This window comes from Prionailurus viverrinus, chromosome A1, assembly GCF_022837055.1.
Source record: "Prionailurus viverrinus isolate Anna chromosome A1, UM_Priviv_1.0, whole genome shotgun sequence".
In the NCBI taxonomy this organism is placed as follows: domain Eukaryota; kingdom Metazoa; phylum Chordata; class Mammalia; order Carnivora; family Felidae; genus Prionailurus; species Prionailurus viverrinus.
This window is the reverse complement of record NC_062561.1, coordinates 124,856,719-124,928,807: the sequence shown is the minus strand read 5'-3', so window position 1 is coordinate 124,928,807 and position 72,089 is coordinate 124,856,719. Positions and strand designations below refer to the sequence as shown.

At 39.3% G+C, this 72,089-nt stretch overlaps 1 protein-coding gene across 1 annotated transcript; it reads right to left on the bottom strand.

The window, feature by feature from the left end:
• Window positions 1–17,564: 17,564 nt before the first annotated feature.
• IL31RA (interleukin 31 receptor A) lies at window positions 17,565–71,749 on the bottom strand. Its single transcript, XM_047863453.1, has 14 exons — window positions 71,668–71,749; window positions 56,685–56,802; window positions 53,149–53,330; window positions 50,517–50,668; window positions 44,757–44,922; window positions 35,933–36,012; window positions 33,438–33,654; window positions 26,598–26,780; window positions 25,687–25,788; window positions 24,716–24,862; window positions 22,575–22,715; window positions 20,607–20,700; window positions 19,367–19,448; window positions 17,565–18,170 (listed from the first exon to the last, which is right to left on the bottom strand). Exons 1-14 carry the CDS (start codon window positions 71,723–71,725, stop codon window positions 17,721–17,723), a joined length of 2,172 nt encoding a protein of 723 aa, XP_047719409.1. The 5' UTR covers window positions 71,726–71,749; the 3' UTR covers window positions 17,565–17,720.
• Between the last annotated feature and the right edge of the window lie 340 nt (window positions 71,750–72,089).

Here is a 72,089-nt window from a genome sequence, read left to right as displayed (position 1 = left end):
CTCGGGTTGAGATTTGCCCTCTTCTCCACCTCCAACATGAAAGCATCTCCTAATTCCCATTCTAATCCACCAAGGGCTTAAAAACTTTTTAAAGTAACATATACACTCAGCGAGTTGAAAAACAAAAACTCAAGATGGATCCTTATAAACATCTTGTTCTATCTTCTCATTCCACAGACGAGGACCATGAGAAAACAGACAAGTGAATGTTCCCACAGCACAAGAGGGAAAAACTCAATTTGGAAGGGTTATAGCAGAAAAAGACAATAGCCCTGTCCTAAGAAATTATTTTCTGGAGAGGAAGATGAAATAAACACTTAGGATTAGCCTTAGCCTTAAAAAAGAGTAAGTGGGGGTTGAGTAAACCAGGTTCTTAGTTACCTCAGGGCTTGAATATAGTGCAGCCCCAAATACGGAGTGATCTCCCTATTTTTCAGTGAGATCTAAAGAAAATTTTTGAACATGAATGTATAAATTTTATAAATGTTGATTAAAGAGCTGGATGTCTACCTATAGTTGCTGTTTTAAATTAGACAATATCCTTGGGGCGCCTGGGTGGCGCAGTCGGTTAAGCGTCTGACTTCAGCCAGGTCACGATCTCGCGGTCCGGGAGTTCGAGCCCCGCGTCGGGCTCTGGGCTGATGGCTCAGAGCCTGGAGCCTGTTTCCGATTCTGTGTCTCCCTCTCTCTCTGCCCCTCCCCCGTTCATGCTCTGTCTCTCTCTGTCCCAAAAATAAATAAACGTTGAAAAAAAAAATTAAAAAAAAAATAAATAAATAAATAAATAAATAAGACAATATCCAAAACAGGAATATAAAATATTGACTTTTTCACTCATAAAATAACTCTATCCACATCTTTGCATGCTCATGGATAATAGTTTTCCTTGTCATCACCAGTAACTCTTTTTGAATCATCAGCATGGTTTTCCAGGGCTCATCCTTGTCACTTCCACGTAGTTGTCTGAGACACAGCGTGATGACAATGTCATTGGAAACAGTTTGCTAAGTCTTAAGTTTCCACTTGTGTTAATATTAACAGTTACCCAATTATTTCAGATGTGCGTATGTATCATCTCCGTAAGGTAACTGCTTACCATTTGCTTTTTAAAAGGGTCTTTAATAAACTTGTTTAAATTTAAATCAAATATATTTAATAGTGATATCATACCAAAGGAGTAATTACTCAATCTTTGGGGTTTGCTTCTGGCTCCCTTTATGGCAATTCTTCCGGTGATCTCCACCAAAACTCCCGAACTAAGCATGATTGAGGTCATTTTGGTGAATGGGTCTTTCCCAAACACTCTTATTTTCAAAGTAATTGAGAGATAATCTGTAATAAGAGACACTTTTCTGGGAAATTATTTTCAGGAAAACACTCATTTTATATTCAGGCAAAAATCTGTTCATCAGGCATGCCTTCCTGGAAGAAAAAAACTTCCTATAAAACTCTGAAGAAGTTATGGGCATGGACGAGTTAGAGAGGGACACGTATATGCACACTGTTCTCAAGGTAATGCTGCCTCACTGCTACGGTCAGACTTGACTATAAATCTTTCTGTCATGTAAGATTTAAATTTCAAAGCTGGACAGGAGGAATTTTGTTGACCTCTCTAGCATGCAGGTATTATTGTGGGCCCTACTTCCTGCTGACAGCCAAAATGTGATTTTCTCAAGCAAAGACCCTTATTGTCATATCTCCATTACTCCCAAGCTGGCCACAGTCAAACCGATCTTCAGTCCAGAGTCACATGTGAGGGAGAGATTATCCTGCACTTTTTCTACTCCCAGGACAGAAACAGGAATGCCTTGTAATCACAGATCTCTAACCTCAATGGAGGAAGGTTCAAGACTGGTACCTACCTGCAAAATTTTTTACGGAATTTGAAGCAAAATTTGAACAGGATTCTCTCTTCTCCAACAGAATCATGGAAAGCAAACCAGTCCCATTTCCAAGCAACAAGGCTCTGTGCAAATAATTCTGCAGGTGAGAGTCTCTCCTGATGCCATAATCCAAGTGTCAGGATTTCAAGATATCAGGAAGCCTCCCTAGGGCCTCCCACAGCACAAAGAGTTAGAAATAAACTGAGTAGGAAAGACAGAAGTTGGTGACAGGCCTGGGGCTAAAAGGAGGCCATCGTGACATGTAAGTAAAAGAGGCATTCAGTGCACGTACATGATCCTGGGCTTGAACAGGTGTCTCCCTTGTCACTGCCCTGCTTGATAGCTCTGGGTTTTCTGTCATCACATGAGACTGGGAGCATTTCAGGCTCCCCAACTGGTAAAGTGGAATTACTGTGAGGAGATTATTCTAGCATTTGACCAAGGAATGGACAAGAGAGGGTAAAGCTTGGGATGGGAAACTCTTATGGAAAATTTCATTGATGTTGATGAAGACTGACAGGGGCTTAGTCCTGGAGAACAACAAGAAGGCAAAGACAGCTCATGAAACATCCCAGAAGCCACATTGCCTAGCAGAAAAGAGGGAAAGGAAGTACATCTGGGTAAATGAGCCAAGGAGGTGAAGGACAGGTTGCAGTCCTTTTAACGCTATGGATGATGTGTCTAAAGAGAAACATACTGAAGATAATGAGGGAAGCCTAAGGCTCTAGATCCCTGGCTTATGACACCAAGCCCTGTCTCCCCTCTTTAGTACCGGCAGGTTTCTGTCTTGGGGAGTCAATTTTTTTTTTTATTTCAGGGGTTTTATGTCTATGCCATAGCTCTGGCTGTTCCCACTAGTTGGGGAGGATGAAGCCAACAGGCAGGAAGGGTTTCCTGGGTGTGACTAGATAGGGAACCTCACAAAGGTGAGATGACACCTCACTTTCACCCAAAGGTGTCTACAGGCAACCACTAATGGCAAAGAGCTAATAAAGAGCTCATTTCCTTTTTTAAGACAATTGTATTCAATACCCCTGCCCAATCACTATCTGCCTTTATCCCTCCTTCCTATGTTCCAGTGTTAACTGCATAACCTTCAAGAACACTGCTCTGAGACCGCAGGCCTCATCTGAAGTTGTTTGTGGAAAGCATCAAGGAAGATGGTAGTGATAGGAGACTGGAAAATGTGGGACGCCTGCCTAGCTGCTCCCCAGGCTTTCAGTAACAGCCAGGTTCACACCACACCCAAATTTAGCCATCCCCAGTTACACAGATAGACCCACACAGAAATAAACAAATGATGCAAGATCCATTAGAATCAGCATGGGCTTCAGAGGCACACTAACTTTGTACCACTTCTACAACCCTCATTTACCTTATCTATAATAACAATAAGCATACACCAACCAATTGGACAACATATAAGCCATGGATAAATTCCTAGAAACATAAAACCTACCAAGACCAAATCACGAAGAGAAAATCTTAACAGACTGATTCGTAGTAAGAAGATTGAGTCCGTAATCAAAAACCTCCCAAAACACTCAAGTCCAGGACAAGATGGCTTCCCTAATAAATCTTATAAATCATTCAAAGAATACCAATCCTTCTCAGAAGAGGAGGGAGCACTTCCAAACTTATTTCACTAGGCCGGTATTACCCTGAAACCAAAACCACATGACAACATTACAAGAAAATTACAGGCCAATATCCCTGATGAACATAGATACAAAAATCCCCCACAAGTCTGTAGCTATGCCAACTTGAATGAGCCCAATCTTGTCTGATCTCAGAAGCTAAACAGGGTCTGGCCTGGGTAGTTCTTGAATGGGAGAGATGGTGAATTAGCATATTAAGTTGAATTTAAATAAAAATTTTAAAAATATCTTCAATAAAATATTACCAAATTGAATTTAATAATACATTTAAAAATCATACACCATGATTGAGTGGGATTGAGTGGGCATCCAGAGATGCCAGAAGGATCAATATTTTGACAAAAGTCAACATCTACTTAAAAGAAACTCTCAACAAATGGGAATAGAGGGAACATACCTCAAAATAATTAAGGCCATATATGACAAGTCCCCAGCTAATATCATCCTCAACAGTGAAAATGTGAAAGTTTTTTTTTCTTCAGGAGTAAGACAAGGATGTCCACTCTTGCCATTTTTATTCAAAAGGTACTGGAAGTCCTAGCCAGAACAATTAGGCAAGAAAAAGAAATCAAAGGCATTCAAATAAAAAAGTAAGAAGTAAAACCATCACTATTTGAGATGACATAATCTACATAAAGAAAACCCTAAAGACTATCAAAAAACTCTTAAACAAATTGAGCAAAGCTACAGTATACAAAAATCAATCTAAAAAATCTGTTGCACTAATAACAAACTAGAAGAAATTAAGAAAATAATTCCATTTACAATTGCTATAAATAAATTTAACCAAAGAGCTGTAAGACCTGTGCTATGAAAACTGTAACACACTGATGAAAGATACAGAAGACACAAATAAATGGAAAGATATTCTATGCGCATGGATTGGAAGAATATTGTTAAAGTGTCCATATTAAGAAGGGTCCAAGATGCCAGTGTAACAAGACCTTGACCTCCTCCAACAGACTTGCCAAATATACACATATATAAAGCAACTTCTCCCTAAGAACTCAGGGCTGAATGAACAGCTTCTGTATAACAAAGGACAGAGAGACTACACAGAGAGCAATAGGAGACATGGGGACACAATAATGACAGTACCCCCAGCCCCAATGCCACAAAGTGCAGTAGGGAGAGATATCACTGAGGGGCTCACACACAGATTCATCTGACCTGGGGCACAACAAACAAACAAATAAACAAACAAACATGTGTTTAAAGGGCAAGTACAGTATAAGTGAAGGAAACAAGTTTACAACCCTGGATCATCCTCTAAATAGTGTGAGAGCTGCTGCAACTTTCTTCAGAGTTGGAGGTGCTGGTGAGCATACTGTTTACATTTCCCCTCCACCTTGACAATGCAGATGGAAGTAAGGTCCAAGCACTCTAGCTAGCTTTCTGCCTCAGTGAGCTCCAGTCGCTTAGCCCATACCAGCCCCAGCCATCTCCTCAAGGCAACACCCTCACCCATGCCACCAAGCTGTAGCCATCCCACTAAGGCTGCCCTGGTGCAGGTACACAGTGGGAAATCTTCAGCCTGCACCCACTAGAACTCCATCCATCCTTCCAGGTGTCTCGCAGAAAGGGCCTTGGCCAGTGCCTGCCGTGTCCCCAGCCATCCTTCTCGGGTGGGCCTGGCATGGAGCACCCTAGGATCTGCCAGGTCACACCCATTTCAGCTCCAGCCATCCCAACATAACAGCCCCTATGAGGAATGCCTCAGCCCATGCTTGGTTACAGCTCTTGTCATCCTAGCAGGGTGGTCCCAGCATGGAGAGACCCAGGACCCTGGCCCACATTTCCCTAGATCCAGCCAATCAACCAAAGCTGCCAGGCATATGCAGTCTACACAAGGGAATTCCTACACAAGCCCAATCCTTCAAGACAAAGAGGCAGATGTTTCACCTATTTCATAGGAACAAAGTCAAACAAAATGAAGAGACAGAGAAATAAGCTACAAACAAAAGAACAAAAAACTTCAGAAAAAGAACTCAATGAAATGGAGATAAACAATCTACCTGACAAAGAGTTGAAAGTATGGTCATAAAGATACTTGCTCAACTTGAGAGAAGAGTGGATGATCTCAGTGAGAACTTCAAAAAAGGGATAGAAAATATAAAAAAGAACCATCCAGTGTTAAAGAATATAATAACTGAAATGAAGAATGCACTAAAAGGAATCAACAGATTATAAAATGCAGAACAGATGAGTAACCTGAAAAATAGGGAATAGTAGAAAGCACCTAAGCTAAATGGTAAAAAAAAAAAAAAAAAAAAAAAAGAATTTAAAAAAATGATGACAGAGTAAAGGAACTCTGGGACAGTATCAAGCAAGTAAACATTCACATTATAGGGGTCCCAGAGGGAGAAGAAAAAGACAAAGGGGCAGAAAACTTATTTGAAAAAAATAATAGCTGAAAACTTCCCTAATCTAGGGAAGGAAACAGACATTCAGATACAAGAAGGACAGTGAGCCCCAAACAAGATGAACCCAAGAAGAGTGACACCAAGACACATTATCATTAAAATGGTACAAATTAAAGAAATTAAAGAAAGAATATCTTAAAATCAAGAGAAAAGCAACTGGTCATGTACAAGGGAAGCCCCAGAAGGCTGTCTGCTGATTTTTCAGCAGAAATTTTTCAGTCCAGAACAGAGTAGCATGATATATTCAAAATGCAAAAAGTCTAACTGGCAAGAGGGTCATTCAAAATTGAAGGACAGATAGTTTCCCAGACAAACAAAAGTTAAAGGAGTTCATTCATCACCACTAGACAAGCCTTCTAAGAACTATAAATGGACTACTTTAACCAAAAAGAAACAACCCTAATTAGAATTAAGAAAATTATGAAATTAAGAAAATTATGAAAGGAAAAAACTTCACTGGGAAATACAAATATATGATAAAGGTAGAAGACTGATTACTAATAAAGCTAGTATTAAGGTTAAAATATAAAAATAGTAAAATCAATTTTTCAAAAAAAAATCAGGAGATTCAACAAAAGTATGTAATGTGATATTCTACACAAATAGTGTGGAGAGAGAGGAGTAAAAATGTATTGCTTTCATAATGTGTTCAAATTTAAGTGACCATCAACTTAATATAGACATCTTATACACTTAGGACGTAATATATGAACATGGTTAACTACAAAACAAACCTGTAAACCGATACACAAAATAAAAAGAAAGCCAAGAATAACACTGCAGATAGTTATCAATCACAAATTAAGAGAGAAAAGAGGGACATTGAACAGAACTACAAAAACAACCAGAAAACAATTAATGAAATGGCAGTAAGTGCATAACAATTAATGATTACTTTAAACGTAAATGGTGTAAATACTCCAGTCACAGTCAAAAGACATAGATTGATAGAATGGATTTAAAAAAAAAAAGCCCACCGATATGCTGCCTACAAGAAACTCACTTTAGACCTAAAGACAAATAAAGACTAAAAGTGAAGGAAAGGAAAAAGATATTTTATTCAAATTGAAAAAAAAAAACGCTGGGGTATCAAGACTTATATCAGACAAATGGACTTTAAAACAAAGACTGTAAAAATAGACAATAAAGGGCATTGTATAATGATAAGGGGATCAATCCAACAAGAGGATATAATACTTTTAAGTGTCTATAAACCCAACAGAGGAGCACTTAAATACAGAGAAGGAGAAGTAGACATAAAGGGAGAAAGTGACAGTAGTACAGAAGTGGATTTTTACTCACTAACATTCAGATAGAAAAATCAATAAGAAAACAGTGGCTTTGAATGACAAGTTATACTAGATGGATCTAACACATATACAGAACAATGCATCCAAAAACAGCATAGTACACATTCTGATCAAAAGCATATGGAACATTTTCCAGGATAAATCATATGTTAGGCCATATAACAAGTCTCAATAAATTTAAGCAGACTGAAATGATATCAAGCATTTTTTTTCCAACCACAATGGTATGAACCAACTAGAAATAATTACAAGAAAAACAAAGAAAAAAACACAAGTATATGGAAGCTAAATAATATGCTACTAAATAACCAATGGTCAATGAAAAATTTAAAAAGGAAATAAAAAAATATCTGGAGACAAATAGATAGGGAACTATCTTCCTTCCCAAAGGAGGGAACCAGGGTCACAGAGAAGGGCAAGAGCTAGAGGAGCACACATAGGAACACACAAGGAGAATGTGTCCCCAAAGCCATTGGCTTGGAAAAACAGAGGGGCTGAATTTCTTGAGTTATAACCACCAGGGCTTAAAGCCTAGAGTTTTAAAGGTCAGCTAGCTTGGCTAGAATAAACCTAGAAGGGCATTGTGCTCCTCCTGGAGAGAAGGCAGGCAAACAATCCTGGGGCAGACAGCCTGGAATCAGCGATCTGAAGAATACCTGGTACAGAATGGGGAGATTATTAGCTCTTCTCTGAGCATGTCTCTGAGGACCAGAGTTCACAGAGACACCTCTCCAGGAGCAAAGGAGTTGGCCAGCACCATTTCTTTCTTCTGCCCCTCAATACAAACACAGAGTCACCTGCATGCACCAGACCGTGTGCTCTGCTGGGACTGCCCTTCTCAGTCATGCTTGCCTCAGTCACAATACAGCAGCCCCGCCCCCAGAAGACCAGCAAAAACCCCTGTTCACACCACATTTCCCAGAGATTTCAAAACAAAGATTGCAGTAAGAGACAAAGCAGGACACTATATAATTATAAAGTGACAGTCCAACAAGAAGATATAACAACTGTAAATATTAAGTACCCAACATGGAAGCAGCCAAATACATTAAAGTAGGTAACAAACATAAAGGAAATAATCCATAATAATAAAATAATAGTAAGGGACTTTTAACACTCCACTTATATCAATGGATAGATCATCTAAACAGAAAATCAACAGAAACAATGGCTTTGAATGATACATTAGACCAGATGGATTTAAAGATATATTCAGAACATTCCATCCTGAAACAGTGGAATACATACTCTTTGCAAGTACACATGGAACATTATCCAGAACAGATCTCATATTAGGCCACAAAACAGGCCTCAACACATTAAAAAAGATTGAAGTCATAGTAGGCATCTTTTCTGACCACAACACTATGAAACTACAAGTCAAGAACAAGAAAAAAATCTAGCAAGACCACAAATACATGGAAGTTAAAGAACATGCTACTAAACAATGAATGGGTCAACCAGGAAATAAAAGAAGAAATAAAAAAGTACATGGAAACAAATGAAAATACAATGGCTCAAAACCTTTGAACAAAATACAGCAAAAGCAAATCAAGAGGCAAGGTTATAGTAACACTGGCCTAGCACAAGAAGAAAAATCTCAAATAAACAACCTAATTTTACACCTAAAGGAGCTAGAAAAAAGAACTAAACAAAACCTAAAGCCAGCAATAGGAAGGAAATAATAAAGATTCAAGCAGAAATAAATACTATAGAAAATTAAAAAAAAAATTACAGACCAATGAAACCAGGAACTGGTTCTTTGTAAAATAAATAAAACCACAAATAAAAGAGGAGAGATCACAACCAACACCACAGAAATACAAAATTGTCATAGAATATTATTAAAAACTATATGCCAACAAATTGGACAGCCTAGAAGAAATAGACAAATTCCTAGAAACCTATAACCTACCAAACTGAAACAAGCATAAATAAAAATTTTTTAACAGACTGATAACAAGCAAAGAAATTAAGCCAGTAAAAAAAAAAACAAAAAACAAACAAACAAAAAAAAACTCCCAACAAACAAAAGCCCAGGACCAAATGGCTTCATGGGAGAATTCTATCAAACATTTAAATAAGAGTTAATACCTATTCTTCTTAAACTATTATAAAAAATAGGGGCGCCTGGGTGGCTCAGTCGGTTGAGCGTCCGACTTCAGCTCAGGTCACGATCTCGCGGTGCGTGAGTTCGAGCCCCGCGTCGGGCTCTGGGCTGATGGCTCGGAGCCTGGAGCCTGCTTCCGATTCTGTGTCTCCCTCTCTCTCTGCCCCTCCCCCATTCATGCTCTGTCTCTCTCTGTCCCCAAAATAAATAAACATTAAAAAAAAAATTTAAAAAAAAAAAAAAAACTATTATAAAAAATAGAAAAGGAAGAAAACCCTCCAAATTCATTCTATGAAGCTAGCCTTACCTTGATAACAAAACCAGACAGAGACACCACAAAAAAAAAGAAAAAACCATAGGCCAGTATCTCTGATGAATATAGATGTAAAAATCCTCAACAAAATATTAGCAAACTGAATCCAACTATACATTAAAAAAAATCATTCACCACAATCAAGTGCCTTTTATTCCTGGGTTACAAGTGTGGTTCAGTACTCACAAATGAACATGACACATCACATCAGTAAGACAAAGGATAAAAACCATATGATCATTTCAATAGATGCAGAAAAACCATTTAACAAAGTGTAACCCATTCATGATAAAAACCCTCAACAAAGTAGGTTTAGAGGGAATATACACAATACAATGAAGTCCATATATGAAAACATCATATTCAATGGAGAAAAACTGAGAGTATTTCCCCTAAGGTTAGGAATAAGGCAGCAATGTCCATTCTCACCACTATTATTTAACATACTATTAGAAGTCCTACCAATGGCAACCAGAAAAGATGAAGGAATAAAGACATCAAAATCAGTGTGGAAGAAGTAAAACTTTTACTATTTTCAGATGACATGATACTACATATAGAAAACCCGAAAGACTCCACCAAAAAAATGCAAAAACTGATGAATGAATTCAGTAAAGTCATAAGATATAAAATCAATGTATAGACATCTGTTGCATTTCTATACACCAATAATGGAGCAGCAGAAAGAAATTAAGAAAGTAACCTCATTTACAACTGCACCAAAGATAGTAAGATACCTAGGAATAAACCTAAACAAAGAGGTGAAATACCTGTACTTTGAAAACTATAAAACACTAATGAAAGAAACTGAAGATGACACAAAGAAATGGAAAGACATTCCATGCTCATGGACTGGAAGCACAAATACTATTTAATGTCTGTACTACCCAAAGTAATCTACAAACTTAATGCAATCCATATCAAAAGACCAACATTTTTCTAGAACTAAAACAAACAATTCTACAATTTGTATGGAGCCACAAAAGACCCCAAATAGCCAAAGCAACCTTGAAAAAGAAAAACAAAGCTGGAGGCATCACAATTCCAGACTTCAAGTTATATTACAAAGCTGTTATAATCAAAACAGTATGTTAATGGCACAAAAACAGACACACAGATCAACAGAACAGGAGAGAAAATCCAGAAATATACTCAAAATTATATGGCCACTTATTGTTTGACAAAGAAGGAATGAATATCCAATGGGCAAAATACAGCTCTTCAACAAATGGTGTTGGGAAAACTGGACAGCAACATGCAAAAGAATGAATCTGGACCACTTTCTTACACCATACACAAAAATAAATTCAAAATGGATTAAATGCCTAAATGTGAGACATTGTAAAAATCCTAGAAAAGAACACAGGGAATAATCTCTCTAACACAAGCCATATCAGCTTTTTACTAGATAGGTCCCCTAAGGCAAGGGAAACGAAAGCAAAAATAAACTATTGGAACTCCATCAAGACAAAAAGCTTCTGCACAGTGAAGTAAACAATCAACAAAACTAAAAGGCAACCTATGCAACAGGAGAAGATATTTGCAAATGACATACCCCATAAAGGGTTAGTATCCAAAATATATCAAGAACTGATACAACTTAACACCCAAAAAATAAATAATCCAATTTAAAAATGGGCAGAAGACATAGAGAGACATTGATCCAAAGAAGACATCCAGATGGCCAATAGACACATGGAAAGATACCGTCATGACTTATCATCAGAGAAATGCAAATCAAAACTACAATGATCTGTCACCTCACACCTGTCAGTGTCTACAAAAAAACACACAAGAAACAGCAAATATTGGTGAATATATGTAGAAAAAGAAACCCTCTTGCAAAGCTGAAGGGAATACAAATTGATGCAGCTACTGTGGAAAACAGGGCGGTTTCTCAACAAGTTAAAAGTAGAACTACCCAATGATCCAGCCATCATACTACTTGGTATTTATCCAAAGAATACAAAAACACAAATTCAAAGGTGTACATGTTCCTGCATGTTTATAGCAATATTACTTACAATAGCCAAGAAATGGAAGCAACCCAAATATCCATCCATTGAGGAATAAAGAAGATGTGGTATAGGGGCTTCTGGGTGGCTCAGTCGGTGGGGCGGCCAACTTCAGCTCAAGTCATGATCTCATGGTTCGTGGGTTCAAGCCCCACATCAGGCTCTACGCTGACAGCTCAGAGCCTGGAGCCTGCTTCAGAATCTGTGACTCCCCCTCTCTCTCTGTCCCCTTCCCAGCTCATGCTCTGTCTCTGGCTCTCAAAAAAATAAATGTTAAAATTTTTTTTTAAAAAGATGTGGTATGTGTGTATATATTTATATTTATATTCATATTCATATTTATAAATATACATGCACATATATTTATATATTCATACATTTATATACACACATACATACAACAAAATATTATTCAGTCATACAAAGAATGAAATCTTGCCATTAGTAACAACATGTCTGGAGCTGAAGTATAATGCTAAACAAAATATGTCAATCAGAGAAAAATACTGTATGATTTCATTCATAAGTGGAATTTAAGAAAGAAAACAAATGAGCAAAAGGAAAAAAGGAGTAAAGCAAACCAAGAAACAAACAGGCTCTTCAGTACAGAGAACAAACTGATGGTTAGCAGAGGGGAAGTGGGTGGAGGGTTGGGTAAAATAGGTGATGGGGATTAAGGAGTGCACTTGTTGTGACAAGCACCAGTGATATATGGAATTGTTGAATCACTACATTGTACACCTGAAACTAGTATAATACTGTATGTTAACTAACTGGAAAAAAGATAAAAACTTAAAAAAAATCAATTCCAAAAAATATATGTTGGTAAAAAATCTGCAAATTAGATTAGAATAGATGAATTTTCTCAAGTCACAAGAATCCCTAAAGATACAGGCTGACTGCTGAGAAGTTAAATCATAAAGTTACAATAGTCAAATAATTTCAAAAACAAAACATAAAAACCCTTACAAAATTTTTATGTAAAGATACTATAATTAATGTGAAATGTGGAAATTTCAATATATTTGACAGTATGTAGGCTCTCTAGGGTCTATGAAAGCTCTCAGGGGGTCCAGCTTTTAGCACATATATCATCCCAATCAACATTCTCCAACTCCTGAACCACAGTTCTGGCAGTTGACCAGCCAGAAATCTCCCTATTCTTCATTGTATTATAGGGGAGGGGACATTATACCAATTTCATTTGAGGGGGCTGGTCAGAGCCTCCAAGTGAGAACAAGGCTGTACACAGAAGGCTTTGCCAAAGGCTTGGCAAGGCTCTGGTCCTTTGGGAGGAGCAAATGCTTCTGTGATACGAGTGCCCTTCAGAGAGGATGTGGGGCCCAGGTCATCCTAGGAGATGGAACAGAGCAAACACTGAGGTCTGTGGTCCCACACCCAGGTGGCTTAATGGCAAAAATAGGTCAAAATGGACACTGGCTACAGGGGTGAAGCCAGAAGACAGCTCATTTCACTGCTGTTGTAATAATTTTAAAAAAGGAATCAATGTGTCAAGGGGCAATTTTCTATGACATGACCAGGTATACTGAAGGGGGCAGCTGGGGTCACAAGGAGCATTATGGAAATGGGCCGGGGAGTCGGAGACACTGGAGCCTTACTGGAGGGTGATGAACGTCAGGAGCAAGCCTGCCAAGGAATGGGGAGGAATGGCCACTCATATACCGCCAGCTTATGTTCCAGTTAGAGGATGGGCTCCCTGAGGGTATTGTCAAAGAGCACAAGCTGGATGAGAGTCTGGGGGCAAGTGGACCCATCAAAATGAAGATAAACACCAGCACAAGTACATAACTTTAAAAGAAGGAACAGGCCCAGAGCTGCAGTATAGGATCACACTATTCTGGTTTACCTGAGACTCTGCGGTTTTATCACAACAGGGCCCATGTCCTGGAAAATGCCTCAGTCCCACACAATTGGGCACTCTAACCACAACTGTGGCTCCACACAGCCCCTCAGGAGCTGGGGACACAGCAGATGGCAGGAGGGAGAACCAGGTAGCCACATAACCCTAGAAAAGAGAGCTTTGCTGCCTAGGTTCTGAAGTCTCGATGGTGAGAATAAACCAGAGAATGCCTGCTTTGTTACTGGGCCTTTGTCCTAATCCCACAAGAATGTGACCTGGGGAAATGAGGCTTCCAGTCTTCAAATGTCCTAGAGGTTTCAGCATTGGTCATTTCCTCCCTACTGCTACAAGGGATATGGCCCACTCTACCCTGAAACCACAGGCAGATCCATGGGGACAGCCAGCAGGCAGCCAGAGGGAGAGGATGATCAAGGAGAATACTTTGTTTTCTTTTAACATGGAAGTGACCTGAGCATGTTTAGAAGATGATGGGAAGGAATCTCTCAGGAGGGAGAAGTTGAAAGAACAAGAGAGCCAGTGGGGAGGGATGTATAATATAAGAGCAGGGCCACCTCTGCCTCAGAGACCTTCCCCAAGTCTGACCTGAAGAGAAGAGAGATGGGTGGGTTGTGCATCCTCCATGAAGGGGGGGGGGGGGCACCTCATCTGCTGAGAGTACTCTGAAGGAGTTTGAGGAGCTGGGAGTTTGAAACTGCTGCCATGAGAGGCACCTGGGTGGCTCAGTGAGTTAAGCGAATGACTCTTGGTTTCGGCTCAGGTCATATCTCACGGTTCGTGAGGTCCAACCCCACATCTGGCTCTGCACTGACAGCATGGAACCTGCTTAGGATTCTCCCTCCCTACTTGCCTCCCTGGTCTCTCTCTCTCTGTCCCTCCCTTACTCATGCTGTCTCTGTCTCTTTCAAAAATAAATAAACTTCAAAACAAAAAATTCTGCCATGAGAGATCGAAGAGAACTCAGGTGTGAGGCCCAGCTGCATCCCTAGCGGAAGCTATGTTGGCAAAAATAACTCCCTAAGTCTGATTCCTGGTCACCTGTAGCTGTTCTGTATGTCCCATAACCAAGAGACTCCCTCAATCTCTAACAAAGTTGGATATTTGCATTTTGAAGTCTCATTTTAAATACCTGAGTGGGTACAACTTTAGAAGAGAAGTATAGCTTTACATGAAAATGGTATTACAGCTTTATTACCTGAAAGACAGAAATACCAATGCATTTATGGTAAAGCGTTTTAAAGGCTATTCTCACTATAGTAACCCTGCTTTCATACTCTGCTTAGGAGGCCAGAACTGCCATGCACATGCATTATATACTGTATGGCTTTATGAACAATATGCGGAAGAGACAGCATGCACAGTATACAGAGAGATGGTTCTCTTGGTACACAAGTCCAGTCTTCTGCATTATTATAATCATTCAGAGTTTTCTGCGCGTCTGTTCTGCTTTGCACATTTTGACTTCCATTTCAAAGTCCAGGCCTCAGGTTATTTTACCCCACATATGTAGTGAAGTTGGACAGAAAAGAGAATCCCGCTCCTAAAAATGAAATCAGCAGTAGGTGCGCCTAGACTGCCTTGACTAACCATCTGAGGCTTGCTGACTGCTGGCTTCGTGCTTTTGAGGACTTCCTCCCTTGGCGTTTCTCCCACACCTTTCTCAGCAGCCAGATGCAGGCATCTCCAGGTTTTCGCCAACATGGACTGGGGATGTTTCTGCTTTTGAGCCAATGCTCTCTCTGCTGACTCCAGTGTCCAGTAAAAGCTGCAGAGGGACAAGAACTGCTAATGACATTGTCATAATCAGTCCAGGCACCCTCCCTCCAAGAGTGCAAGACACCAATAATGCCACATACTGTGATTACAAATAGGCCTTGTCACTAATTCAGGAAAAACATCTATGTGGTGTTTCTTTTAAAATGTCCTACAAAACCCACATATTTTCAATAGTCAGCCAAAGGACGAAGTCAATCAATTTTGTAAAGCCCTGCTAAGTGCCTCTCATGTCTAGCAGCTCCGCTGGTCTCTCAATGCCCCAGTGGCTTGGATGTAGAACACTATATAATGTCAACAGGTAGACATGCAGACTATAAATATACATGGGACAAGCTTACCTTCACAATGACTTAAGCAACACAAATAACTATGAAGTGTCAGTAACCATATCCATTAAATTGACAAAACCAAGCTTACAGCAATAAACAGTTGATTATCAATAGCAAGGACAAAGGATGCCCCAGATACCCCTGGATATATTGAAAATATCAGTGCAGCCTTTAAGGGGGTCACAGATGTGCAATATATGACAATAACCATAAAACTGTGACCCAGAAATTCCACCTTTAGAAAGAGTCCCCAAGGAGTTAGGACAAAGGTAGGAAAAGAAAATGTACAAAGAACAGAATTTAGTGAACTTGGTCTCTATACAAAGAAGACATTTAAAACAATCCTAACAAGAAAGGGTCCTTGGCAAACCATAATATTCAGGCACACCATGGAGTTCTGAGTGTCCATTCAAAATACTACCACAATGAACCATGTTCATGCATGAAATTTTAAACATGAAATAGTACATGAAACTAAAGGAAAATACAATAGAATCAATGTATGACATTCAATTAGATGAACACGTATATAACTATATGCAGATCGTATCAGGAAGGAATTAAGAATGACACAAATAATTGGTATTAAGAGATTATTGTTGTTGTTGATGTTGGCATAGTAGAGTCCAAAACAAAATTTAAATTTACAAAAAAAAAAAAAAAAATCCTGGCCCACATCTGAATTGTTGGCTCGTGAAGTTCATGCCTGCTACTCAAGTACTGACTTCTCAAATTCTCCTGTAAAAACGGACATCAGCCTTTCTGGCTGGCAAATGCTACATTCAAGGCACCTTGGCTGCTCACTCATTGCCTGGCCTTCCCAGATCTCACCAGGTTCTCAGAGACCTCCCCTAATAGCCAGATGAGTCAAAGCCACATATTAGGAAATCATCTGCCATCACTGCGGTTAAGGTGCCAGCCCAGGGCCAGCCATTAGTCCCCAATTCTCAGCAACTGAATCCTGACATTAGCACTTGGGCTAAAGGCTCCCCTGACGTGTCATAAGCTCTGTGCATGGCCAAGGTGAAGGAAAAGGAGTCCTGGGTCTGGGCAGCAAAGTTACAGTAGCATGTTTCCACACCCTGCTCAGGTCCTTCAGGAAAGAGGCCTTTGAAGGAAGCTTTGTAAGCATTCCTAGGCTGTGAACTAGCATAAGGGGCCAGAGATCCTGTACAAAAGCAGTGCAGTATTTGGTGCCTTTCTACTCCCAGGTTTGAGTGCAAGATAAAGGGCCAGCAAAGGCCTCTGGGAGCTTTTCAGAGCTGGGCAATGACCTGAAGATTGGGGCAGACCTGCTGGCCCAGGCTGGAGTCCACTCCCTAGTGCCCTGCTGAGATCAATTAACTAGAGGCCAATGTGCTGTGAACTAGGGGCAAGAGTCCTGGGTGGACGTGTTGCTGCAGACACTTGAGATTTTATGAGGTTAATGAGAAGCACACCATCAGGAAGGCCACTCTACCTCCCCTGCCCCTATACTGAGGGAGAAACAAAATCTCACAAGTGAGATCTCAGGGCTTCCTTGGAGGTAGAACCCAGAACCCAAGGGAAATCAATGTAAAGGGAGAGATTCCCACCTCCTACCAGACCACTGTCCTCTGGCAATGGGGAAAGTCTGCTGGATCTCTGAGGAGAAGCTTGAGCAAAAGTTGTGGCAAAGACCTAATTCATAGGGAAGGCAAGATATATCCACCTTAGGGGCTCCAATGTCCCTTAAAATCATTATGTCAGGGACCTCAGTGAGAGCTTGTTACCTGAACAAAAGAAAATAAACACTTTTCCTCTGCAAAATGCTCAGACATACCACTATCCCTTCTTCTCAGGCAAGTTACACATCTTACAACAAAAGCACGAAGCCAGCAGTCCAACCAAGTTCAACAAGCCACTCAGGGATGTGTGACAATTTCTCTAACACAAAGCAAGGATGGGGAGACAGCCAAGGAAGCTCTTCTGGCTAAGTCCTAATACATTCTGTCTATAAGAGTTGCCCACACTATGACCCAGAGAGATTCAAGTCACAGTAACAATTAGACTTCCCTTTTGGTTTGCTCTGGAAGTTTTTCAGATGTGAGAAATTCTCTGGTTGTCACTGAATTTTTCAAGTATGGATTAGGTTCTCCTTCTTCACAGATACGGTCTGGCCCTAAATTCGGAACAGAAGAAAGAAGCTGCTCTGTGGTTTCTAAGCAGATCCCCTCTGGTATTCTAGAACACAGTTGTTGGGATTTTCTCTGTGGAATCTCAGTTGAAATGGGAGGACAGTAAGGCTGATATGGAGAAGTCACATATTCATTTTTTTCCTCTCTCAAAATGTTTTCCTGACCCTTTCCAAGTTCCTCTGTGGAAACGTCTTCCAGAAAATTCTCAAAGTTCACCACCAACTTGTCAATAAGGTCTCTGGGGGAAGAATATGGTTTTAGAACTCTGTCTTCTTCCGTATTCACAGGGTCATCAGATTCCTTCAAATTTATCTTATCCTGAAAAATAGAAAAGGATACCCCCAATGATCATTTTGGAGCTACACATGAGGTAGTCAATAGGCTTGGGACAACCAATGTCTCACCTCTTGACCAGCCCCCACATTCCTTCCAGAGACCAGAAGTGATGGCCAATCACCTCCATATGCCCTTCCATAAGAGCATGGCAACACTGGCCCATTTCCTGAGAATGGCACGAGGTATTCCATTTTTTTCTTATAGAGAGCTCGAGACTATTTGCCACACAATCTTAAGTTCACAAAACTACAGTTCAGATGGGAACATCAAAATTAGAACTCTTACAGATGCAAAAACTACAATCATGAAGACAAATGACTTGCCCAACATCATCAGAAAAATCAAAGGTGGCCTCCTAGGCAGAGGCAGTGTCTTTAACATCTTTGTATACAAAGAGTCTAGCTCAATGCCTGGCATTCAGTGAGTAATATATGCCTGCCATGGAGGCCAGCCCTATGTTACTCAAAAAGCATTTTCGAGGCACCTGGATGGCTTAGTTGGTTAATCGTCCAACTCTTGATCTCAGCTCAGGCAATGATCCCAGCATTGTGGGATCGAGCCCCTTACTGGAGCCTGCTTGGGATTCCTCCTCTCCCTCCCTCTGCCCCTTCCTCTATCTCTCTCTCTCTCAAAATAAATAACTTTTTTTAAATAAACGAACACTTTAGACATCTGACAATACTGCCTATAAATCTGTTTACTCTCTTCATAACTTTTAATAAGTAGCAAATAAGGTAATACACAGCTGATACAGGAGAGAAGAAAACAGAAATAACACAAATAACAAAAATTTAAATAAGTAAATAAAAATGTCCATGTTTAAAAAAGATTTCTGAGTTGAAACAAGTGCTAATACTAAAAATTCCAGCATCAAGCAATACTAGAAACAGTCTTTAATACAAATTTAAAGGTGATATTTGACAGGGCTTGTTTTTACTTAACTAAGAAATTCCACCTTAAAACTTTGAAAAGAGTTTTCGATTTAAAAACTTATGAAACTTGGGGCACCTGGGTGACTCGGTCAGTTAAGTATCCCACCTCAGCTCAGGTCATGATCTCATAGTTCATGTAAACCCTGTAAAATCTCAGCCCAGGACTCCTCCTAACCTCCATCACTCTTCGTTGTCTTTTACAACCAGCCTCCTCAATGATTGCTTAACAAAGACAGGACTGTTTACCTTGAAATCATCTCCACGCCATGTGGCTATGCTGCTTTCAGCAGGGTTGGGGACATCGGGCCAACAGAGGTGCTTTAATCTGCTAATAATATTTTAAAACAGGAAGTGAGTTAAAGAAGTATATTCCTCACACTGCATGGCTATGCCAAAAGGATGGAGCTTTGCTATAGGGAGTTGTGTGGCTCCCTAATAAATAAGGTCAAGCTTCTGACCTCCTGACAGAAACTGGGAAAACAAAGTAACCTGGGGAGTGAAACTTCAAGTCATCAATGGGATGTGATGGAAAGACACCTTTCTTACCCTCCCCTGCCCCTCATCTCCACCCCGGGTCTTGATGCTGAAAATCACACCATCACAGAACCATGTCTTTGAGATATATTCTCCAGGAAAGGTAACACTCAAAGCCTTATAAGATACCCATACTTTAGTGCAGTGATTCTCAAAGCAGGGTACCATCCAGCAGCAGCAGCAGCAGCAGCAGCAGCAGCAGCAGCAGCAGCAGCATTACCTGGGAGCTTGTTATACATGCAACACGTACAAGAATTTGGCTGCTGACCTGGTTTCTACCTATGGTTGGAAAATGAGGTTGACATTCACTTAACCATAACTAAGCATAGCTGCTTGGCAGAGAAGGCCCCAAATTGCACAATTCTGGAGAGAGAGGTCTACGAGGGAGGGAGTTCTTGGCCAGCCTGACAGTATGAGGCTGTCTGTGGAGAGAAAGCCTATGACCCTGAGGATGAGTTTCCTTTCCCATAGTGGCCAGGACAGGTAGGACAAATGCCCCTGTAGGCAGCCATCCAACACTGCACCATGAGCAAGGAACAAGTCTGTGCTGGGCACACTACTGGCTAGCAATCTAATTCTATGGGTACGCTCCCTGGTCTGCTTGGGAGAGAAGCTAGTGGCCTTCAGTCCTCTTGCTGCTGCCAGATGCTGAGAGAAAGGACCTTCTCCCTAATTTTAGTCTCAGATGCCAAATACAGAAGATAAAGCCTGTGGGGCAGCTGGCAATCCCTTGGCCTAAGCCTGGTGTATGGGGCTGTGGGGGTGAGAGTCCTCTTGTTTGGTCAGAATTCTGATGAGCTATAGGGTGTAACATATAATAAACTCCATAAATATATGCCAAATTAATAAATGAAATAACACCCCCTTAATGACAGAGAACCCTCTTCCACCCATGATGCCTTCCACCCCTTTCTGTTGCCTATAACGCCCATGCTGTTGCCTATAAACTCACTTGGGCTTTTTGAGACCATATGCCACTGACAAGATGATGAGAATAAGAAGGCCACCTCCAACCAGAGAAGTTATAAGGAAAATCTCAAGGATACCTTTGGGAATAGGAGAACAAATGTCAGTTAAAGTCCTCACTTTCTTAACAAATACCAAAGATTAACTTTTTATTCTAGTAGCTTAAGCAACACATTACTTATGAGTTTTTTTTCAATTCAATTGAATTTGAATTTATTCGTTAAAAAAAACCCTGGTATTTATGGCTCCTCATCCAGTTCTCTTCTGCCTGAATAATAGTGACAGATATTATGTTCACAAGGTTCAGTCTCCAACCTTTTTAATTCAGTACATATTTATGAGCACTTACCATTTGCCAAACACTGTTCTGGGTAATAAAATAAACAGCAATAAGCAAGAAATACAAGACCTCTACTCTCATGGAGCCTACGTTCTGGTAGGAGGATTCAGACAATAAAAAAAGATTATTTCAGATATAATAGGATATTAGATTGTATCCAAGGTAAGGTTGAAGAAAAGTTAGTAACTTTAGATAGGGTGGCAAAGGAAGACTTCTCTGAGAGGTGAAATTTGAGCTAAAGTTAATAATGAGAAGAAACTGGCCATGCAACAATATGGAGAAAGCATTTCTGGCAAAAGGAACAGTAGATGCAAAAGCCACAAAGCAGAAAGAAGTTAACACAGACAGAAGCAGAAAGTTGTAGGAGATGAGGTCAGTAAACAACAGATTGTGAAGGATCCTGAAAGCTATGGGTAGGAGTTTGAATTTTACTTAAAATACAACAGAAGCCAAAGGTGGGTTTCAGGCAGGAGTCTAGGGTTTTAAACTCTGGCTGGTGTGTGGAGACTAGACTGTACAGGAACAGAGACAGAAGGAAGGAGATTTGTAATGTGTAGACAAGTGTAAGAAACATCGACACTCCAAGGCAGGCTCTTGCCTTAAATTTGACCCATGGAGAAAATTCTAGCAGATAATGCAATTTGTGCCCAGTGTTGTGAAAATAAAACAGCATTTTTAAAAGACTCTAAAGAACAATATCAAAAACCTCCAAAAAGGCAGTGTTAGTCCATAAAAATAAGAACGTGTTGTGTAAAAAACACAATCCCATATTCGTATTTTCCAGAGGCATAAATATTCTTTTAACAATGTAATGAGCAAGAGGTTTTCAAGAGTACTTAAACCAGACTATTTTTCACTTTTACTGTAAAAATTGGCAATGTCCTTTCACTTTTAATGTAAATAATTCTTAAAACAATTCGAATATATCAAATCAAATCTCTTTCCCTCAAAGACTTGAGAAAATTAAAATATTTCTGTTTCTCCCATTCCCCTTTCTTCTTGATCTCTCTTCTCATTTCATCTTCTTTTCCTCTTGAATATTTCCCATAACCATCATACAACACTATATAGCATTTTATATTTTGTTATTTATTACATTTTTCTTGCTATTTTTCTAATCTAAAAACTAATAAGCAGAACATGTCATGTATGTTTTTACTCAAAAATCTTCACAAAGGATAGAGGTTAAGTTACTTCCTGTGGGCCAGTGGTGCTTGTTCAACCAAGGTTTTCCCTCTAAGGTCCCATTGTGCAGTAACCTGTGACACAGACAAAGTGGTGACTATGAACTTGGGGACAGCCTTGAAGCAGGAGCTTGTTTGGACTGAGAGTAAAGTTGGCATTAACTTGATCTCTTCACCTCAAGATAATAGGGGGCTATCCATTAGGAAGGAGCAAAATGACCACTCTTTTTCAATTCAGCTCTCAATGTGCCTGCTCTCCCTATTCTCTCCTCACACACACACCTTCCAGGAAGGCCAGTGAGCCACAGGATAGATGGTTCTATGTACCACCCTTTCATTTGGCTTCCCCCTGCCTTTGGAAAACATCATCACTAACTGGCCTAAGGGAAATGCCAAGGGGAATTATCCAAGGCTTGAAGGAAATACTCACTAATTGACAATGTCTTAAAGTTTATCGTGGTGCCGTTGATCCCCCCAGCACTGGTGCTGGCCATGACTTGAAGACTATAAGAGGTCTTTCGTGTTAGGGACTCCAGATCGTACTGCAGGATGTTGGAGTTAACTGTCTTGGCTAAAGGAAAAAGATGGAAGTCAAATGCCAGAGCCAAGGCCAAGTAAAAAAAATGCCAGATCCAAGGCCAAGCACTGGAACCTGTACCTCTAAGCCAGTCCATCTCATACCCCAATCCCTCTATCCATGTTGTGCTTAAAATTAGCCTATAAAGATAGATCAAGGACCTAAACATAAGAGCTAATATTATAAAACTCTTAGAAGACAAACACAGGGTAAATGGTGGCCTTGAATTTGCCCTTGGTTTCTTAGATATGATACCAAACACATAAACAACAAAAGAAAATAGATTAATCTGGACTTCACCAAAATAAAAGCTTTTGTGCATCAAAAGACATTATCGAGAGAGTGAAAAGACAACCCAAAGAATGGGAATATATGCAAATCACAGATTTTATAAGGAACTTCTATTGAGAATATATATTTAAAAACTCTTAGGACTCAACAACTGAAAGGCAAACAACCCAATTTAAAAATGGTCTGGGGCGCCTGGGTGGCTCAGTCGGTTAAGCATCTGACTTCAGCTCAGGTTGTGATCTCGCAGTCTGTGGGTTTGAGCTTCACGTCGGGCTCTGTGCTGACAGCTCAGAGCCTGAAGCCTGTTTCAGATTCTGTGTCTCCCTCTCTCTGACCCTCCCCTGTTCATGCTCTGTCTCTCCCTGTCTCAAAAATAAATAAAGGTTAAAAAATAAATAAATAAATAAATAATAAAAATGGTCAAAAAAAATTGAAGACTTTCTCAAAGAAGATCCTCAAATGACCAATTAGCACATCCAAAGATGCTCAGCATCAGTAGGTATTAGGGAAATGCAAATCAAAATCACACCGAGAAACCATTTCATGCCCACAAGGATAGCCATAATAATCTTTTTTAACATAAAATAAGTGTTGGTAAGAATGTGGAAAAATTGGAATTATCAGACTTTGCTGGTGGGCACGTAAAATGGGGCAGCCTCTATGGAAAACAGTTCAGTGGTTTCTCAAAATGTTAAGCCCAAATTACCATATGACCCAGAAATTCCACTCCTAGGTATATGCCCCAAAGAATTAAAAGCAGAGAACTCAAACAGGTATTTGCACACAGATATTCATAGTAGCATTAATTACAGTGGCCAAAAGGTGGAAACAACCCAAATGCCCATCAACTGATGAATGGATAAATAAAATGTGGGATATCCACATAATAGAATATTCTTTAGCTAAAAAAAGGAATGAGATACTAATACAAGCTACAGGATGGATAAACTTTGAAAACAATATGCTAAGTAAAAGAAGCCAGGTAAAAGAAGCCTCATACTCTATGATCCCATTTGTATGAAATAGCCAGAATAGGTAAATAAAAAAGACAGAAAACAATTTTGTGGTTTCCAGAGACTGTGGAAAGAAGACAATGCCAAGACACTGATTAATGGCTACCAGGTTTCTTTTTGGCATGGAAACAGGTAGAGATGATGGTCACACATCATTATCAGCATACTCAATGCCACTAAACTGTGCATTTCCAAATGGTTTAAGTGGTGAGTTTTATGTTATATGTATTTTGCCATAATAAAAAAATTTGCCTAATTTTAGGAATCCATGCCCATCCCTAGGAAATCAGGAGATAGTCTGGATTCAAGGAAAAAAGTATGACTTGGCAGTGGGCAGTAGGAGTCAGGATAAAGGGTCCTGCACCGAGCTAAGTGTCACTACTCTACTCTTTGATCCAAGCACACAAGTCCATTCCAGGCTAATGATGGTGAAGCTCCCAGGAGGCCCACTTGTTCACAGCCTAACGAGGACATATTATATCAACTCCTGTGGTTCCTACAAGACTGTCACTTCACTCTCATTTGACTCCAAAAAACTCAAGAGATAGGTACTCTTGGCCTCATTATCAGAGATTCTCAAAGAAGCTAAGTGACTCATGCAAGATTATAGGGCACCAACCCCTAAGGCAGGTCTATCCATAGCATGTTTGGGTTTTAGGGAGTTTCCAACTTGGCTATAAGCACACTTACAGAATTCTTTTCCATCTTCAGCTTGGTAAAATATGGTGTAGTTGGTGATGAAACCATTTCTTTGACTCTTGGGAATCTCTTTCCATGTGATTGTGACTGTCTTCACACCAATGTTGTCCGCCTGGGTCACAGGACCTGCTGACGGAACTTTACAGGACAGGGATAAAAACAATAAACACTGAATCACAGTGGAGTAGATCCTTTCCCCACAAAGGCTCTGGCTAGTACTGAAAGCGAAATCGGTGCTGGAGGTGGGAGGTAGGAGCAAAGTAGGTAAATGATGAATCATCTTGTTTGGGAACACTGTTTTCTAGAATTATCCATCTCGAACAGAAGAAAAGCAGGGTCAGAGGCCTGCAAAAAAAGTACTTTCTTATGGCTCTCACTCTCATTTTGCATTCAGTTTCTACTCATATCTGTAACAGCTATCATCAAATACAGGTGAAGGATATGCCCCCATGGGCAACCTTTGAGTGACAGGATGTGTTTTCTAACGTGGAGGAGGTTAACTTCCAAAAGATAAAGTCTGAGAAGCTCACCAGTAAAACCCTTGATTACAATTACACAATTAAAAGTAATTTTTTAGCATCTCCAACTTATGATTAACTCTGCAAAGTCCCTAACCCGGTCTTAGCTAAATGTTATTCTGCCTACAGGGCTATTTGCACAAAGTTTCTTTGTGAATTTGCACAAATTATTTCAACTCTCTGGGCCTTGATTTTCCATTTATTAAATGAGGGGCCTGGACTTGATGATCTCTAACTTCTAGTCCAGCTTTGAAATTCAGTGGATCTACAACTTGACCACATTGTGTCAAGCATATATAGCTTACCAGAAGCTGAATGAAGGTGCAGCACAGCTAAACACTAAGGCAACTGTGAATGAGCTACAGACATCCACAGCCTTGGCTGGATGTTGGATAGCACCCCCACTCAGTGTTTCCTTGCCCCACAGGGCCTTTTCATACATACTGCCTTCTCTGACATAAGCCTGGATGGAAAATGGCTTGCCCACTCGATCTTGCAACACTGGATACACAGAGATGTTATAGCACCAGAAAGGTTTTAATTCATCTGTAAATAAGAAAGAAAGACAGAAAACAAGCCTTACTTCAGGGCATGGCAAAGGAGAAGAACCACTAAACCAACTTACCACTACAACTTACTAAAGATGCTCTATTTCTGTACAGTTTCCACATCTGGAAAATAAGGAGGTTAGGTTGGATGGTCTCTAATGTCTATGCTAGTTCTAAAATAGAACTTTTAAAATTAATTCTAAGAACCAAGTCTGCACCAGTGTGATAAAATGACAGAGACATCCAGGAAGGGAAAAGAAATCCATCCCTCCTCCATCATGGATTTTGATACCTGATTTTGTAGCAATGCAGAAAAAAACTGAATCCTTCTGTTAATAGCACATCATCTGGTGAACTCAGATACCATTAATTCTAGCTCCTCTGTCTTCCTGCATCCCTGCATGAGTATAAATCCTTATATGAGTGCTATTAAGTATTAATAAATGGCTGGACTGACAGGATTAGGAGGGTAAAGCCTCACTTATCTGTGATCGGTGTTTGTTGGGATGGGATATAAACTCTAATGTTATCCCCATGACCGAGACATCAGGAAGGGCTCTCTGATGGTGGTGTTAACATGGTGTTTTCCACCTGGAAACAGGCCAGATACCTGGTGTGATACCCATGACTTCCCAACACAGCCTCACTGGGAAATGGCAAGAATGTCACTTCACTAAGCTTGCACTAGCTTTGCCAAATGCTATTAACCACACCTACAGCTTTGACGTCAAAGTTAAAGATTTTAAAACTGATGGAAATGAAAATGAATCCCACAAAGAGGGAACTTATACGGTTCATAATTGCTACCTTGCTTAATTGTCCAGTTTGTAGCCTGAGACACAGATTCCCAGGAAAAAGTGGAGGGCTCTGAGTCCAAATCTGGAAACCACTCAACCATCCATGTGTCTACCTCTGGAGCAGAGCTTCGCCACTCCACCACCAGCTGGTCCTGAGTGAGGCACGCCTGCATGGCCTCAATGCACTGAAATGCTAAGAGAGGAGAAAAAGAAGAAAGAAAGCTGCCCAACTCATTCTCCAAATGCACCAACCACACTGGCATCCATTCACTGCCCAAATTGTAAAGAAGATCAAAGTTCAGGATCTCCACTGCAGCCTCCCTTAATGGTGCTGTTTCCACCCTTTTTATTGTATCTCTTTTCTTTACCCCCAACTTTGATGTAAGTACCTTCTTAATTTTTTCTTATCTCTGACAAAATTTACCTGTTTCCAAGAAAGGATCTCACTAGAGAGTTGCTGACTCAAAAGACTCACCTTCCACAGGTGCCTCTGCAAATAAAAGGAAAGCAAGCCTGAGACAAAGAATGAATCTCTAAAGACAGAATTTCAGGCACCAGGAATCCTATGGCTGGGAGCTAGGGACCCTAATATCATACCAGGGAGGTGGCTTCAAATTTCATCTGTCTAGGCTAGCCCCACACAACCTGCCTATGGATTCCTCTCCATAGGGCAGTAAGAATTGTATCTGTACCAGAAAGATGCAGACACACTCATTCAAAGCCCCTAGGTACGGACCGATATGCCAATGACAACATTTTCTGCAAGCCCAACAAAAAACTCATGTCTGGATAAGGGCAAGGAGGATTCCTTTAATAGAAAAGTTGAACATGAGACTTCAAATACAATAGCTAGGATTTCATTAGAATCAGAGAGCTATCTTATTGAAAATTTTCTAAATAAGCAAAGAGAGGAGAACTACTAGAGGTACAGTATGGCAGAGAAGGGGTGGGGCTCAGAAGATCACAGGATGTGGCTCTCCCCTCTCCTCCACGTCTTATCACCCACAACACACCTGAAGCTTCAAAACTGGAACAGAAAATATGCTTAAATGAACACCAAAGACAACCTTGGATAAAGGCAGAAAAGGAGGCAGTGTCCCTCAAAAAAATAAATAAATAAAAGAGCCTTCTGAAGCTAGAAGCCTAGGCCAAATGTAGGAATTTGATGTGGCATCTGGGGTATTGAATCCTGCTATTTCTAGGCAACAAGCCCCATGAGGCTGTGTTCATATTTAGGAACCTCTGTTCTTGAAGGCCAAAGTTCATGAATCCTTTTCCCAAACTGGGCCTTTATGAGACACTCCAGCTGCTAGTCCCATAAGCAAGGCCAGGTAATTTGTCACCCTGAAAGGGTCAGGAAGGGCAGATGAGGCATGAAGAAAATGTGAAGCTGGAGTGAGGACAGGGGCCTGAGCATTAAGCCCTCGTGACCCCTAGAGCTCCTGTCACTCCCACCTCCTACCCCCTCACCCCCGCTCATAGCCTGTACGCATCCTCAGTTACCATTGAAGTCAGGCCAAAAGGCATTCCTAGAGCATCTGGAACCCTCCCCAGCCTCTTGAAGCAGATAATGTTCATGCTCTCTGATCTTCTCAATTCCTTCTTACTGTTTTTGTGTATTTTTCTTGGTTGGAAGAACTTTGTAATATAACTCATACTCCAGAGTCCCCTTGCAAGGTCATGCTGGAACCGCCCTCCCCAAGATGTTTATTACAGATTTTACCTGTTATGGCTTGAACTGTGTCCCCCAAAAAAGATATCCTCAGAATGCAACCGCAGAATGCAAGTACCGCAGAATGCAACCTTATCAAGAAATCAGGTTGTTGCAGATGTTAATAGTTAAGATGGTAGGTCCTTAACCCAGTATGACTGGTGTCCTCATAAGAAAAGTGGAATTTGGACACACAGACAAAGAGACAGAGGAAGCTGGCCCTGTGAAGACCAGGCAGAGAGTGAAGTTATGCTGTCACAAGCCAAGGAATGCCTAGAGCTTACCAAAAGCAGGAAGAAGGAAGGAAGGAACTCCCCTAGATGGTTCTGAAAAAGCATAGCCCCATCAACACCTTGGTTTCAGATTTCTAGCTCCCAGAACAATGGGATAATAAATTTCTGTTGTTTGAAGCCACTCAGTCTGGTACATTTCTATAGCAGCCCTGGGAAGAACACACTGCTCCTTTGGCCTGGCCTTCCCTTCCCTGATGTTGCTTCCTTCACTGCCTTTTCTGGTCTCCCTGGAGGCAGTTTCTCAGTAATTACTTGCACACAAATCTTAACCTGAAGACAGGAGTGAGTGTTGATTCCTAAGCCCACACCTTTCTTTACCAACACTGACTATCAGAGGAACAGGAGTCAGGTCGAAAGAGCCAAATATGCTGCAGGGAAGAAGAGAACAGCCCAGGCTCTGGGCCACAAGAGTGTGGAAAAGGTTCAATTAAGCCATAAGTCAACCTTCAAAGGGCCTGGGTAGTGTCAAAGGGTGCTGAAAGAGAAGTTTCCTAATCATCACTCTGCTGTATGTATACTAATTGCTGAATCCTTCCATTATTCACCAAGAACTTTTGAGCACTTTCTCCAAATACACCATACCCCCAGGAGCAGGAGAAAATCCATATTCTTCTGGGGAGAGGGGGAAGGGGCTTTGACCACTAATACCTTTAAGTTCTTGTTGTTTGCATGAAAGCAGTCACTGTGGGCCATCACATATAGTCCTCAGGTGCTATGGTGCCTCACCTTAGCCAGCTGTCCTAGCCTATCCTCAGCTCTTCCCCAAGAGTTCAACCTCCTTCTGACTCCCCACCACAAAATGGCTGTGCTCTTCTGGGCCCTGCCTCAGATCACTCCAGAGCCACCTGCTGGCTAAGGTCTTTTAAAACCCAGAGGATGATCAGACCAGATGGAACCTGAAGGTGTATGTATTCCAAACCCTTATCTTAAACATGGTAAAATGGAGTCCCACAGAGGTAAATAACCAGTTCAGTGTCAAACAGCATCAAATCCAAGGTTCTGAATAAAGCATATTATATAAATTTGGATCGTGGAGACCTGTGTTTGAATTCCACCTGAGAAACCATGGGCAGATTCCTAAGCTCTCCCGAATCTCAGCTTCATCGTCTATGAAATGATTCCACAGCATCTACCTCATGGGTCATTTCAAGGCTAACATTAAACTGACCTATGTCATCTTATCACAATGCCTAACATATACTAACAGTATATGATAATTATACTTAAAGATTGTTATAGTTATTACAATTAAAACTATTCTCTACTTGACTCCATTTTATTAAATAAAATTCTGTAAAGCATTACTTTCTTATATGTCTAAAACAGGGGTCTTTATACTTTCTCTGTAAGAAGCCCAATAGTAAATATTTTAGGTTTTATATTACACATGGTCTTTGTCACAACTATTCCACTCTATCACTGTTTCTTTTTTTTTTTTTAATTTTTTTTTTAACATTTATTTATTTTTTGAGACAGAGAGAGACAGAGCATGAACGGAGGAGGGTCAGAGAGAGAGGGAAACACAGAATCCGAAACAGGCTCCAGGCTCTGAGCTGTCAGCACAGAGCCCGATGCGGGGCTTGAACTCACCAACCGCGAGATCATGACCTGAGCTGAAGCTGGACACTTAACCGACTGAGCCACCCAGGCGCCCTGTATCACTGTTTCACAAAAGGTTATACAAGGAAATGTAAACAAATAGGTGTGGCTGTGCTCCCATAAAACTTATTTACAAAAACAGGTGCCAGGCCAAGTTTGGTCCACAAGCTGTAGCTTGCCTACATCTGGTCTAGGATCATTATAACTAACGATCACACCAATGCTTCTGACACAAATCAAGTACCTTCAGAATTGGGAAAAATAAACAACAAACCCTATGGGAATTTAGCTAAAATATATTTCATAGTATTTGTGAAGTTGATAATCCATGTCTAATAAAAATTTAATGAGAAATTGTATTAACAATGACAATAGTAGTAATTAGCATTAAATAAAGCATTTTATTTATTTATTTTAAAATGTTTATTTTGGGGCACCTGGGTGGCTCAGTCGGTTATGCGTCCAACTTCGGCTCAGGTCACGGTCTCACGGCTCTTGAGTTCAAGCCCCACGTCGGGCTCTGTGCTGACAGCTCAGAGCCTTGACCCTGCTTTGGGTTCTGGGTCTCCCTCTCTCTCTGCTCTTGCCCTGCTCACACTCTGTCTCTCAAAAAGTGAATAAACATTAAAAAATATTTAAAAAAATAAAAATAAATAAAATGTTTATTTATTTTTTAGGGAGAGAGAGCAGAGGACAGGCAGAGGAGAGAGAGAGAGAGAGAAGGAGAGAGAGAGAGAGAGAGAATATCCCAAGAAGGTTCCTCGCTGTCAGCTTGAACCGTGAGATCATGACCTGAGCCAAAACCAAGAGTTGCATGCTTAACTGACTGAGTCACCCAGGTGCCCCTAGGCAAAGCATTTTATTTTATTTTAAATATTTATCTTTTTTATGAATATAATTTATTGTCAAATTGGCTTACATACAACACCCAGTGCTCATCCCAACAAGTGCCCTCCTCAATGCCCATCACCCATTTTCTCTCTTCTCCACACCCCCATCCACTCTTAGTTTGTTCTCTGTATTTAATAGTCTCTTGTGGTTTGCCTTCCTCCTTCTCTGTTTATACCTATTTTTTTTTCCCCTTCCTTTCCCCCATGGTCTTCTGTTCAGTTTCTCAAGATCCACATATGAGTGAAAACATATATCTGTCCTTCTCTGACTGAATTTGCAGCAGCGTAGATGGAACTGGAAGGTATAATGTTTATCTTTGAGACACAGAGAGACACACAGACAGAGTGAGAGTGGGGGAAGGGCAGAGATAGAGGGAGACACAGAATCCGAAGCAGGCTCCAGGCTCTGAGCTGTCAGCACAGAGCCCAACGTGGGGCTCAAACTCACAAACTGTGAGATCATGACCTGAGCCAAAGTCAGACACTTAACTGACTGAGCCACCCAGGCACCCCTAGGCAAAGCATTTTAAATATACAATCTCATTTCATCATCACAACAGCTCTATGAAGTAGGTGTTACAATAAAATAACTCCATTTTACAAGCAGCTAAGGTTTAGAGTTTAGATAACTTGCCCAAGGTTTGCAGGGCCTAGATATTGTAGTGAAAAAGTAAAGATATAACTAAAGGGCTGTTGGACTCCCAAGCCTAGGTTTGTATCCCCTATTCTTTACTGCCTTCCACTCCAGGGCAACACCAAGAAATTGGGATTACTATGCAGCAGTGCCTCTATTAACAAAGAATGCTTATTCAATGACACATGCATTTGTCAGAAACCTCATCACTAGGGGTATTAGATAGGTAGTAGATAGATAGTATCTTGGAAACTACGATTCCAGGAACTAAGAATGGTGGGGAATGATATTAAATACCAAAATAATGTCAAGTGTAGCTCAAATGTCATGTGTACAACTGACCCTTGAACAACATGGGGGATCAGGGGCACCAACCCCCTGAGAAGTTGAAAATCTATGTATAACTTTTGACTCTCTCAAAACTTAACTACTAATAGTCTACTGTTGACTGGAAGCCTTACTGATAACATAGTTGATTAACACATATTCTGTATGTTACATGTATTACATATTGTATTTTTACAGTAAAGCATGCTAGAGAAAAGAAAATGTTATTTAGAGAGTGATAAGGGAAAATACATTTATAGCAGTGTACTGTAAAAAATCTGCATGTAAGTGGACCCACCCAGCTCAAACTCATGTTGTTCAAGGGTCAACTGTATATAGGAGTTCTAACATGAAGCAAGGCAAGAAATGGGTTAAGTTTAAGGAGAAGAGAAAGAAAGGGATATAGGCAAACAATTCTAGAGCCAGTAGTACAATGCCGGAGCCAGTCTAGGTCTAAGTAAAGAGAAGTGGAAAAGTGGAAAAGTGCATTATCTGACTATGATGTGTTTCAACAAATAGTTACTGAGCACCTTTTGTTTGCAAAATACTCTATGCTTGTTCTAGCTGTTGCAGATGAGGGAAGTGGTGTGAGGAAGAGGAAAAGTGGGAAAAGAAAACAAAATTCTCTGCACTCATGGAACTTGTATCCAATTGAGGGAAAGATAGGCAACAAAATAAATGAGAAAATCTATAGACTGAGAAACATATTTATAGAGAAAAATAAAGTAGGGGAGAGGAAACCCCTTGCCTGCAATTCCTTGCATAAGAATCAAATAAGATATTTTATTCCAAAATGGAATATAAAATATGAGTTTGCCTAGGAGCAAAACTACTTAATCAAAAGTGTAATGAGTGGCTCCTGGATGCCTCAGTCAGTTAACTGTTCAACCCTTGATTTCAGCTCAGGTCATGATCTCACAAGTTCTTAACATTGGGCTCCGTGCTGACAGCATGGAACTTGCTTGGGATTCTCCCTCTCCCTCTCTCTCTCTGCCCCTTCCCCCCTCCACACCCCCCAGTGCACACACACTCTCTCTCTTGCTCTCTGCGAAAAATAAATAAACATTAAAAAAAAGAGGAAAAGGAAGAACACGGAAGAATGAGCAAATGAAGGCTGAGACATAGTCAACACTGTGAGGAGAAAATCCCAAATACAGAACTTCTAGGTGTGTGACTTTGTCTTATATGACTTTATGCAGTCTCTGATTTTCAACACAGGCTTTGTTCCAGGCTCATTAATTACCACAAGAGTTTGCTATCCTCACCATAACCTAAAAAGTTCCCACTTCATTTTCATTTTGACTTGAGAGAAACACAACCCTTGAGAGCAGAGGGATTACTTCCTGGCCAACTAGATGGGGCCAGACATCTAAGTAGAAGTTTACACTGTACTTACACTTTTCATCAATAGCTGGAATCCTCAGGGTGGCCACCGGAGATTCCCCAAGAGAATTATAAGAAACCACACAAACCCAATAGGTCTTGCCTCCCAGATACAGTTCAAGCTTCTCGTTAGTGGTGTTCAATGTCTTTGTGAGGTTAGTACTGTTTTCTGGAAAGTACCATATGTTGTAGCCAAGTGCCTTCTCCAGGACTGGGGCTCCACTTGCCTTCTGAACCCAAAGGAAACAAAATTTATTGCCAAAAACAAGAAAAGACAGGACAGGCAGTGAGACTGTGATAAATGGTGAGGATGAGGGGTGAAGGGTAATGTTAATTATTAAGTGCTAAACTACAATTTAGGCAATTACCTTTCTGGGATTAATAACACACCCTGTGCTGTGATATTAACCCTTCAAGGGCCAAAAGAGATTTGCTAAGTGGCCCCTTGGTATCAACCCTTAACATAAGTCTAATTCCATGAGGCTGAACTAGGAGAATGCCAAGCCAATGTAAGGAAGTCACCCCCATATTCTTTGGATGCTTATTTTTCTTTCTATCTCGCAGGCACAGGACAGTATAAATTAAAAATCTGAGGCATTCCCTCCAAGAACCCCAATTCTGTTCTGGCCCTGGGTAATCTCTTGTCTGGAAGCTTCCAAGGGTTGGAAAGTATTTATATTGCTGCATAAAAAGCAGCATGCCTCCTCCTTTGAGGAGGGAGCTAGTTTCCCTAGACCAGGCAGGCACATCAGGTATCCTAGCGAAGAGGCCTGAAACATTTAGGTCCTAAATCTGTAGTGAGAAGCCTAAGGTGACCCCAGGGGCTCTAAGCCAAACTCTTATTTGCAGCCTTGAACTTGAACCTACTAACCATATGTTTTGCCTAGGAATCAGCACGCTGAGTATTCCCCAGGAATTATAGGGCTTTTCAGTTGTTCACTTTATGTTACTGATAACACACCTAGATAGAGTAGAAAGACTGAATGTAAGGTCAGACAGGACTTCAGAAGTCACTTTGTCCCACTGACATTTCAGTTCAGGAACTGACATAGAGGCTTCCATGACATAAAAGGTCAGAAACTCCCTGATGACTTGGAGTCTTTTACCTCTTGGGATAATTCATTCTCTTTTTTAAGTAACAGCTTTATTGAGATATAATTCACATAACACAAAATTCACTATTTTAAGGTATGCAATTAAGGAATTTTGGGTTTGTTTTTTTTTTAGTATATTTGCAGAGTTGTGCAATCTTCACCGCCGTTCAGTTTTAACCAATCTTTGCTAACCAACTTTAATTCTTAGAAAACTCTCCTGCTGAGGCAAAAGAAAGACCAGTCTCCAGGTGAGGAGGAGAAGGAGAAAGGCATTCAAGTCCATTTCATCTATTTCACATGTTGGCCTACTTGGCCCAACACATGTGGCTGCCCACATGTGGAAATGGGCTACTGTTTGCTTTCCCTCCCCCAAAATCATGTTGACAGAGTGATTTGCTTCCACACTTAATCACTGAGAAAGATACCACGACATCTAGGATTGATTCTTAAAGATTTCCCAGTGACACTGGTTGTGCCCTCCCTGGCCTGTTGCCTCTACAACCCGAGGGTGCCCATGGCCCTGGGGTGTGAAGGGAGCAAGGAAAGGTAAAGGATGCTCCAGTCTTGACATAACTGGGATCAGAATATCATTTGGTAAAGCAGGTGGTTTCTCCATTTTCAGAAGTATTTTAAACTTGCCTGGACTTGAGCCAGCATGAAATAATATGATGACTTATGCCCTGAGAACTCTGGACACTAATAAAGAGTTCTGATATTTCACTGCTCTATTCTCTTTTTTCTCCCTACTAACTCCCCAGTCTTTTCTCTCCTGGTTCCTGGCTGCATTTTTCTTTCTTATTTGCCCTTTTCCTTTCCTGTTTATTCCCTTTTCCCCTCCTTTTCTGTCCTTTTTCCTACCTGCTCTCTTCTTTATTTCTCCTCTTCTCTGCATGCTGCCACCACCTTCTCCTTTTGTCCTCAATCCCAGGCCTCCATCCTAGGAAAGACCATTTGCCCCTGCTCTGTCCTTGCACCCCAGTGTACCCTACTTGCCCTATGTGCAATATATGTTTTCAATCACCTCAGGACACATTAGTGAGCTGATCCCAAATCAGTGTTCTTCTCCAATGTGGGGGTGGGTGCTATGCAATTTTACACTGCCTTCTAATGCAGCTAGCCAGGGGTAAGTGGGGTCCCCAGAAGGTCAAGGTGCCCTCTGCACTTGCACCTTGTACCTGTCTTATATGTTAATGTTTCAGTCCAAGGAAGAGAGGATGCAGGGTCTGCAATTCACGCTTAGGCCATCTGTAAGATAACCTAGAAGGCTTTGTGAGCTGGGAAACCATTGTGAGATGTGAGGCATTATAAAGCCCCTAGGAAAGGAAATTCAGGAGGTAAAGGTTGAAGAATTACTCTTCTTGGAGGTATAAGAGACCAAGGGTTTGAGACAGAAAAAACAACATAAGGAAATCACCTTCCACATCAACTGCACTAGCCTTCTTCCATCTACTGTGGCGGGTCTCAGGACTCTCCACAGATCCAAGCCATGTGGAGCTGTAAGGAAACAAGAGTGAGGTGCTCAACACAAGATGGAAGGAAGCTGCAACTGGAAATGGTGAGATTGGCTGGGCTGTCTGTTAAAAATGCAGTTAGGAAGCATTTGCTGGAGGGAGCCAGTAAGGGGAAGGTGGTCGGTGGAGCAGCATTGCAACAACCAATGCTGTCTTCATTTTGTGGCCAAAGGATTGGCATCAACTAAAAGTAAAAATTTAAACTGCTCTTGGATCTGATGACTTAATGTAAGGCAAAAGAAAAGTACAATAGACCCTATTATAATATTATTTGTCATTGAAATCCGGATTGAAATGTAACATCTCATGTCCTATCATATATAACATCTACTTATCTTACAGCTGGGAATGACACAGATAACTGACAAGGAGATAGATACATAGGGTCACCTGGATGACTCAGTCGGTTGTGACTCTCAGTTTTGGCTCAGGTCACGATCTCATGGTTTCTTGAGAGTCCCGCATCAGGCTCTGCACTGGCAATGTGGAGTCGGCTTGGGATTCTCTCTCTCCCTCTCGCCCTCTCTCTCTTCCCTTCCCCCACTGTCTCTGTCTCTCCAAAAATCAATACACTTTAAAAACAGTTTTTTAAAGGAGATACATAGAGATATATTATATTATATACACTATTATATATACTATATGGGAGTGGGGATGAGAGAGACAGAGCACAAAAGATCTTCTCCCAAAAAGGATGAAACTGTATACTTAAAATGTTATAAAATCTAAGAATTAAAGAATAAAGGGACAGAGAAATCATCTTCACTAGTTCACTTGAGCTTTAAACTGAATGATCTTCATGGCAGAAGAAGGAAAAAAAGATCATATTGAATTGTATATTTCTCATAGCCTATTAAAAAGCAAACATATGAAGGGGTAACTATTTCTGATTATGGGTACTGAATTAATAAATGGAATTTATCATATGGATCCTCTTAAAAATATATAGGGTAACCTAAAGGCCAACGTCTGCAATCGGAGTTGAGCAAAAGTACAGAATTATGGCATGTGTACCTTATATTTATCTTCTATAAAATGCAAGGGCATAATGTTAAACCTGATTTATACATTTCTGCGGTGAATAACATAACCCAAGACAACACAGTTTAAGTGTATTAACTTTGGATGATCTAACCATACAGGGATAATTTCAAAATGCTGAATGTCTGATTTAAGAATGATCTACACACTTTAGCCATGAGAAGAGAGCAGAGAAATGTAAGGAACTGTACCAAAGCCTCTAATCTGGAGAAGGAATGTCTCTACTTGAACATGCAGTTGATGAACTCTGAATTTTTTCTTGAGGAATAACATAGCTGAAGATACTGTAAGCAGGTCTGCAGAGAATGGGGTCAACCACTCAGGCTAAGATCTAAACTATTTTAGCGCTGACAGACTGTTTTCAGGTATCTGAAATCACACTTCAAGTGATTGGGTGTCTTAAAGTGAAATTACTGAACTCCAACTGAAGACAACTCTGTAATGTAGAAAAATGATCCAAAGGGCAATTAAATCTTGTCACCAATGGAGAATCATATTTCTACAACTACTCCTGTCTACAAGCCAATGAGATGTCAGCAAAGGCAGAGTTCAAGTTCAGAGTCAGTTAATCAAATGAGCCAACCAACAGCCCCATAAACTGATTATTAAATAACCAATCATTCCAGACACTTGGTTAGAAATATGAGTGAAATTCTCCTTAGATTTATCCCATTTAGTTTAGATTTAGTTGTAGTACAAAGTGATAGTAAATGAATTTAATTAGGCATTTTCTCCTTTCACTGAGGCCACTATTTCCTGCAGATAAAGTTCAAAGAGGAACAGTCTTACTAATATAGATTTCCCACAGATGCAGCTTTTAGTAAAACCACTACCTAAGTAGCATGTATATCTTCTGCAATTAACAGCCAAGTTTCCATTCACCATGAGCTAGTAATGGACTTGCAGTATAATCAAAGTTAGAAAAGTGATAATTCTGGGGGTACCTGGGTGGCTCAGTTGATTAAGTGTCCAACTCTTGGTTTCAGCTCAGGTCATGATCTTAAGGCTCGTGAGTTTGAGCTCCACAATATGGCCCATGCTGAGAGCACAGGGCCTGCTTGGGATTCTGTCTGTCTCCCTCTCTCTCTGGCCTTCCCCTGCTTGTGGTTCCTCTCTCTCAAAATAAATAAATAAATTTTTAAAAAAGTAGTAATTCTGTATTCACAAAAGAGCAAAATTAAATTTTTCCAAATCCATAAAAATATCTACATATTCAAAGACATCAATTCTTTGGACCCATTAGCAACAATTTGATGCTATGTTGTTTCCATTACAATCTGATAATACCTACAACCACCACCAGTTAGACACTTCACATTCTTACTGGTGTCTTGCTGAAGACCAACAATAAGAATGTTTAACTTTTGGGTCACCTGGGTGATTCAGTCAGTTAAACTCCTGACTCTTGATTTTGGCTCAGATGATGATCTCAAAAGATCTAGCCCAAGTTGGGCTTTGTGTTGACAGTGTAGAATCCCCTATTTGGGATTCTCTCTCTCCCTCTCCCTGCTCTTCCCCCTTTCCAATCAAAATAAATAAACTTTTAAAGAAACAGAAGAGTTAACTTTTAGCAAGTGTCACTATACTAAGCATTTTACCTGAATTATCTCATTTAATCTCTAAAGCCCTATAATTAGGTACAGCAGTATTATTATCTCCATTTCTGAAATACAGAGAAGCGAAGCTTCTAACTGGGCATTGTTACAAACTTTTAGGAAATAAAGCCAGGATCAAAATATAACTACATCTGTGGCATGTAGTAGAAATTAGGATTTGCTGGGGGCTGGGTTGTGCATTTCATCAATTTTCTCTGGGATCCTTTAAAAATGAAGAAAAACAAAAGTAAAAGTTCTATAGTGATGACTGTGATTTATAAGTGTTGGTTAGATTCAATTAGCCAAAGGCAGAGAGCACCAGCATCTAGTGTTCTGCTAATTAATAATAGCCAAACTAGCCGAAATAATACATCAGCTGAAATGGTAAATCTTGTTTCTGGCAGCAAAACAAGTGGATAAAATGGACATTAGAGAGTTGGCTGGGCTGTCATGAGTTAAATTAAGACACGAGCCATAATGGTACCAGGAGGTCACTGGAGAGAAGACTACCAGCTACAAAGAGGAGAAGGGCAGTGCAAAACATGATTACACCTGAAGTGGAACTTAATCCCCCAAACCACCTGCCAAAAGGTATAGCAAAGGCAGAGGATGCTTTGCTCAAAGACAGTGCATGCATTGCATTTGAATTTTTTAAAAGGGAGGGCCCAGTTAAGACAACAACTGAGTAGTCCCAGTGATTATAAGCAATGGGCCATTTTTTGCTGTGCAATTTACATGCTGTTTCATATTTGTAAACTGTTATATTTGTATTCATTTGACACTCTGAGGTGATGTTGTAGAGTGTAAATGTGTTGCCAAATATTGTATGTAATTTTAACCAAAAGTTACACTAGATCCACAATGTGACTTGTTTCAGTCATGTCTGCATTCTTATTTATGTAGGATTTATTGAGCCCTTACCATTTGTAAGGCGCTATTCTAAGTACTCAAAGACATATGACTTGGGATTTTCTATGACTTTTTCTTTACTGCTAGAGCCTGGCATAGAAGACTAGATGCCTGAATAGCATAGAAGAATGGAATCTTAGGGTGACAAGAGCTTTCAGAAGTCATCTAGTACAATTTACTATGTACTGCATGAACCCCTGTATTGTAACCACATCCACCAAGGGGTAGTTCAGACTAAGCATGAACATCTCCAGGCGGGGCTACAAAATTCAGAACATGGGATTATTTCCAGACATCTGACCATATCTGTGAATGTGCTAAACATCTATTAATACCAACTTGGTCTCGTAGGAAACTCAACCAAGATCCACAGGAATAAGCTGTTGTCATATGAACCAGGGAACATAGAAATTGACTGCAGATGTTACCTGATACCAGTGTGGTCTTGGCTGTAAAGGAGAAGAAGAAGGGCCTGAAATCATGGCCGGGTGTGTGGTTTTGGGAAATGTATGGGCTAGAACCCCATGTGTCTTACAAACAAATGAGAGTAAAGCCTCAGAAAGTTTTAGAAGGATCAGAATTTTGCATTTAATCTCCTTATTTCAAAAGATGTGTGACCATCACCAAATATTCATCTAGTCATTCATTCATTCATTCATCCATTCATTCATCATTCATTGTGTTAGACTGAAAAATGGGCCCCAAAGACTTAAGTCCTAAACCCTGCAGTTTGTAAATGTTACCTTATATGGCCAAAGGGCATTTCAGATGTGATTAAGTTGGCATCTTGAGTTGGGAAGATTATTCTGAATTATCTGAGTTGGCCCTAAATGTTTTCATGAAGGTCATTAGAAGAAAGAGGCAGAGACTTAATACAAAAAGGGAGAAAAGTAATGTGATGATGGAAGCAGACATTAGATTGATGTTCAATATATGGGGGAAGGGGTCATCAGCCAAGGAACACAGGTAACCATGAGAGGTTGGAAACGGTAAGAAAACATAATACCCTCAGAGTCTCCAAAAGGAAACAACCCTGCCCACACCTTGACTCCTGGACCTCTGACTTCCAGAACTATAATAGAAAAAACTGGGTTAAACCAGACAGACACCCAGTAAAAAAAGAGAACTACAGGCCAATATCCCTGATTAATATGGATGCAAAAATTCTCAGTAAGATACTAGCAAATCGAATTCAACAGCATATAAAAAGAATTACTCACCATGATCAAGTGGGATTCATTCCTGGACTGCAGGACTGGTTCAACATTCGCAAATCAATCAACGTGATACATCACATTAATAAAAGAAAAGATAAGGGGCGCCTGGGTGGCGCAGTCGGTTAAGCGTCCGACTTCAGCCAGGTCACGATCTCGCGGTCCGTGAGTTCGAGCCCCGCGTCGGGCTCTGGGCTGATGGCTCGGAGCCTGGAGCCTGTTTCCGATTCTGTGTCTCCCTCTCTCTCTGCCCCTCCCCCGTTCATGCTCTGTCTCTCTCTGTCCCAAAAATAAATAAACGTTGAAAAAAAAAAAAATTAAAAAAAAAAAAAAGAAAAGAAAAGATAAGAACCATATGCTCCTGTCAATCGATGCAGAAAAAGCATTTGACAAAATTCAGCATCCTTTCTTAATAAAAGCCCTCGAGAAAGTTGGGGTAGAAGGAACATACTTAAACATCATAAAATCCATTTATGAAAAGCCCACAGCTAACATCATCCTCAATGGGGAAAAACTGAGAGCTTTTTCCCTGAGATCAGGAACACAAAAGGGATGTCCACTCTCACTGCTGTTGTTTAACATAGTGTTGGAAGTGCTAGCATCAGCAATTAGACAACAAAAAGAAATCAAGGCATCAAAATTGGCAAAGATGAAGTCAAGCTTTCACTTTTTGCAGATGACATGATATTATACATGGAAAATCCGATAGACTCCACCAAAAGTCTGCTAGAACTGATACATGAATTCTGCAAAGTTGCAGGATACAAAATCAATGTACAGAAATCAGTTGCATTCTTATACACTAATAATGAAGCAATAGAAAGACAAATAAAGAAACTGATCCCATTCACAATTGCACCAAGAAGCATAAAATACCTAGGAATAAATCTTGCCAAAGATGTACAAGATCTGTATGCTGAAAACTGTAGAAAGCTTATGAAGGAAACTGAAGAAGATATAAAGAAATGGAAAAACATTCCGTGCTCATGGATTGGAAGAATAAATATTGTCAAAATGTCAATAGTACTCAAAGCTATCTACACATTCAATGCAATCCCAGTCAAAATTGCAGCAGCATTCTTCCCGAAGCTAGAGCAAGCAATCCTAAAACTCATATGGAACCACAAAAGGCCCCAAATAGCCAAAGGAATTTTGAAGAAGAAGACCAAAGCAGGAGGCATCACAATCCCAGACTTTAGCCTCTACTACAAAGCTGTCATCATCAAGACAGCATGGTATTGGCACAAAAACAGACACATAGACCAATGGAATAGAAAATAGAAACCCCAGAACTAGACCCACAAACGTATGGCCAACTCATCTTTGACAAAGCAGGAAAGAATATCCAATGGAAAAAAGACAGTCTCTTTAACAAATGGTGCTGGGAGAACTGGACAGCAACATGCAGAAGAATGAAACCAGACCACTTTCTTACACCACTCACAGAAATAAATTCAAAATGAATAAAGGACTTGAATGTGAGACAGGAAACCATCAAAACCCTAGAGGAGAAAGCAGGAAAAAACCTCTCTGACCTCAGCCGTAGCAATCTCTTACTTGACACATCCCCAAAGGCAAGGGAATTAAAAGCAAAAATGAACTACTGGGACCTCATGAAGATAAAGAGCTTCTGCAGAGAAAAGGAAACAACCAACAAAACTAAAAGGCAACCAACGGAATGGGAAAAGATATTTGCAAATGACATATCGGACAAAGGGCTAGTATCCAAAATCTATAAAGTGCTCACCAAACTCCACACCTGAAAAACAAATAATCCAGTGAAGAAATGGGCAGAAAACATGAATAGACACTTCTCTAAAGAAGACATCCGGATGGCCAACAGGCACATGAAAAAATGCTCAACGTCACTCCTCATCAGGGAAATAAAAATCAAAACCACACTCAGATATCACCTCACGCCAGTCAGAGTGGCCAAAATGAACAAATCAGGAGACTATAGATGCTGGAGAGGATGTGGAGAAACGGGAACCCTCTTGCACTGTTGGTGGGAATGCAAATTGGTGCAGCTGCTCTGGAAAACAGTGTGGAGGTTCCTCAAAAAATTAAAAATAGACCTACCCTATGACCCAGCAGTAGCACTGCTAGGAATTTATCCAAGGGATACAGGAGTACTGATGCATAGGGGCACTTATACCCCAATGTTTATAGCAGCACTCTCAACAATAGCCAAATTGTGGAAAAAGCCTAAATGTCCATCAACTGATGAATGGATAAAGAAATTGTGGTTTATATACACAATGGAGTACTACAGGGCAATGAGAAAGAATGAAATATGGCCCTTTGTAGCAATGTGGATGCAACTGGAGAGTGTGATGCTAAGTGAAATAAGCCATACAGAGAAAGACAGATACCATATGATTTCACTCTTATGTGGATCCTGAGAAACTTAGCAGAAACCCATGGGGGAGGGGAAGGAAAAAAAAGAAAAAAGAGGTTAGAGTGGGAGAGAGAGCCAAAGCATAAGAGACTCTTAAAAACTGAGAAAAAACTGAGGGTTGATGGGGGGTGGAGGGAGGGATGGCATTGAAGAGGGCATCTTTGGGATGAGCACTGGGTGTTGTATGGAAACTAATTTGACCATAAATTTCATATAATAAAAAAAAAAAAAAAAGAAAAAAGAAAATTAAAAAAAAAAAGAAAAAACTGTGTTGTAAGTCACTAAATTTGTGATAATTTGTCACAGTGGCCAAAGGAAACTGATACATTCATCAGACATTTATTGACTATCTACTACAGAACAGGCACTGGGCAAGATTCTTGATTTATAAAGAATGGTAACACATGCTGAGTAACCTTAAGTGATTTACTAATATTTCTGAAACATGGCTCCTTCACTTCCAAATGGGGGTGATTCCACATATCTTATAGGGCTCTTGGAAGAGTTAACAAAAATAGTAGATAACTTGGCATTTATTGAATGTTTACTATGAGCTAAATAGATTATTTCATTTTTAAAGTAACACTAAAATGTAGGTACTGCTTTTAACTCAAATTTATAAATGATATTCCATTATGGAAAAGGGGAATAAATATTGAGGAAACTGTTCCCCTTTGCAGTCAGTCCCCTGCCTCTATTCCTACCCATTGACAACCATTCATCTGCTATTTGTCACTATTTTTGCCTCTTCTAGAATTTCCAAAAAATTGAAAATCATATTTAGTCTTTGTGTCCAGTTTCTTTTACTTAACATAATGCTTCTGAGATATTCATGTTGTTGCATGTATCATTAGTTTGTTCCTTTTTTATTGTTTAATTGTATTGCCTTGTATGGTTATACCATACTTTGTTTATTCTTTGACTAGTTGATGGACCTTTCTGTTATTTTTTTTATTATTTTAAATAAAGCTGCTATGAACATGTGTATACAAAAAAAATATTGAGAAAACTGAGGCTTAGACATTAGTTATCTAGCCCCAAATCACTCCACAGCCAGGCTGGAATCTAAGCCAAGCCTATAGATTTAAAGTACTGTTCTGAATGACCATCCTGACTCATGGTAAGCACTCATTCACTGTATAGTCCCTTTCTCTTTCTCTCTCACTGTCATTAAGAATCTGACATTTTTTTCCCTCAGTAATTAAACCTTTTTTAATTTTTTAGTGGTGGCTGCAGGGTTTACAATATATATCTTTAATGTATCAAAAGATACCTTTAAATAGTATTATGCTGCTTCATGTATAGTATAAGAACTTAATAAGAGTAGTAAAGATGTGATCTTTTGCCTTTGGGGCAAAAAGATGCTAACTCAGACCATCTGAGGAGGGCTGGTTTATCCTGTGGGCTCAGGTAAGTGCCTTATAGAGAGGGAACATACAGATTCTCCATGCTCTAGGACTGTGAGATTCCATGATTTCCAAGTACAACACTGGACAAAAACCACTAAGGCTAGGCCCAGGCCACCTTATACCAGAGCAGGCAGAAAAGGAATTGCAAGGGACCAGCTTGCCTTCTTCCTCAGTTGTTCCCATTTTTTCTTGGCTCCAACCACTCCAGAACATGGACTCCTTAGTGGCACATCGCAGAGCTATAACATACTCTGTAAAGGCCTGCAGTCCTGTGAGGTTGTAGGTTTCATCTCTATCAGTATCTTCTTTGGTGAAGTTGACTTCCATCTAAAAGACAAAGATGACTCTGAGCTGGATGGGAGATCACCTGTTATCTTTCCATTTTTCTTCTTCACGCCCCAACTCTCTCTTACATTTTTGGAACTTGAAGCATTATATCTCAGGTTGCAAAAAATATCATTTTTGTAGATAAACCTCACACATGCCTGGGGATCACTTGCACCTAAACAGATGTGAGTCACCCCATGAACCACCACCCTCCCCATTTCCTGTCTCTAAGCTTGTAAGGCAGAGATTCATGCCCACACACCCACCCCCCCACCCCATCCTGGCTGATGTGAGTGTGCAAAGTCTTGTTCTGGAAAATACAAGGTGGAGTCATGGGACTGAGGGCAACCTGGGCCTCAGTGTAAATACTTCAGGTGACTCCAATACCTAGATATAAGGCCTCATAGAACAGTAACTAACAAAGACCTCAGTGGCATTAAGTTCAATCTCATGTCATGGACAAGAGCCCAAAAGTTAAGTGACTGTGGACTATTTCAGTGTTTGTTATAGGCATAACTGGGATCAGAATACAGCATTCCTAACTCCTACATACTTCCCCTTTACCCAAATCTTCCATTGCAAACTATTGGTCTTTAGGTAACCAGTAGGGCTGCTAAGGATCTCAGCAGCCTGGATGCATAAATTCATTTTGACATTCTGTGGGGAAGTGGAGGGGGAGAGGTAAATAAATCACTTCTCCTTTCTAGACTTCAGTTTCCTCATTAGTAAAATGAGCACACTGCTTTATATAATCTCTCAAGTCCCTTTTGGACCCAACTCTCCAAGAGACACTAAAAATTCAGCTATTTATTTTTGAGCATGGTCACTATTGCTGCAAGATGAACTTTTAGCTGTTGGTTTATATGAACTTACATTGAGTTGATTAATAAACTGCACTAATAGGCATGTCTATTTTGTGAATATGCACACTAGTCCCATAAAACCCTGTGAGAGAAGAAAGTATATATAACAGCTGTGAAAATAACTACATAACTACAGGTCTTGGGCCTAAAGGAAATTGAACAAAATGAGAATGTATGTATGTAGCAAAAACCTGAGCATCTCAGCCACAGATGGAAACTTCTAAACTCTGAATCTAGGAAGATGGTGTTGGGAAAAGGATGTAGGAACCAGAGGCAAGGGCAGTTTCACTGTTGAATCCAAAGTTCCCTGAACGCCCACCTCTAACAGCCCCTGGAGATGTTGTAATGGCAGAATAGGGTCACTGGGACAATCCCACATCTCAGAGAAAGTAGCCTTCCTCAACTTAGCTTAGTTATGGGGCTCATTTGGGGCGATATTAAGACCTTTATAAGACAGACAACCACATGGTATCTTCCATACACAAATCAAAATAAAACTATATTAATCCACAAAGAAGTCTAATAAAGTTTTGTTGTCCTTTTAAGCTCTTTTAAATATGTAATATTCTTTTATAACAATCTTTCAAAATTTTCTTCCTGCTTTGCGAGTACCCTCAAGCACATGCTTGGTCTACAAGCTGGGGCTCTTCACATTCATGTTCAGTAAGCTTTGCCTAATGTAACTAGCCAAGCATGTTCTTTACAGCCCTTTCCCATAGGTGGGAAAAAAGCTGCTCAGCCTTTCAAACTACGTATCTGCCTGAAAGGCTTCTTTCAGTTTGGCTTTTTGTCCAGGCAAGTACCTGTGGCCCTCATACAGTCCAAGACCAACTGATCCTCCATATATAGACTCAACTAAGATTTCCCCAGCTCAACACAAAGGACTCCTAACAAAACACTAATTAACTTCATCAGGTTTATTTCTAACAACCTATACTTTGTGCCAAATCCTAGTTCGCCCAAAGTGTTTATGTTTTAAGAGATGAGTCAGAAGTGTTGGTGCAAAGCCTAAACCAAACTTTTAAAACCTTCTTGAGATTCTTTGGCAGAATTCTCACATAGCTCTATTTTTAAAGGCAGAAACTCCTTAGACTAGGCAACAGGAAGATGGTCTGGAGGTTGCTAAAATATGGTCAAATGAAGGGCAACTTGGAGTCAGAAAACTTGGGCTCAGGTTTGCAACTTACAAACCCTGGGATCTTAGACAGGTGATTTAAGCTCTGTACATCATGATTTCCTAATCTGTAAAAAAAATAATAGTGATACCTCATTTATAGATATATGCAAAGATTAAATAGTCTGGAGTGTAAGAAAGCACTTTGCAACACACACAGCATTATACAAACTTAAGTCCTGCTATATGGACATATTGGGATTTTTTTACAGTCTAATGCAGGGACATAGGACTTTAAATGACTGTGTTGAGTGTTAAGTGTGGTGACGGAGAAGGAGCTACCTAGTTCAGGTGCTCAGAAGGAAATATGTCAGAACTGAGTTCTGAGACATGAACAGGTTTAACGAAGTTTGGCGAGGGAGTAGAGGTACAAAAGCAAAGATACAGAATAGTGAAACAACATGACACAAGGGAAAGTAGCAATCCAGAACTAGTTAGTAGAGAACCAAGGGCAGGATGAAAAATGAGGTTGGAGGGGTTGATAGGGTTCAAGTGTTGGGGGATTAAGGATTTGGACCTTTTTCCATAGAAAAATTGGGTTGGTATAATTGAGTTTAAAAATTATTGTGTTTGAATGCTCAAAGGAGGGAGATACTGACTGCACATTCCACTTTCCTTCTCACTTCCTTCAGCAGAGCAGGAGAAATGACCTCTTAGCTCAAGGACTGGAAGTAATAATGCAAACATGAGGGCAGATGCAGGTGAGTTTCTCAAAGAAGTGGGTACAGGATGCTGAAATCTGGGGTAATTTACACGTGCTTCCCTCACTTAGTGTTCTACATGGCTTGCTCATTTTCCAGAGGAACAGAAATCCTGGTTTATTTTTCTTATTGAATCCTATCTCAGTGGACAGAGGACTCTGGGCTCAGACAAACAGGGTAAATCAAGGATTGCTAGACAGTACCAATTCCTAGCAATTCCTCAGGTTTACTTAGACCATAACTGGTGATGTGAAGGAAGATGGACTTATGTTGTACCAGGAACTTCCTTGCTTAGGTATTCTGTTCTGGGTTCCAGAAACTACAAATTAATTAGTCTTGTGGTACATGTAGGCAGGTACTAGGACAATGGCTTAGAAAAGAAGCTGAGAGGAAGAGTGGACATCATTATTTCTCTTATCTTAAACATGTAATAAGTGAAACTTTACCAATTTTCCTTTCTGAAAGAGCTCTAGACTAGGAGAGAATGCAATAAAGTATCTATGAATTTCAGCAAAGTCTAGTAATAGTGTCATGGTCAAGACAGTAAGAGTAGGCTGAATGATTATGACAGTAATTATGCATATTCACAGAAACATAAGTAAATGACCACACTCAGAGAAAAAAAGGTTGATATCTCTGAATAGTCTCTAATGGTTTACCACAGGGCTCTGACATAGTTACTATTTTTATTAATTATTTGATAAAGGTATACAAGTTAAGAGTTATAAAATCTGAGGATATTGAAAAGTCAGAAAGTTAAAAGTTAACTGTAAGTTTTGGTGGTAAAATAAAGATTCTAAATGGGCTGAAATGCTGATAATGCCTCCACTTATCTTAAAAACCAATAAACTTTAAGACAGTGGACATGTGTTTTACTAGAAAATCTTGTGTGTGGGAAAAAAATATTAAAGGTTTAACTGATTTAATTGGCTAGGATCTGATTAAGAGTCAACAATATGTAGTGTTTACAGGGGCACCTGGCTGGCTCAGTCGGTTAAGCTTCCGACTTTGGCTCAGGTCATGATCTCACAGTTCATGCATTCAGGTCCCACATCAGGCTCTGTGCTGTCAGGTCAGGGCTTAGAGCCTGCTTTGGATTCTGTGTCTCCCTCTCTCTCTGTCCCTCCCTCACCCTCTCTCTCTTTCTCTCTCTCTCAAAAATAAACATTAAAAATATAGGGGCGCCTGGGTGGAGCAGTCGGTTAAACGTCCGACTTCAGCCAGGTCACAATCTCGCGGTCCGTGGGTTCGGGCCCCGTGTCAGGCTCTGGGCTGATGGCTCAGAGCCTGGAGCCTGTTTCCGATTCTGTGTCTCCCTCTCTCTCTGCCCTTCCCCCGTTCATGCTCTGTCTCTCTCTGTCCCAAAAATAAAATAAACGTTGAAAAAAAAAATTAAAAAAAAATATATATATATATAGTAGTTACCAAAAAAAGGTTGATATAATTTCAGGTTGCATTGATGGAAACAGAAGAATATCCTCTGAACTTTGAAGTAAGAAAGGATTGTTGAAAATTGTTAAAAATGTTAAAAAGTAAGAAGTTATGCTCCTCCAAAGTCACCATTAAGACAGTGAAATGGCAAACCACATAGTGATAAATGTCTGTAACACACATAGCAGATTTAAAAAACTCATAAATAAAATGTATAAGAAACTCCTACAAGTCAATTTAAAACTCAGACCACCCATTAGAAAAAATGTGCAAAAGCTTAAATCAACATTTCACAAAGAATTCCAAACAGCCAAAAAACACATAAAAAGGTATACAACCTCATTAAAAGTCAGGTAAATGCAAATTAAGTTAATTAATGCAATTAATGCAATAAATTAATGCAATTAAAAGTCAGGTAAATGCAAATTAATTAGTACACAATGGAATACTATAAAACAATTAAAATGTATAAATTCCAGCATTACATAACATAGATGAATCTTAAGAGTACAATACTGAAGGAAATCAAATATTTTTTTAAAAATACAAAATGTAAGGATTTCTATTATATAATGTGTCAAACTGTGTTGTTCAGAGATGCAGGTTTATTTCTTTTTTTTTCAACGTTTATTTATTTTTGGGACAGAGAGAGACAGAGCATGAACGGGGGAGGGGCAGAGAGAGAGGGAGACACAGAATCGGAAACAGGCTCCAGGCTCTGAGCCATCAGCCCAGAGCCTGAGGCGGGGCCATCAGCCCAGAGCCTGACGCGGGGCTCGAACTCACGGACGGCGAGATCGTGACCTGGCTGAAGTTGGACGATTAACCGACTGCGCCACCCAGGCACCCCAGAGATGCAGGTTTAAACGGTAAACCCATAATAAAAACCAAAGAAGCATTTACCGTGAAAATCAAGATAACAGCTCTAAGGCAGTGTGGGGGTTGTCATCGGAAAGGATAAGCAGGGGACCTTGGCATGCTTTTTTTGACCTCACTGGTTTTAACATGAGTGCTAACTTAATAATAATTTATTAAATACAACAGCTATGATTTGTTCATTTTTCGAAATACAAGTTGTATATCACAATTTCATAAAGAGTTGGAAAAATAAAAAAGGAAATGGACAAGCCACAGAATCTCAGCCATTGACATAGCTATACACAAACCAGAGTGGAATGCAAAAGTAAACTTCTCACTCTTTAATATGTCCCTGTGCTTTGAATGCAAGATGCCTATAGTGAAATACTTGTCCAATCCAAAAGGCCCTAATGAGAAACTAGGAAGAAAAGTACTCATTATTATCTGTCTTCTATTTTTAAGGTAGAAAATTGAAAAAAAAAAAAAAAGATTCCCAGTTAAAAAAAAAGTTATCAATAATTCTTTTCTTTGGGCCCTCTAATAGAAACATTGTAATAGGATACTTACCCAGTAGGCACTATTTACTGTTTTGAATCGAAGTATGTATTTTAAAGTAGATGAAACAGGAGCCAACACAGGCCGTATCCATTTTATTTGAACCATTCGTTTGACACCCAAAACTGGTTTCACACTGAAAATCTCAGGTGGTTCAATTTTCGCTGAAAATAAAAATCCTAAATTTCTCATATTTGCAAAAAGATCAAAAGATGTTAATAGCATCCACCTAAAACTGGAAAAAGGCAAAGTAGAGGGGTACCTGGGTGATTCAGTTGGTTAAGCGTCCGACTTTGGCTCAGGTCATTATCTTGTGGTTCGCAGGTTTGAGAACCTGCATCAGACTGTGCTGACAGCTCAGAGCCTGAAGCCTCCTTCAGATTCTGTGTCCCCCCCCCCCCCGTGCTCTTCCCTAACTCGCACTCTTTCTCTCTCTCAAAAATAAATAATAAAAAATAAAAATAAATTAAAAAAAAAAAGAAAAGTAGAAATGAAATGGTAGGGCTTATTTTGTAATCTGCTATATGCAGATGGCATTAGGAAGGCAGTGCAAAAGGAATGCTGCCATCCCCACTTCTCCCACCATCTCACCCCCACCAAAAAAAGGGATGGCCTCTGAGGAGAGGATAGATTCCTACGATTTTTCCGCAAATATACATTTTACTAAATGGGTCAGATCTTACGCCAAGGAGAAAGGAGGTAAAACAACCAGAAAATGGGCTGTTTACCTTATCTACTCTACACTCCCCTCAACCCAGAAGTGTCCAGTAGAAAGCATCTTTCATTTTCCTTGAATACTACAAACATTCTCATCCTAAGTCTCTCTCTCTGAAGATATGCAATTTTTTTCTGGTTTTAAAATTAGTATATGCTCATTCTAAAAAAATCTTTTTAATATAGAAAAATACAAAGAAAAAGTTTAAATCATCCATAATGCCATCAACCTCAGAGATAGCCATCATAACTTTCTGGTGTATTTCCAGGCTTTTTTCTATGTAAGTATTTGTATATTTTTAAGCAAATTTTCTATTATGCTAAATAAAACTTTCATCTTTTTAAATCACACTGTGCAATCAGCATATACCCACTTGCATTAAAAATTCTTCTAAACAATGACTTCAATAAGGTTGTAGGATATAAAATTAATATACAGAAATCTGTTGCATTTCTATACACGAGTAATGAAGGAGGAAATACACTTGCATCAATAAGAATAAAATGCCTAGGAATAAATTTAAACAAGGACATGAAAGACCTGTACTCTGAAAACTAAAAGACATTAATAAAAGAAATTGAGGCAACACAAACAAATGAAAAGATATATACCATGCTCATGGATTGGAAGAATTAAAAATTGAAAAAAAAATTTTTTATGTTTATTTATTTTTGACAGGGAGAGAGAGAGACAGAGCATGAGTGGGAGAGGGGCAGAGGCAGAGGGAGACAAAGAATCTGAAACAGGCTCCAGGCTCTAGGCTCTGAGCTGTCAGCACAGAGCCTGACACGGGGCTTGAACTCACAGACCATGAGATTATGACCTGAGCTGAAGTCGGATGCTCAACCCAGCCCCCCAGGCGCCCCAAGAACTAAAAATTTGTAAATGTCTACCCCACCCAAAGCAATTTACAGATTCCAGAATTAAAAAGATAATAATACTAAAATGTGTATGGAACCACAAAAGACCCCAAATAATGAAAGTAATCTTAAGAAACAAAAATAAAGCTGAAGGTATCACAATCCAAGATTTCAAGCTGTGCTGACATAAAAATAGACACAAAGATCAGTGGAACAGGACTGAGAGTCCAGAAATAAGCATAAACTTATATCATCAATTAATATAAGACAAAGGAGGCAAGAATATACAGTGGGGATAAAAGAGTCTCTTCAATAAATGGTGTTGAGAAAACTTGACAGTTTTATGTAAAAGAATGAAAATTAACCACTTTCTCAAACCATGTACAAAAATAAGCTCAAAATGGATTAAAAACTTAAATGTGAGGCCTGAAACCATAAAACTCCTAAAGAAAATATAGTCAGCAATCTCTTTGACATCAGCCTTAGAAACATTTTTTTTGGATAGGTCTCCTCAGGCAAGTAAAACAAAAGCAAAAATACACTATTGGGACCTCATCAAAATAAAAAGCTTTTGCACAGTGAAGGAAATCATCAGCAAAATGAAAAGGAAATTTACTGAATGGGAGAAGGTATCTGCAAATGATGTATACAATAAGGGGTTAAAATCCAAAATATATAAAGAACTCATACAATTCAACACCAAGAAAATCACAGTCTGAATTTTAAAATGGACAGAGGACCTGAATAGACATTTTCCAAAGACAAATAGATAGCTAAGAGGTACATGTAGAGATGCTCAACATCACTAATAATCAGAGAAAACCACAATGAGATATTACCTCATACCAATCACAATGGCTAGTAACAAAAAGACAACAAACAGTAAGCACGGGTAAAGATGTGGAGAATAAGGAACTCTTATGCATACTCATAACCCTTGATATATTCATGACACATATGTACTATATCCTTAAGCTTTGAGTCTACTTTTGTGTCTGTATCTCTTTCAAGAAAAAAAAAGGGGTATCTTTTAATAAAAGAGTATATAAGAATAAAAAATAATACTTACTTATAGCATCTAAGCTCCAATGTGTTATATCAGATTTAATTATACCATCTGCATTTTGAGCTTCCACTTGAATGGTGTAATTATCTGGGTTTGTTATTGTTGGAGGAAGAAAGGAGCAAAAAGTATGATTTCCTCTTGTAGAATTATCACTTGGACAAATATCACTTTTATATCCATAAGAGCTTTGAAGGAAAAAGCAATTCAACATGAGTTTAGTACAGCAGTTTGGAAACAAAGCCATACTTAATATATTAAGCATGTATTTGTTAGTTTTACTTTGGGTTTCTCTTGAAGACTATATCATTCAGAACAGAGTGCTCCTCTCCCAATACCTTCCTCATCACTTCCAAGGATAGTTCCAAGTTACCCGCTTCTTGTCTGAGATGTTATGAGACATGGAGACTTGCTTGAAACTCTTTACATCCATCAAAAACTATACTTGTATTTCCTATTGGTAAGAAATACTGAATAGGCCCTTGAAAACCCCAAATTCTAGTCTTGGGAAGTTATTCTAAAAAGAAAATTAAAATTAAAGAGGATTTATTAAATAAAGTATGGTGGATACATAAGTAGAATTTTAAATAGTTTTTAATATATCTATAGTTATTGATATGGAAAGATGGCCATACTCTATTGGTGGTAAAAAAATATGCATATTATATGCAGAATAATCAAATTTATATAAACTTACATATTTATATAACTGTTCTTACAGATGTCTGGAAAGGTGCTCAGCAAAATGTAAAGCTGTTACCTTTGGTGATGAAATTTTAAGTGATTTTTTTTTTTACATTCTTTACATTTTTCAAATTGAATTTTCTACCATTGGCATACACTATTTTCAGAAAACCCATGAAAATTATTTTCCTGATAGAAAGATATCTATCTATCCCAGATAGATAACTTAAATCTTATCAAATTATAACTTAATGAAGACAAGTACAAAGACTGATAGGTATCAGATGGGTAGGTATAGATATAGTCCCACAGCTCTAGGGATTATGTAGGAGTTGAAGTCGGCAGAAAACAGAAAAACCCCCACCTTACACGGTCCCAGTGTTGGCTGGGGCTGGGAGCAAAGGAGCTTAGATGTATAGAATCGTGGAATTTTGAAAATAGAAAGGACTTTAAAGTTTTTCTATAGTTGTACAGTGCAAAAAAAATGGCCTCCAGAATAATGTTGAGTCATGGTTACATCACAAACTCTGGAAAAAGATCAGGTTTGAATTCTGTGCCTTGGGCAAGTTTCCTAGCCTCTCCTTGCCTGAGTTTTCCCATCTAAAATGAGAATAGTAATATACCTATAGTATAGCACTGTTATGAGGATGAAATGAGCTAATATGCATTAAGTGCTTTTAAAAGTTCAGCCACTTATTCTAAAGATGAGATGTTACTATCATTGTTATTAGTACTATCACTGTAGTTGAATATTTTGCATTTATTCATGCTGTAACCTTGGAGACATATCCTTTTCTTCCCTTTCCTGCATCTTTAGAGCTCCTTCACATCTCAGTTCAAAAGTCACTACCTCCATAAAGGCATCCCAACTCCTTATTCTTCCCCAGGGAAAAATCTATTCCTATCATTCCTGAGCATCAGTAAGGTTTTTTTCTTCATACCACTGACCCACCATCATCTGCTCTCAGAGTTGATCACCCTTTCCCATTGTGGGAAGGTTTCCCACAAGAAACCTTCCCATTCTACCCGGAAAAAAGATTTTTGGTGATAAACTTACAAAGGTACAAGCTAGTATGGGAGTCCTGGAGAGCCCAGAAGACCTGAGACCATGGACAGAGACTGTACACAGGCCTAAGAACACCCAGGCATTTACTCTTTCTACATGACCAGCTCATGAACATAATGACAATCCATAGGGAGTGATAGAAGGGGGTGGGAGGAGTGACTCCTTATAACAAAAAAATAGGAGTACACTTATTGAGGTTTCCAGATTTTCATTATACTGATACTTTCTATTCAACACTGAACCTAGAACTACAGTCTAGGAGAATATAAGTCATTTGTACCATGAATTATTGGGTCTTTATCATTCTTATTTTCAGAAGCAGGGCTCAGCAAACTAGGCCTACAGGCCCAATACAGCCCGCCACCTATTCTTGATTGGCCCAAAGGCTAAGAACAGGTTTGACATTGTTAAATGGTTGGGGAAAATATATAAAAAGAAAAATACTTTGTGGCATGTGAAAAGTATATCAAATTCAAATTTCAGGATCCATAAATAAGGTTTAATTGGACAACAGTGAGGTCCATTGGTTTACATATTGTCTATGGCAACTTTCCTGCTACAGAAATAGTGTTAAATAGTTTGACAGAGATACACCTCCCTCTAAGCCTAAAATATCTACTATCTGTCCCTTTATAGAAAAAGTTTGCTGACCTCTGTGTTAAATCATCTCTCTGATATACTCATTGATATATGAGTACTGCAAGGAATAGCGCTTGCTTTTTTCAATTTCTTCTACTGTAAAGCATAAAGTGGATTTCCCCTACAACACTAGTTACCAATTTCCAAGGAGTGGGGAAAAAAGAGTATAAATGAGATCTTGTATTTAAAAACAAAACAAAACAAAAACTTGGAAGTATAGACTCTTTTTGGAATGGAAAAGATAATCTTTCAATATTTCCCAATGTGCGCATCCTTATTCTTAGGGGAACATGAAGTCCACAAAGGGTTTCATGAACTATTTTCAAAATTTCAAAAAAGAACCCCTGCATAAACTTGCTAAAACAGCTAGCTTTTGGCTAGAATAATAATAAAAATTTTTAAATTTTTTTTTTTAACGTTTATTTATTTTTGGGACAGAGAGAGACAGAGCATGAACGGGGGAGGGGCAGAGAGAGAGGGAGACACAGAATCGGAAACAGGCTCCAGGCTCTGAGCCATCAGCCCAGAGCCTGACGCGGGGCTCGAACTCACGGACCGCGAGATCGTGACCTGGCTGAAGTCGGACGCTTAACCGACTGCGCCACCCAGGCGCCCCAATAATAAAAATTTTATAATTTTTATTCTAATAGGATTAGGATAAAAAGGGATGCTTGAGGTAGTAAGAAATTGGGGAAGCACTGTCCTGGTGGAATACTGTTTAACAGAGGTCACACAAATTAGTGTAAATCTCCCTCTTAGTTCTGGGTTTACGACCCTACTTATTAACATTGCATCCATGAAAAAGGAACAGTTTTAGGACACATTCTGGAAAGAGGAAGAACATAGCTGAATATAGTAAATAAGCAGATTTTTCCACTCTGCTTATAACTGGTGACTGCTCTGAGCCAATCCAGTGCCTCTGAGAAGAGGCCATCATGTGGCTATAGCTCCCCTCCCTCCATAGTTGCAGCTCCTGTCAGTATGGCTGCAAGCAGCCAAGGTGTCATCCCAGCCATCAGAGGCTATGGGAGTCACCCAGAAGCTATAATGAGGAGAACATTTCACTTCAGAAGTGACTTGAATCATGAGAGAACCAGGAGCCTCTGCCTCCTACCCTTACTCCCACTGATAGCACACAAGCTCCGGTACTTACTAAGTTCTCTTTACTTTGTACCATGTATAACTGGCTTCTTTCTCTGGACTCCAGGTGCAAGTAAAATTCTCTTCATAGTAGAAGACACAGGAAATGTTCTCAGGTTTAGCTGGCAAAACTAAATAAATAAACACATATATGCATACATACATACACACAATCATTTCATGAAACTAGGTGGATCAAAAACTGGACTGTTTTGGTTAGTTGATACATAATATAGATTCTCCTAATCAAGGCAAAGGAAAGAATCTAACTCCATCTCTTCACTTACTCCTTTATCTTAAAGAACTAGATTTATACTTTTCAAAAAGCACTTTTTACATTCTTACTCAAAAGCAACTTTTGAGAAGCAAAAATTGTATTAAGACACCAGGCAAATATAAAGTGTTAGTGAAGGGCTAAGTAAAGCATCAAATGATGGAATCAGTCTGGGTAACTGGGAAATGGAAGATATGTGGAGAAGAGAAAAACACAAAATGTTCAACTATGCCACACTTCAACTTTATGTAACAATAGTTTTTCATCAGAAGATTACATTAATAGAGAAAATTTCTGAAATATTTTACATGTATTTCCATAGTTCATAAATTCTGCTCCCTGTAGTTTCTCACCCAGTAACACCTATCCTTCCATAGAGAAAGAAGATACCATCTAGAATACAGATCTAGACCCTGAAAAGGTCCAGAGACAGAATCCATGGGTACATGAACTTAAATGGGAAAAAGTTTTTATCTTGATTTTTCACTAACCTTTTGTTGAAATTAATAATTTTCTTCCCCCACGAATGGGGTCAACAACCTACTTGTGAATTTGTCACCATTAAAAGTCAGGGTATTTTCATTTATATTTCAGTTGTTGCAAATATCTTGAAATATCAAATACTATTGTTACTATTACTACACTAAAGTAATTATTAGGCCTTCCCATTTAATGTATTGATAAAGAAGGACAGGGGCACCTGGGTGGCTCAGTCAGTTAAATGTCCAACTTCAGGTCAGGTTATGATCTCATAGTTTCTGAGTTCAAGCCCCACTTCAGACTCTGTGCTGACAGCTCAGATCCCTAAGCCTGCTTCAGATTCTGTGTTTCCCTCTCTCTGCCTCTCCCCCACTCATGCTCTGTCTCTCTCTGAAAAATAAACATTAAAAAAATTTAAGAAACACACATATTACTGTCACAAATTTGTTTCCTTAATACTTTGATAACATCATTTCAGTATATTTGAGTTTCTTTGTAATCACATGTATATTATTTATATACTTACAAATATTATTTTGAGAAGTGGTCCAGAGGTTTCACCAGAAGACCAAGGGGTTAATCATACACACTCATGCATGCACATATACACACCCATAATTAAGAACTAAAGGCAATTTTCAACTAAGGGCAGTGTTCAGTTCTGAGATTCAAACTAACTTCCTTTTGAGACTTTGGCAAAACCATAATCTTAAGAAGCAGGCATTTTTGAGAAAGGAAGACAACTTAGGTTACCTTTGTGTATCAAAGTAAAGCTACAGTGCATCTAGAAAGGAAGTCTCTACCAGACAAGAAATGGGAAAAAGCCCATCACTTCTGGCAAGTAAAATATTGAAGGGGAATATGTGGGGAGATAATGGAAGTAAGGTAGAGCAAAGAGCTCAGATGTCAGTGTTCTTGGTGGAACAGTACAAACACACAGATGGGTCTGTAAAACAGGTCAATGGGGCTGGTGACATACTTCATCAGACACAGCCTGGTGCAGGTCACAAGGCTTTAGTCTAAAAGAAGCCTCATGTTCCACTCAGCATCAACTCCAGCATAATGCAGAACACTACACTGCCAGAGTGTGGGCTGAGGGTAGCTCTTTAGATAAGCTCCATACAGGCAAGTACAGCAGGCAGGAATCCAGAAATCCCTGGTGCCTCAGGTGGAGGGTGGGTATAGATGTGTGACACTGGTCCAGGCCTGGGATTCAGTGGAAGTTCTGTGCACAGGGGACTTCAGGACCACAGGAAAGCAAATAGAACATGAACTTCAGGAATAGGTGCAAGTATGATGTCCCAAAGTGCAGGCAAAGCCAGCTATCTTGCAGCAAAATAGCAGACGATGCATGAGACCAAACCAGAAAGTCCAGAGAAGACCAGAAGGCAACACAAAGGTTTGCTTACATGGATGCACAGCCCTTGCCCACGGCTCTGCATTCATATAAACCCTGCTCATATGCCTAGATACTATCTTATAGAGGAGCAGGAGAAAGGTAGGAACTCTGAAACATGGGCATTTACCCCAGAGAGTGGATTAGCTAAAGGATTGTAAACCAGAAGGAACAGCCAATGTTAACAAATAAGAGTGCTACCCAGCCCCACCCCTTCCTCAACCCTGCCTGGCTTTCCAGGGAAGAAGGAACTTTTTAGAACTGATCAGATTGATCATAGACTATTAAGGATATTATATTTTCTCTGTACACCTAACTAATACTGTATTTACTGTATTAGTATTACCTAACTAATTCTGTATCTCTGTCAAAGGTATTACCTTCTAACAAAAAGGCAGTGGTAAAGGGTTCCAGAATGCAGGACATTCACTGTTCTGTTTAGGTTTAGGATTTTTGAATTTGTGTATATATTCATATATTTTTTCTATGAAATGAGCATTGCCCACATGGTAAAGTAGCCCCTAGGAATGATAAACAAGAATGAGGGAGAGCTAAGTGCCTACACATTGTGTCAATGCTTCCAGCTCTTTCTTGAGAAGCTGCCTTCCTCTGAATCCTGCACGTGAACCCAATCCCTGAAGCACCCATTAGTCAGCAGTGACATCAAAGATTTTCTCTCTCGTGCTGCTGGGAAGATGGCAGCATAGGAGTACCCTAAGCTCACCTCTTTCCATGGATAAAACTAGATAAAACACCTAGAAAAAGACCCAAAGATTTATAGAACAAACCCCACAACCAAAGGTAGAGAAGAGACCACATTGAAGAAGGTGGACATGCGATTTGAGACCTACAGGGACTGTGGCCATCAGACAGGAGCAAGCTGGAAGCATGGTGAAAGGCAAGAAAAAGACAATCAAGTCAGGGACCCAAAATTGGAAGATGAACCCCCATATCATTTGGCTTTAAAAACAAGAGGAGCCTAATTTCATGAGTTTTTGCAAATAGTGGGACTTAAAGCCTAGAATTCTTAAAATAAGGTGTTCAGCTCTGGAAGAGCTCTGCTGGCATTAGGAAGCTGAGTCCCCACCCTTGAAGATGCAATTTGACTAGCAGCCTGAGCAGATACAGTGTAGAACCAAAAGTTTGAAAAACACTGGGTGGCAAAGAGGAGGGAGAATGATTTACTCATTATAGAGCATGTTCTGAAGAGATAGGGATCTCAGAAAGACTCCTCCAGGAACAAAGGAGCTGGAAGACACCATTTCCCATCCCCACCCCCCAGCATAAACACATAGGCACATGTGGGAACCAGCTTTGCCCACACTTGCTACCTAACGTGCTACTGCCAACACCCCCCGGCCCCACCCTTCACTGGATCTGGCATTTCCAGTCACACTTGCCTCAGTCTCAGCACCGCAGAGCCTCTCTCCCAGATGATCAGTGCAAATCTCACCAACATTGCAACTCTTGACCTGTGCCTTTTTATAGCCTTGGTCTTGGTAGCAGCAGACTCTGCAGAAGTCTGAGGTGCACTTTGTTAAAAGTGCAAGACCCACCCATGCACCATTTGTCCATTTAGTTAGGCTAGCCAGTACTAACAGCAGAAGCTCCAGGTCTCAATTAGCAAGTAAACCAGCATTTACCTTGAATAAATGCAGGCCACACCTGCCAGGGACCAAGTACTTCCCACAGTAGGCAAAAAGAGCCACTACAGACAACTAAACTAAAGGCAAAAGATACAAGAACGCAGCAAAGCACATACAACACACACAAGAGAAACTATCTGAAGTGACAGGCCCTGGGAAGCAGGGGACACTGCACTACAGGATACTTAAGGACTTCTTCTTTTTAAGTCCACTACCTTCAAGTGCAGAAGACATAGTTGACTTACCTAACACAGAGAAACATATACAGAGAATTACAAAAAAAATCAGGAGACAGAGAAATATATCCCAAGCACAGGAATAGGACCAAATCACAGCAAGAGACCTAAGCAAAACAGACATGAGTAATAAGCCTGACAGAGAATTTAAATTTAAAGTAAGGATCATAAAGATATTCACTGGACTGGGGAAAAGAGTAGAGGACATCAGTGAGACACTTGACAAAGAAATAAAAAAGAATCAGAGATGAAGGACACAATAAGTAAATTAAAAATACACTTGATGGAATAAAGAGCAGGCTAAATGAAACAGAGGAACAAATTAATGACCTGGAATACAAAGTAATGGAAAGTAACCAAGCTGAGCAAACGAGAGGAAAAAAAAATCATACATATTGAGAATAGTCTTAGGGAACTCAGTGACTACATTATATCTGATAACACAGACATTATGATGATCCCAGAGAAAGAAGAGAGAAAAAAGGGGGCAAAAGCTTACTTGAAGAAATAATAGCTGAAAATATTCCTAACCTGGGGAAGGAAATATATATCCAGATACAGGAGTCAGAGACCCCCAAAAAATCAACCCAAGGAGGTCTACACAAAGACACATTCTAATTAAAATGGTAAAAATTAGTGATGAAGAAAAAAATCTTAAAAGCAGCAAGAGAAAAGAAGACAGTTACATACAAGGGAAACCCTATCAGGATATCAGCAGATTTTTCATCAGAAACTTTGCAGACCAGAAGGGCATGGCATTATATATTCAAAGTGCTGAAAGGGAAAAATTTGCAGCCAACAATACTCTAGCCAGCAAGACTATCATTCAGAATATAAGGAGAGATAAAGAGTTTCAGTTTCAGACACAAAAACCAAGGCATTCATGACTACTAAACCAGCCCTGCAAGAAATATTAAGGGGGACTCTGTGAGTAGAAAGGAAAGACCATAAATGAGAGTGTGAAAAAGAAGTACATCTGTAAAAACCACTGAAAGGTTTTTTTCACAAAGGATTCACAAAATAGAAGGATGTAAAATATGATACCATATACCTAAAACATGGGGGAAAGGAGTAAAAAATGGGTTCAAACTTAAGCAACCATCAACTTAATACAGACTGCTATATTCATTAGATGTTATGTACAAATCTATGATAACTACAAATTTAAAAAACAGTAATATATATGCCCAGAATAAAGAGGAAAGTATACAAGTATATCACCAAGAAAACCAGCAAACCACGAAAAAGAGCAAGAGATAAAACGATCAGAGAAAAACCATAGAAACAACCACAAAACAAGTAACAAAATAGCAATAAATAACATACAGATCAATAATTACTTTGAATGTAAATAGACTAAATGCTCCAATCAAAAGACACAGAGTGACAGAATGGATTAATAAAAACAAGATCCATCTATATGCTGCCTACTAGAGACTAATTTCAGACCTGAAGATATCTACAGACTGCAAGTGAGGGAATAGAGAAACATTTATCATGCAGATGGGTGTCAAAAGAAAGGTGGGGTAGCAATACTTATATCAGACAATATAGACTTTATTTTTTTTAATGTTTACTTATTTTTGAGACAGAGAGAAACAGAGCATGAACGGGGGAGGGGCAGAGAGAGAGGGAGACACAGAATCTGAAGCAGGCTCCAGGCTCCAAGCTGTCAGCACAGAGCCTGATGTGGGGCTCGAAATCACAGACCATGAGATCATGACCTGAGCTGGAGTCAGAAGCTCAGTCTACTGAGCCACCCAGGCACCCCCAGACAAAATAGACTTTAAAACAAACACTGTAACAAAGGACAAAGATGGACACTATATAATTACAAAGGGGACAATCTAATAAGAATATATAGCAGTCTTAAGTATTTATGCACTCAATATGGTAGCAACCAAATACATAAAACTGTTAACAACAAACATAAAGAAAATAATCAATAGCAATACAGTAATAGTAAGGGACTTTAAAGTCCCATGTACATCAATAAAGACATCATCTACACAGAAAATCAACAAGGGAACATCAGCTTTGAATGACACATTGGACCAGCTGAATCTGACAGATATATTCAGAATGCCCATCCTAAAACATCAGTATACACATTCTTTTCAAATTCACATGGAACATTCTCCAGACTAGATCCCATATTAGGTCACAAGGCAAGTCACGACAAATTCAAAACGATCAAAGTCATAGCATGTATCTTTTCTGACCGCAACACTATAAAACTAGAAATCAACCACAGGAAAAAATCTGGAAAGACCACAAATGCATAGAGGTTAGATAACATGCTACTAAACAATGAATGCATCAAACAAGAAATCAAAGAAGAAATAAAATTTAGATGGAAACAAATGAAAATGAAAACAGAATAGTCTAAATCTTTGGGATTCAGCAAAATGGGTTCTAAGAGGAAAATTTATAGCAATATAGGCCTATATCAAGAAGCAAGAAAAGTCTCAAGTAAACAACCTAACCTTACATGTAAAGGAGTTAGAAAAAAACAACAAACAAAACTTAAAACCAGCAGAAGGAAGGAAAGAATAAAGATTAGAGCAGAAATAAATGTTACAGAAACTACAAAAAATAATAGAACAGATCAATGAGCAGGAGTTGGTTCTTTGAAAAAAATCAATAAAATTGATAAGCCTCTAGGTCATCAAAAAAAAAAAAACTCATGAGAGAGAGAACTCAAATAAACAAAATCAAAAATGAAAGAGGAGAAATAACAACCAACACTACAGAAATACAAACAACTGTAAGAGAATGTTACAAAAAATTATATGCCAAGAAACTGGACAACCTAGAAGAAATGGATAAATTACTAGAAACATATAACCTACCAAAACTGAAACAGGGAGAAATAGAAACTTTGAACAGATCCATTACTAGAAAGGAACTTGAATCAGTAATCAAAACACTCCCAACAGAGGCACCTGAGGTGGCTCAGTGGAGTTAAGCATCCCACTCGATTTCAGCTCAGGTCATGAGGTCATGATTTCATGGTTCATACAATGGTGACTTGCATCAAGGTCAGGAAGCCTGCTTGAGATTCATATTCATGCTCTCTCTCTCTCTCTCTCTCTCTCTTCCCCCCCCCTTCCTGCCCCCAACTCATGCTCTCTTTCTCTAAAATAATAAATAAAATAAAATAAAGTAAAATAAAGTAGTTAACACCCATTCTTCTCAAACTATTCCAAAAAACAGAAGAGGAAGGAAACTTCCAAATTCATTCTATGAAGCCAGCATTACCCAGATACCAAAACCAGTTCAAGACTGCACCAAAAAAAGAGAAGTATAGGCCAATACCTCTGATGAACACAGATGCAAAAAACCTCAACAAAGTACCAGTAAACTGAATCCAATGATAAATTTTTAAAAAGTCATTCATCATGATACAGTGAGATTCCTGGATCGCAAAGGTGGTTCAACATTTGTAAATCAATCAATGTGATACATCAGATCATTAAGAGAAAGGATAAAAACCATATGATTATTTCAGTAGATGCAAAAAAGCATTTGACAAAATACAACACCCATTAATGATAGAAATCTTCAACAGAGTAGATCTAGAGGGAACATAGTTCAACTTAATAAGAGCCATATATGAAAAACCCACAGCTAACATCATACTCAAGGGGAAGAAATGAGAGCTTTTCCCTAACATCAGGAACAAGATAAGAATGTCCACTCTAACCACTTCTATTCATCACAGTGCCGAAAGTCCTAGCCACAGCAATCAGACAACAAAAAGAAATAAAAGGCATCCATATTGGTAAGGAAGAAGTAAAACTTTCACATTTGCAGATGACATCACACAGAAAACCCTCAAGACTCCACCAAAAAACTACTAGAATTGATATTAAACACTTAGGATACAAAATCAACATATAAAATTTGTTACATTTCTATATACTAAATAATGAACCAACAGATTAACAGAGTAAGAAAGCAACCCTATTAACCAGTGCTCAAAAAAATAATAAAGTACCTAATAATAAACTTAACGAAAGGGGTGAAAGACCTGAACTCTGAAAGCTATAAAACAATGATGAAAGAAATTGAAGATGACACAAAGCAGAAAGATATTCAATACTTGTGGATCAAAGAACAAATATTGTTAAAATGTCTATAGCACCCAAAGCAATCTACACATTTAATGCAATCCCTATCAAAATACCAACAAATTCTTTCACAGAACTAGAACAAATAATCCTAGAATTTATATGGAACCACAAAAACAAACAAACAAACAAACAGCCAAAGCAATCTTGAAAAAGAAAAGCAAAGCAGGAGGCTTCACAATATCAGACTACAAGTTACATTACAAAGTTGCAGTAATCAAAACAGTATGGTACTGACACAAAAAAAAGACATATAGATTAACAAAACAGAAAAGAAAACCCAGAAATAAACCCACAATTATATGGTCAATTATTCCTTGATGAAGCAGAAATGAATATCCAGTAGAAAAAAGACAGCCTCTTCAATAAATGGTGCTGGGAACACTGGACAGCAACATGCAAAAGAATGAAACTGGACCACCTTCTTACACCATACACACACACAAAAATTCAAAGTGGTTAGGGGCACCTGGGTGGCTCAGTCAGTTAAGCATCCAACCTTGATTTTGGCTCAGGTTCATCTCACAATTCATAAGTTCGAACCCTGAGTCAGGCTCTGCACTGATAATGTGGAGCCTGCTTGGGATTCTCTCTCCTTTTCTTTCTGGTCCTCTCCTGCTTGTGCTTTCCCTCTTTCAAAATAAATAAATAAACTTTAAAAAATGGATTAAAGACCGGGGCGCCTGGGTGGCACAATCATTTAAGCATCTGACTCTTGATCTCAGCTCAGGTCATGATCACACAGTTTGTGAATTTGAGCCCCACATCAGGCTCTGTACTGAAGGTGTGGAGCCTGCTTGGAATTCTGTCTCTCCTTCTATCTGCATCTCCCCAACTTGTGCTCGCTCACTCCCGCTCTCTCTCTCTCTAAAAACAAGTAAATAAACTTTTAAAAAATGGATTAAAGACCTAAATGTGACACTTGAAATCATAAAAATCCTAGAAGAGAGCACAGGCAGTAATTTCTTTGACATCAGCTGTAGCAACATTTTTCTAGATTATATCTCCTGAAGGGAAATAAAAGCAAAAATAACTATGGGAACTGCATCAAAATAAAAAGCTTCTTCCCAGTGAAGAAAACAATCAACAAAACTCAAGACAACCCACTGAATGGGAGAAGATATTTGCAAATGACATTTCTGATAAAGGGTTAGTACCCAAAATATATAAAGAACTTATAAAACTCAACAACCAAAACCCAAATAATTAAACTAAAAAATGGTCAGAAGACATGAACAGATAGTTCTCCAAAGAAGACATCTAAATGGCTAGCCAACACACAAAATGTTCCTCAACTTCACTCATCATCACACACATCAGAATGGCTAAAAATCAACAGCACAAGAAACAACAGGTGCTGGGGAGGATGTAGAGAAAATGGAACCTTCTTACACCATTGGTGGGAATGCAAACTGGTGCAGCCAGTGTGGAAAACAGTATGGAGGTTCTTCAAAAAGTTAAAAACCGAACTATACTACAATCCAGTAATCATACTACTTGGTATTTACCCAAAAAATATAACAACACTAATTCAAAAGGACACATACATCCCTATGTTTATAGCAGCATTATTTACAATAGCCAAGATGTGAAAGCAGCCCAAATGTCCATCAATAGATGAATGAATAAAGAAGATGAATTTTATATGTATATAAATATATATATAAATATTCCACTATATATATAGATATATATGTATATATAGATGTATACAGATACAGATATAATGGGATAGATAATGGAATAATATTCAGCCATAAAAAACAATGAAATCTTACCATTTGCAACAATATGGATGGAGCTAGAGAGTATGTTAAGCAAAATAAATCAATCAGAGAAAGACAAATACAATACGATCTCATTCATATGTGGAATTTGAAGAACAAAACAAACAAGCAAAGGGAAAAGAGAGAGAGAGAGAGATACAAAGAAATAGACCCTTAGAGAACAAACTGATGATTACCAGAAGGGAGGTGAGGTGGGGGATGGGTGAAATAGGTGAAGAGGATTAAGGAGTTCATTTGTTTTGATGAATACCAGGTGATGTATGGAATTGTTGAATCACTATATTGTACACCTGAAACTAATTTAACACTGTATGCTAATTACATTGGAATTAACATAAAACTTAGTTTAGAAAAGATTTTCCATATTTACTATTTTCATGCTGAAAACCATGACAAAGATGGTGATCTCCAAGTCCAAGGGCTTAAAAAGACCAGCATAACTAGACATGAACCAACTGCTTCATGGTAAATGGAAATTAGAAGCTAGACCAGTAACACATTCTTCTAAGAGCCCACGCAGCTTGAAAACCTCCATGGAGAATTTCTTGGGTGAGCAATCAGAATACAAACAGATTCACAACTGTCAGTGGAAACAAGCAAAAGCCTACGAGGCAGTGAACCAAAGGTCATCCCATAATATCCCGAGAGGAACAACTTTCACACTGACCAATTCGCTCTGCCTCCGTGACTCAGAGATGATGGCAGGATACACATGTGTGCATTTGTGTATACATGTGGGTCAGTCTTCAATTCTTTGGACAAGTTTGCTTGAAATATTCATTAAATATTAGCTTGCCCTTCACCACCCATTACACTCACTTTTAGCAGGATTTCAAAGTTGAGCCTTTGCTGGAGAACAAGGAAACAAGAAGTTTTTCTCTGTATCCCCGGGATATTCTTTGGTCTTGTGCTAGTCCCATTTTGGCTTCTTATAGTCCTATTTTATTTCCTTCTCAATCTTACTTTGCCTTGCACTGGCTGAATCGAAAGCCAGCCACAAAATCTCATGTAGGAATAAGTCCTTATGATTCAAAACCAACCATGTCAAAACTCAATATCTTTACTTTCCTGGTCATCTTTGAATACCTCTCCTTCATTCCTTCAGAAGCTTTAATTAATATATATAAAAGGCATGGGTCAAAAGGGGAGTCAAACAGCTTGTTCCCATCACCAGAACCATTTGGTTCCCCAGGTATCAGGAAAGTAGAAAGTGGTTTTAAAAATGATTTTCCATTCCATGTGAGCTTTTTAAAGGAGCTACATTTGTCTTGTCCTTACTGCTTGAAATATGGCAAGAAAGCAATATTCTTATATAAATATTGGTATATGAGAAGAAAAAATCCTGTTCCTCCTACCCTCCTATGTTCTGCAGCTGGGTTCTTATAAAATGAGACTAACAAAAGACAGATTAAAAGAGAAAACAGTTGGGGCTCCTGGGTGGCTTGGTCGGTTAAGCGTCCGACTTCGGCTCAGGTCATGGTCTCACAGTCCGTGAGTTGGAGCCCCGCGTCGGGCTCTGTGCTGACTGCTCAGAGCCTGGAGCCTGTTTCAGATTCTGTGTCTCCCTCTCTCTCTGCCCCTCCCCTGTTCATTCTCTGTCTCTCTCTGTCTCAAAAATAAATAAACGTTAAAAAAAAAATTTAAAAAAAGAGAGAAAACAGTTTATTAACATATGCAGTGCACATGATGCAGGATAAACCTCAGTGAAGAATAACTCAAAAAGGTGGTTAAATCTTGGGCTCACATAGTATCTTAAAAATACAGTAAATTTGTGAAGAGACCAGACAAAGGAAAAGGAATTTAGGTTTTCAAGGGTAGCAAACTGCAGGAAGGTAAATACATGTGGGAAACTAATGGAGTAGGCTTCATTACTGCATTTGTTGATTCTCGTCTACCTCCACATCAAAAAAATCCCAATGGCATATTTTGGAATGGAGTATTCTGATCCCATACTCTAGTATTAGAGAAGAGATTTGTGATGAATAAAATATAAGTTCAGTAGTATCTTCAGTGTTCATCAATATCTCCCCTTCTTGGACTTATGGTAAGATTTTATTTTCTTGCTCCCTTGAAATTAGCCATGGCCACATGACTTGCTGTGGCCAATGACATGAGAGGAGCATTTAAGTTTTGGTGTACAATTGTCCTTTCTCTCCTTCCTCTGTTCCTGCACACACTGAAAATCCACATTGATATGACAGTGTCTTAGGATGGTAGAGCCTTCATCACCCTGGGATCCTACTTACCACTGATGGACATACACAGTTTGCTGTTTTGAATACTAAGATTTGAGGCTTGTTTATTTTTGCAGCATAAACAAGTTTCCCTGACTCATGTAAAAAAATGGTCTGCTGTGAAAATCCAGGATTCTAAGACTTGGGGGTAGAATTCATTTTATCAGTAGTTTTCTCTCCTCTTTTCATATATCCTCATAACATTCTATCTATGTATTTTAGGTCATTTGAGATTTGTTTTATCACAAATAGGAGGCTGGAAAGAACTGGAAGAAGAAGGAACCAAATAAACAAACAATATTAGGCTTCACTTTTACTTGCTTGCTTTACTTACATTTCCAGCCTCAGTTATCTAGTGTGACCCTGCACATGTCAACTGCTTTTACTTTATGTAATGGAACCACCATGATTCACAGAGCCTAGACATCTATCATCCTCCCGTTTCCACATGTTGGCAAACAGGATGCTGATTTTAGGTCTTATTCATGATCTCTAATTAGGATATCAACTCTTCATCTGAAGGCTGCCACAACCTGTGATAGAATAACAAGGGCACTTCACCTCCCTTGTACTTATTACAAAACCCAGGAGTACTGGCAAGTACTCAAGAGTGTTAAGACCTTGAGAAACCAGGAAAGACTAACAAACTGTCACAGACCAGAAGAAACTAGGGAGTTGTGACAATGCAATGCAATATGGTACCCTAAATTCAATCCTGGAACAGAGAGAAAACATTAATAAAAAAACTAGTGAAATCTAAATAAAGTCTGGAATTTAGTCAGTACTAATGTGTCAGTATCGGTTTCTGAGTTTTGGCAAATGTACTATGGTATAATAAGATATTAATAATGGGGATAGCTGGATGAGGGTTATGTAAGAGCTCTCTGCACTATCTTCACAAGATTCCTATAAATCTAAATTATTCAAAAACAGAATTTTTATTTTTTAAAAATGGACATCTGAAAGCTAGATTTACCATTGGTACATATCTATCCTTGCCCCACATCTTCAAAAACAATCCACAACTATATTCCTATTTCTCAAAATAACTATTTTCCCTATGTGTATAAAAAGGGAAATATTAATTAACTTCCTCTAAGGGGAATATTCTTGCTTATCAGAGAACTGTCCACATGCAAAAAGAACATTTTTAAAAATTAAAATGTTCCCGATCTCCCTTCTTTCCTATATGCTTATATCACTTAGGTGCTGTTGCAAAGTTAGGTTTTTTTTTTAATTTTTTTTAAGGTTTTATTTATTTTTGAGACAGGGAGAGACAGAGCATGAACAGGGGAGGGTCAGAGAGATGGAGACACAGAATCTGAAACAGGCTCCAGGCTCTGAGCTGTCAGCCCAGAGCCCGACGCGGGGCTCGAACTCACGGACCGCGAGATCATGACCTGAGCCAAAGTCAGCCGCTTAACTGACTGAGCCACCCAGGTGCCCCCAAAGTTAGTGTTTTGAAAAGTGTCTTGTAATAGAAGAAAGGCAGGGCTGATCAGAGATCAAAGGAAGGATAGTCTAGAAGGGAAGTCTGGTGGAAACTGGAGCCAGTTACATAAGACATGGTACAAGTAAAAGGTAATAAGAGAAGAAGCCACAGATAGGAGACAGAAAAAGGTACGTTGAGGGGAAGGGTGAGTTGATAGGAGCCATGATGCACATAATCTGAAATGTAAATTGGGTAACTGGGACCAATTTTTGGTTTCTGAATGGGCCAAAAGAGGTTAGATGACACAGAGAGATAAAGGCCTACGTGTCTATATTGTCTATAAAACTCCTAAGTACCACGGGAATACCCTAGGGGGCAACAAGGCAGCCATGGCAAAAGAAAGGCCTGGAAGACATTATCTGCCTCTTGGTCACCTCCAATTACTACGTGTGATGGTATTTATTGTATATGCCTAAATTCATATGTTGAAGCCTAACCCCCAATACCTCAGAAAGTGACTGTATTTGTAGACAGGGCCTTAAGGAGCTATTAGTTAACAGGAGGCCATTAGGGTAGGCCTTAATCCAATCCAACTGGTGTACTTATAAGAAAAGGAAATTAGGACAAACAAGAGGGATGACTATATGAAGAGGCACCAAGAAGAATGCCATTTATGCCCCAAGGAGAGAGGTGTCAGGACATCAACCCTACGGGCACCTTGATCTTGGACTTTTAGCCTACAAAACTATAAGAAAAAAAAAAATTTGTCATTTAAGCCACCCAGTTTGTAGCTATGACAGCCCTAGCAAAGCGGTACATGACATGATGCCTTCTCTATGTTCCCAGTACCCAATCCCCACTTTTCCTCTCTGGTCTTAATTTTTTTAACATAAGATGCAATCAAACTAACGGATATTACATCTGCAAGGTAGTTTATGAATATCAGGCACATAGTCTTGAGATGGGCCCTTGTAAAAATGTGGTATTTCATCATTTCCCTTTATATCCTTGGAAATTACTGAAAATACTGTGAAAATATATTTTTTTATTTTTGTGTGTGTTTATATGCAACCACTGCTCCTCACACAAAAACTATTGATACAAGAATTTACTACCACTCTAAAACAGTGGAGGTTGGCCTTTTGGGAGGTCTTATCTCCCTTTGAAAATGTGATAGGCCATCTTGCCAAATTTGCACACACATATGTGTACATCAACATCTACACACCCACCCACACAAATTCAGGGAGGTCACGAATCCCTTGTTCACCCACATGCGCTCATGGTCCAGGAGGCCCTTTGCACTCAAATTAACAGTTCTTATCCAAAGAAGCTAAAAATAACTACACAATCCATAAAAGGGCACAGGTCAACCTACCTGCCAGGCTGAATTTGCAGAGTAGGAGGAGTGTCCACAGTGCGTGGGCCCACATCATCCCCAAGTCAATGCAGGCAGGCTGAGGAGAGAACTGAAAACGTCATCAGTCAAAAGTTAGTTTCCTATCTCTTAAACAACTCCATTTCCAATGACAGATTCTGGGGGGTTTCAGGCAGAATCTTTTTTTCATCTTACTATATTTTTGGCCATCATCATATAGATCCTTTCATAGTTACTGCATCAACCCCAGTCAACATTTAATTTGTCCATAATTCATTCTACTATGTAATGTGAAAAGTACACCAGCTACGAAAAATATACTCCAGAAGTAAGTACTCTCGATTGTATAGATCTGAGACCATCATCTGGTGTCTGCCTCACGCCCTAAACACAGCAGCCAAATAGAACTCACAATTTCCCCA

What these genes read in the sequence shown, in the direction of transcription:
- IL31RA (XM_047863453.1), bottom strand. Translation starts at nt 71,725, where the DNA reads ATGATGTGGGCCCACGCACTGTGGACACTCCTCCTACTCTGCAAATTC. An exon ending in TAGTGCAGTTGATGTGGAAG is followed by an intron (nt 33,655 to 35,932) that starts GTGATTTCCTTA and finishes CTTTGGGTTCAG; the next exon opens with AAGGCAAGTGGAGCCCCAGT. An exon ending in CTTTAAGACATTGTCAATTA is followed by an intron (nt 20,701 to 22,574) that starts GTGAGTATTTCC and finishes CTATTCCCAAAG; the next exon opens with GTATCCTTGAGATTTTCCTT.